Source organism: Dreissena polymorpha, chromosome 6 (assembly GCF_020536995.1).
Source record: "Dreissena polymorpha isolate Duluth1 chromosome 6, UMN_Dpol_1.0, whole genome shotgun sequence".
Lineage (NCBI taxonomy): Eukaryota > Metazoa > Mollusca > Bivalvia > Myida > Dreissenidae > Dreissena > Dreissena polymorpha.
The window spans coordinates 84,909,617-84,981,705 of record NC_068360.1 but is presented as its reverse complement, the minus strand read 5'-3'; the positions used below and the strand labels follow the sequence as shown (position 1 = coordinate 84,981,705).

The 72,089-nt window shown below is 33.3% G+C and overlaps 3 protein-coding genes and 1 long non-coding RNA gene across 6 annotated transcripts; 1 reads left to right on the top strand and 3 right to left on the bottom strand.

Moving 5' to 3' along the window:
• Positions 1-18,562: 18,562 nt before the first annotated feature.
• On the bottom strand, positions 18,563-20,932 carry LOC127835865 (uncharacterized). Its single transcript, XM_052362290.1, has 4 exons — positions 19,828-20,932; positions 19,402-19,549; positions 19,104-19,250; positions 18,563-18,812 (listed from the first exon to the last, which is right to left on the bottom strand). Exons 1-4 carry the CDS (start codon positions 20,930-20,932, stop codon positions 18,563-18,565), a joined length of 1,650 nt encoding a protein of 549 aa, XP_052218250.1.
• A 6,655-nt stretch (positions 20,933-27,587) lies between these two features.
• LOC127834010 (uncharacterized) lies at positions 27,588-29,642 on the bottom strand. The gene is made up of 3 exons (XR_008027726.1): positions 29,604-29,642; positions 29,085-29,267; positions 27,588-27,608 (listed from the first exon to the last, which is right to left on the bottom strand). It is a non-coding gene; the product is annotated as an uncharacterized LOC127834010 (long non-coding RNA).
• A 4,693-nt stretch (positions 29,643-34,335) lies between these two features.
• Positions 34,336-69,727, top strand: LOC127834004 (uncharacterized). Of its 3 annotated transcripts, none has more exons than XM_052359543.1 (11): positions 34,336-34,452; positions 42,645-42,809; positions 55,369-55,460; positions 56,387-56,648; positions 57,259-57,454; positions 58,685-58,774; positions 60,191-60,315; positions 61,099-61,234; positions 63,791-63,946; positions 65,856-65,975; positions 66,902-69,727. In XM_052359543.1, exons 3-11 carry the CDS (start codon positions 55,409-55,411, stop codon positions 67,514-67,516), a joined length of 1,752 nt encoding a protein of 583 aa, XP_052215503.1. In that variant the 5' UTR covers positions 34,336-34,452; positions 42,645-42,809; positions 55,369-55,408; the 3' UTR covers positions 67,517-69,727. The 3 variants fall into 3 exon arrangements, with proteins under 3 accessions (XP_052215503.1, XP_052215502.1, XP_052215504.1); XM_052359542.1 differs by having other exon boundaries at positions 34,390-34,482; XM_052359544.1 differs by lacking the exons at positions 34,336-34,452; positions 42,645-42,809 and adding an exon at positions 52,471-52,859.
• Positions 37,561-49,337, bottom strand: LOC127835864 (uncharacterized). Its single transcript, XM_052362289.1, has 13 exons — positions 48,986-49,337; positions 43,483-43,564; positions 42,642-42,798; positions 42,366-42,430; positions 41,993-42,100; positions 41,587-41,696; positions 41,092-41,236; positions 40,512-40,583; positions 40,187-40,264; positions 39,698-39,766; positions 38,844-39,113; positions 38,311-38,422; positions 37,561-37,714 (listed from the first exon to the last, which is right to left on the bottom strand). Exons 1-13 carry the CDS (start codon positions 49,063-49,065, stop codon positions 37,641-37,643), a joined length of 1,422 nt encoding a protein of 473 aa, XP_052218249.1. The 5' UTR covers positions 49,066-49,337; the 3' UTR covers positions 37,561-37,640.
• Positions 69,728-72,089: the final 2,362 nt, after the last annotated feature.

The window sequence follows — 72,089 nt, the reverse complement described above, 5'->3', positions numbered from 1 at the left end:
TTAATATATTCAATATATCTTGAACTTCCGATACTGATAATGTAAATGGTGCTAATGTTGTATTAATGTTTTTATTGAGGTTTGGGGGTCAATGTTTTTGTCATTAACAGTTGATATGGAACTAAATAATTGTTTGAACTATTGGCTTTGTTCATGTTTTCCATAATACCATTTCCACTATTATCTAATACAGAAGGGATATCGTTGCACGACCCAGATTTATTTGTTAGTCTTTTAATCAATATCCAGTACGATTTCGGATCCGATGCGTGTAAACTTTCAATTATGTCATCAACGTTCTCGTAAACATGCAAAATGGTATGTTTGCACATATTATTAACTGTGTTACGTTGGTGCTTAAATTTAATTAAATCACTAAAAAGCTGCGATCGTTTGTATGTTTTGTGCAACCTTTCGCGTAATCGTATTGCATGTCTTAATTCTGAAGTCATCCATTGTTAATCAGACGGTCTTATAGAAACTGATATTGTTGGAATTGTAAGTTTTGCAAATTCTAAGTACATCGATGTAAACGATTCACAAGCTTGGTCTAGAGACCCGCATGTAGAGAAAAACACTGCCAAATTTATTTTTCGTATGAGGTCATTAAAACGATCAAAATCAGCATACAAATAAATCCATACTTCGCGTTTAAAACATCTCGAACAATTGAAGTTTTCTTTCTAGGTAATTGTACAAAGTCAACTGTCTTACACGCCAACAGACGACAAGGTAAGTATTTGTCATTCTTGCCTTTTTGCGGATTGGTGCCCTTTGCGCAAAGTCTATGTCAAAAATCAGCCAGTACATTTTAGAACCAATATTTTATAAGTTACGCCAATGCTGTACTTATAATTGTAAGCTTTGCAAAATGTTGAAAACTTACTGATATTTCAGAATTTTACGAAGTCCAATCCGTTTCTTGCAATTGTTATTGATTAAATACAGCATCGGTTGTTATACCCACAATAATATTGCTGATGTTTATGTGTGTGTGTGTGTGTGTGTGTGATTTTCCTTCAATATATTTTATTTCCCTCGTCAAAAGTAATGTGAGGGTCTATGGCATCCCACTTTACACCATAAATAGTGTACGAGCAGAACTTTCATATTGTAACGCATTGCATATATTGTACAATTAAACAGCTTTTACTTAACAATATAAACAATAATAGTATCAGTAAAGAATTGATTTGTATCCCAAATAACAAGTACTGGAAAAGGGGAAACAACAGTTTCAACCCTTTCTTTTACGCAAATCGTGGAAACATTAATTTAATTTAGTACATTGAAATGCAATGACAGGTACGAATTTGTTGCAGTAAGAGTGTGTCTATTTTTGTTTATTTTACAATTTTAATGAAAATTTTAATAAAATTTTTATTATCCTCCTCATCATCATCATCGTGGTCATGGCCATGGTCATGGCCAACATCACCATCACAATTCCTTTACGTCATGCTAACGTCGGCATATATTAACAAGGCATGTGCTTATCGAGTCTTGATATTTATGGAAGGTAATATCCGCCAGTCCATGCATGATGTCATATGCTTTCTGATACATGGTATTTGCATTTTGCCTAGTTACATTTGCTATGCAAACATTTAATCTTAATGTCGCATGTTGATAAGTTTTTAATTACTCCATATATATCTTTACTTCGTGTGTGTTATTGACAACTGCAGTTGAACTTATGGAATTTGTATTAATGCTTATTCTAACGGCGTTCTGTGTTTAACTATGTGCATTTGGCTATGTTGCTATTAAATTTAACAAGCTGTTAATATCTTTGCGGATCCATTTTACTTCCTAAGTCGATTGCTAGTGCGTCTTTGATTAAGAATAAGTCTTCGGTTTTGCATACACCGCCATTATAAAAAGTTCACAATCCGAAAGGGGAAACAGTATTAAAAAACCTAATTCCAGCGCAAATTGCAGCGTTCATTACTTTTGCCGGAAGATTACTCTTAAAGGGGCCTTTTCACAGATTTTGGCATATTTTAAAGTTTTTATTAAATGCTTTATATTGATAAATGTAAACAGTGGATCTTAAAAACTCAAGTAAAAAAATCAAGAATAAAATTTAAAAAAGGAATAAAAGTAGCCGGTACCAGGGCTCGAACCAGTGACCCCCGGAGTCCTGGAGTTAGTCTGTAGTAAAAACGCATTAGTCCTCTCTGCTATTCCACCGGGTAAACACAGGGCAAGTATTTTATACCTTATATAAGCAATCTTCGTAGTTTCGTAAATTTAAACGACAACAACAGAACTCTCCAAATTATTCAATCGTTTCGCGTTGCAACGCTTTATTATGTTTAGGCTTTCAAATCGTCAAAAGATACATATAATGGTTATATTGGACTATGGTAAATGTTCAGTAATTTTGGTTCCTCACAAATATCATAACTAAAACGAAAATTTGCGAATCTGAAACATTTTTTTTTTAATTTCGTTAATTAACCAAACCGTGAAAATCTCCCTTTAATATCAAAATCAAAATTTCCGGTATCAACCGTGATACATCGACCATTTCTGGAATCCTTCGTAAAAGCGGTGATAGAGTAAAAAACTTGCCCGTCGTCATAATGCCTATTGTTTTGCTTGGATTCCCACTATCGACACCTTATTGTTGTTGTAAACGCTTTGAGAAAAATGATGGCCAGGTAAGTTCTACTTTTTGTGATTTATTTACGCCATAACAGGAACTTGAAAGCTTAACGTGTCTCTGTTGTAACTAGCTAAAGAAACTTCAGCGTACTACAGTTTATTTAGTATTGACAGACGTGACAGACAGACAGGCCAAAAACAATATAGCCCCGATCATTCGATCCTGGGGCATAAAAATAAGGTTCTATGCCACATGTTTAAAGTGAATTCTTCAATCAAGTTTTGTTTCTTTGTCCCTTTAACATGAATGAAAGGCATTGAAGAGATGAGTAAATTATATATATAGTCATGTTCCTGCGTAAGTGTGAATTCCATAAAAAAATCTATATGTCTGCTGTGTTATTGCTGGTCCGGCTGTGCTCAATCTTGCTTGCCAAGGTTCTAAACATGCGTTCAGGGCGATGATGATCTTCTTAAATGTTAAACCAAGGCCCTGGTGTCGTTTAGGGGGCTCCGTCCAGCAATCACTCCAATGGTGGAGTCAGGACACCCTTTATGACCAAGGTGAGTGCATATCTTGTATGTGTGTTTGTTTTTAAAGTTTATGAGGTTTTGTTATAACAATGCGGCATTGAGTGAGGATCAATCAAGTACGCATTCGATATACCACTGCAATATCAGAACATCTGCATCCAGCTATTCGTGTGAAAACAATAATGTTAAAATACATCTTTATACTAGCCTTTAATCATTTTACGAACGATTCCTCTACTATTAGTGCATCTTATTTTAAATTCTATCGTTGTTTTTTGGTTTATTTTCTCTTAAATAGTGTATTATACCACATTTCAAACAAGTTATAAACAATATATACCAGCCTTATGAGACCACAGAACCTTACGTGACTTTATGGTAGACAGGTAAGCAGATGCACAGGCTGGTCTGCAGTTTTTCAGGTCGCATCTGTTGAAGTTAGATTCTAATATACATTCGCACGACAAGGCTTTTAAACATTAATGTTGAAAAGTGTAGGACCTGGGTCTTGCTCAAAACGCATTGAGCAGTAAAGTTACCGACACCATATGGGTTTCTTTCTCGTCAGATTTACCACATCATTACTAATCACGGTTTTGGTGGAAAAGACTTCTCGCCTGCTTTTAAATTATTGCTCGATTAGAACAAGCAAAATAGATGATAAATAACATCATTATGTACTATTATTATTTCCTAAATGTATATACTAAAAATCATGTAAATACATGAATGAACGTTTATTAGAAAACTATTGTGAATGATTCAAGAAATTTGAAAAATGATTTTAAAATGATTTTTCAGTCAGTCAGTCAGTCAGTCAGTCAGTCAGTCAGTCAGTCAGTCAGTCAGTCAGTCAGTCAGTCAGTCAGTCAGTCAGTCAGTCAGTCAGTCAGTCAGTCAGTCAGTCAGTCAGTCAGTCAGTCAGTCAGTCAGTCAGTCAGTCAGTCAGTCAGTCAGTCAGTCAGTCAGTCAGTCAGTCAGTCAGTCAGTCAGTCAGTCAGTCAGTCAGTCAGTCAGTCAGTCAGTCTGTCTGTCTGTCTGTCTGTCTGTCTGTCTGTCTGTCTGTCTGTCTGTCTGTCTGTCTGTCTGTCTGTCTGTCTGTCTGTCTGTTTGTCTGTCTGTCTGTCTGTCTGTCTGTCTGTCTGTCTGTCTGTCTGTCTGTCTGTCTGTCTGTCTGTCTTCAATAATGAACATAACAACTTGATATTTGGCATGCATGTGCATCTCATTGAGCTGCACATGTTCAGTGGTGAAAGGTGAAGGTCATCCTTCAAGGTCAAATGTCAAATATATGGCGTCTTTCCAAAACTTTTAACATTGGCCATACCTTTTTCAATATTGAAGATAGCAACTTCATATTGGGCATGCATGTGTATCTCGTGGATCTGAACATTTTGAGTGGTGAAAGGTGACGGTCAAGGTCACCCTTCGAGGTTAACTTTCAAATATATGGCGTATGTCTGTCCGTCCGAAAACGTTAACATTGGTTATAACTTTTTTAATATTTAAGATAGCAACTTGATATTTGGCGCTGCACATTTTGAGTGGTGAAAGGTGAAGGTCAAGGTCATCCTTCAAGGTCAAAGATCAAATTTTGCAATATTTAAGATAGCAACTTGATAGTTGGCATGCATGTGTATCTCATGGAGCTGCACATTTTGAGTTGTGAAAGGTCAAGGTCATCCTTCAAGGTCGAAGCTCAAATTTTGAAATATTAAAGATAGCAACTGATATGTGGCATGCATGCGTATCTCATCGAGCTGCACATTTTGAGTAGTGAAATGTCAAAGTCAAGGTCATCCTTCAAGGTCAAGGTCAAAGGTCAAAAGTTTGCAATGTTGAAGATAGCAACTTTATATTTGGCATGCATGTGTATCTCATGGAGCTGCACATTTTGAGTGATGAAAAGTCAGATCATACTTCAAGGACAAGGTCAAATTTGCAATATTAAAGATAGCATCTCGATATTTTGCATGCATGCGTATCTCACGGTGCTGCACATTTTAAGTGGTGAAAGGTCAAGGTCATCCTTCAAGGTCAAGGTCAAATTTTGCAATATTAAAGATAGCAACTCCATATTTGGCATGCATGCGTATCTCATGGAGCTGCACATTTTGAGTGGTGAAAGGTCAAGGTCATCCTTGAAGGTCAAATATATGGCTTCAAAGCGGCGCAGTAGGGGGCATTGTGTTTCACGAACACAGATCTTGTTTGTTATAAAAAGCTTTTGTTCAGCCAGAAATGTCTTAGATAAAGTATTATTTTACGTAATTTTTACAATGTATAAAGGGTTTTTCAGCAGATTACCAGAAATCAGACTGCATGTCACCGGTTGTTACATCAGTATGAGTTTGTTTTTATTATGTATGTACCAATATATATTTTGAAGGAGTCAAAGAGGTTCTGTTATTCTCTATATTGATGACAAAAAAACGTGCGTTTTAAAAAAGAGCTTAATATGACAGTGCCTCTTCAAAAGTCAACATTTTGTTTCCATGATATGTTGTGTTTTGAAATAGAATTTAAAATACTTGTTCCTTTAAAACGATGCAAATGGGAATGTTGTTTTATGGTAGTTGTTGTTGAAATCAATATGAATTGCTATGAATAGAATAGTGAAAACTGTATGTGCTTCTTTAGTATGGTATTGTTTATAATAAATACCAGTTTAATTTATAATATAGTGTGAATAGCCTTTTAAAGTTTACAAGAAATGCCAATTGTCTTGTTGTTTTGGAAAGATGATTGCATCTTGTTGTAAATAATGCATAAATCTTTTTTATTTGAACAATTATGAGATTTTCAATAAATTGAAAACCACTATTGCTTCTCTTAATTGGATATATTTTTTATAGAGCATTGCTTTAACATTTGAGTCTGGCTCTGGGAAAATTGGACTCAATGCATGTGCTCAAAATGTTTTCTCAGATTAGCCTGTACCGTCAGCACAGGCATATCAGGGACAACACTTTCCGCCAGAGACTTTTTTATCGAACAATTCCATTTAGGTAAAATGTCATCGCTGATTTGCCCTGATTAACACTTGACACACATGCATCTCACACATACTGCTTATGATTAGACATATGCAACTTTAACATGATCATACAATTGTGTTCAAAACAATCTATACACTGGTGCAATATAAGTTAAAAACCTTCATATACATGTGAGATTGCACTTCTGTCTGGTTATATGTATATGCCTGGATGAACAACACATAACATAATTTATAAATTGTTAATTAAATATACTTCATCGTGGTTTTTATAATTTGTGTAAAAAATAAATGCATTATATCACAAAGTAATTAATACCCGTCATTTTGTTTGCCAAACTTTAATTTACACATGCTAACTTCTTTCATGTAAAATAAGTAATATATATGTTAAACATTTTTGGTAGCAAATTATAATGTTGCTAGTGTTCACCTTTTACTTATAAAAGACATAGAATAAGTGTGGAAAAGCACATAACCTCATTAAATGCTAGACTTCTAGCCCCTGTCTTAACAAAGATCTTATGACACTTTTTGGTTATAACTGAATATTCAGCTTACAATAAATAGGCATTTGGAATCTGTATGATCCTAAAATAAAGGGCTTGTGAATATTAAAAGGAAATTAATACAATTGACCCTTGCTCTGGGAAAATGGGGTTTAATGCATGTTCCTAAAGTGTTGTCGCAGATTGATTTGTACCGTCCGCACAGGCTAAACAGGGAATACTTTTTCTGGTTGTATAAGATTTTTTGTTCAAAGAAAATTCAGTCTAGGCCGAAAGTGTTGTCCCAGATAAGCATGTGTGGACCACATAAAAAAAGCTAATCTGTGACGACACTTCACACACATGCATCAACCCAATGTCCCCAGAACGCGGCTCAATTTGATTGAATACATGTACCAGGTCTACTTTACTTAGGCTGTTTACTGCAAACAAATTATAACTAATGTCTAAATGTTAGCACAACAAAATAGAAAGGCAAGACATTTTTACTAAAACACTACAACATTGAAAATTAGCAAGAACATATCTGCTTACCAATCTACAAGATGTGTGAAAATGCTTGTACAATCACTGCAAGATAAGTAAAATAATGTGATATAAATCAATTTCTCTTATATTTTGTTGAGCTTAAGCATGCCAAATGCTCAAATTGCAAACAACAAATTGCGGCAGGATTGAATAAACAGTTAAATATGTTCCAGCAGAATATTTCTTATTAAGATTGGTCTTATTTTTTTTAATCTTAATTAAATACCACTTTAGATATTGGATACAGAGTAGCGAAAATTATTGGCCATAAAACCCATAACACACTCTATTATCATTATGAACATGGTCACTGAAGGTTTTTCTTAAGCTGCTTGTAGCTCCAGTTAATCTGATTCGCCTCTGTGCTGGTGTCTCTCCCTGGTAACGTCTAGCTCCTTCAACAGGTGGTCATTAGTTGTAACAAGGAACCTGCATTTACAGTAAGGACGTGAATGCAACACATTTGTCTTGTTAAGGTTGAAATCATTTAATATTTAGCTTGATTATGCAAGAGCTTAGGCCTTATTAAGAAACGTTATGTATATGCAATTGTATAACTGATAACTTATTATAGTTATTTACCTTGGATTTTACGGGCAAAAAACATTTTAATTCTTTAACTGATACCAGCAGAGTTACCGGTATAACCTGTGCAGTTTGAATCTGACTCAACTTGATACGCAAGTTAATTTGTATACAGTACTTATAAGTGCCGTGTTGTGGAATCTGATTTTCTGTATTGCAGCGATCTCTTTGCCCAATTGGAAAAAGGACAGGTACAATTGGGATTCTTTTAATTCAAAAGTGTTTGAAATATCTTAAACTATGGAACTCATTCCATTAACATTTTTTAGAATAAGCTGCTAAAAGCACTTTTCCTAATCATTAATTATGTAGGGAGGTTCGAGAACAAATACAAATTGAAAGTACAGGAATGTCTTGTTAACAATAATTAGGAAGTATTCAATAATAAATGATTTATTCAAGTTTGCACAGTAAAATAAGATGTATATGCATGAATATTATGAAACAATAGAAATTTTTACATTTAAAAAAGTATTAGTGTGGTATAGACTGTTGTTCCAAAATATCTAGCACTGGCCTTTTTAGTGATGCCTACCTGATTACACCTGGGTGTAATAGTCCAGTGCTGACACTGCCACAGTTCCTGTATTTACATGTCCATGCCTCCTTCTTTTACTGTCGGTTACAAAAATTGCCTTTGCAGCACTAGTGCTACTGACAGAGGTTACTGGTGCAGGTGCTGGTATTGTGTACCCATGTCACATGTGTTGACATTCAACAAATATGCTGCCTGCCTTAAAAGAGCAGCTGCTTTTTGCTGTTGGTTAATTACTGCAAATGTATTCATGCACATTATTTTTTATTTATGAAGACAAGTCACCATTATGTAGAATAATCATAGATTCGAGAGATAATAATTGTTACCTAGTCAGATATTACACTTGCTGATGTAAGTTTCTATGCAATTTTCACAGAAAAATGATCTTGTCTGCTTTGATCATCTAAGTACCATCTTTATGGGAAATTGCCCCCCCCCCATTATCCTACATGTACTGACATCTTGATGGGTTTGTTTTTATGGTGTTTTTGCCCGCGTATTTAACTTACATTAAGGCAAAGATTCACTTAATAAGCTTCATGGGTTGCACCAGTACTAGGCTAGGGCTCTGCAGTCTGCCCAGAGGAAACTCCCATGAAAAAAATCAGCACCGTACGTGAGGATCGATCCCAGGACCCCTGAGTTACAAACCGTAAACATTAACTGGGTCACTGAGCTACACGTTATAGATGCAAAGAAAAATAAGATCGATCTACTATTGAAGTCTATACAGGAAAAATCTTCATTAAATGTGTCTGTTTGAAGACGCCTGTTAGGTAACTTTTCAACACATACTGTGATCAACTCAAACCCATTTTGGTCAACTTATACCTGTTTTTACTCAACTAGTACCTACCCAAAGTCATCTCATACCCAATATACAGAAACAGGTGTAAGATGGTCAACACATATTGATAATATTATAAAACAGTATCCGAAATATAAACATTTGAAATGAAAAAGAGAAACCATTCAATTCCAGAAATCATAATTATTTTTGTTCGTAAATAAGGTAACTGTGCATACTTATTTTCTCACATTGCTTTCCAATTTAATTAACTTTTTGTATGAATTCCCATGCCGTATTGGGCATAAGCTAGTAACAAACAATTAAAATCATTTGAATAAGATACAATTTTACCAACCTAGGTATCAACCGATTTGATTAGATAAATGACAGTGTTACGAAGATATGCGATGAACACAGAATGAAATTAATAATTTAATTCAAACAAGTTTTGATCAGCGTAACCCACTTTCGTGACAACACTTCAATGTTTACGTTCTAAATATAAATCTTTTACGAAAAATACCGTAAACGACCGACAACTCTGGTTCTCCGTCGTGTATGAATTCAGTTTTACTAATGCATTCGTCTTAATGCATTCGGCACTCGATTTTTTTCATGTGAGCTGCTGCCTTGTGCTTATTCATTTCGCTTAGTAGAACTTACAAAATATGTCATCTTCTAGCAATACTAAGTATTGAAATAATAATATTTCAGCAACAAGAAGATAGCCACATGAACAATTTAACAGAAATAATTCATTTTACATTTACTCGAGAGAATACATGATTAACATACATCGAGTAAACATTAAAAAGAAGTGTGCAAGCAATATTTCACTACCTGATAGAAACAAGCATACAGACGTAAGGAAGACGCAATTATTTTGTAACAAACAAAATAAAGCAAAATGCAATTGTAATTTAGCAGTATGCAATTGTCATTTAGCAGTATGAAATTGTCAATGAGCAATATGTAATTGTCATAAGGCAACATGAATGGGCTGGCGGATATTCTCTTCCATAGATATTAACGATTTCTAAAAGTATCTGCGTGGTAAATCGATTTAATCCCGTTTATTTCTGATAACACAGTAACAAGACGACGTAAGAGTAATTAAACACTTTACGACATGCAGGGTGAAAGGATCGACATATGATTTCGGATAATAACATATATATTGATTGCATAGAATAATTAAATACTTCGATAACATGTGTTCAACATTTCCGAAACTATGTTATTAAAGGCGGTAAATGGTGTAAAGAATATCTGTCATTTAGTAAGCTATGTATAATAATAGAATGTTTTGTCTTCCAAGCATAAATTTAGCGTCACATTTATTTTATTACTTTGGCAGGATATGTGCTCATTCCGGGCGCAAAGACATGTAATGACATATTAAAGTATAATTATCTCTAACGGCAAAGTACATACTGTTAAGCTTTTATTTATTTTTAAAACATTTCTGTTAAACCTAAGATTTATCGTTATTAACACATTTTAATAAAACAAACACACTGGAGAAAATACTTGACCTTTTAACATTTGATAGACAATCAAATCGTTTTCGTTTTCAATAAATTTTAGTTACGTACGTTTGCGTGCATGCGACTAGAAACGATTTAGTCCACCAACAAGCAATCCGACTATCCCCCATTAACGTGTTCTGTATTAGGGTAAACTGTGTTCAGTTTAATTGATTATGGTTCTGCCGTTGATGTTAATGTATTACTTTCGCTCTTGGAAATCGTGACTTAATGAATATACGTAAATTGTCGTCCAATATAAACATGTACTTCCACAAAGGCTTATCAGGGACAACTCAGACAGCTATTATTGTATGTTTCGTGTAAAGGAAGTCTCTTATTTAAGAATATCCGATTTCCTTGATAAGCATGTGCAAAGTTCACTGGCTAATTTAGAACGACGTTTCTGCACCGTTTTCCAAAGCGAGGCTCATACATGTATTGCTGTACCTACCTTTTACAATGCGTTTGTTGATGTTAAACAGGAATAAATGAGACGTTTGGAATCCTTACATAGAGTTCAATTAACACATGCGTGATAAAGGTACGACATAAAATAAACTGACATTAATTATAGAAATAAAATAGTGTGTTCATCTTCCAAATATGTTTCGCCAATTTTACAGTTATTTAGACTTGCGGTCTATCCGCATATTTGTTTCATTTTCTAATAGTTTATGTTTTGATGACAAACCCCAAAGCGAATATAGAATGATAGAATACGTTTGTGATATTTGATTTCCGTAAATAAGAGAATTCATTTAAATGACATGCATGAACTCAATGTAAGCGGAAGGTATCGTCCCGGTCTACACAGGCTAATCTTTAACGTTACTTTACACGCATACTTTGGGCCAAATTTCCATAGAGCGCGGCTCTTATATATGATAAACTGAAGTTGGGAATTTGATTCTATCATAATGGTACGTTGAACGTTATGTTACCTATTTACACAAATCGCTTAATGGCAATACAATGCAATTTCAAACCGTTCATGTTAATAGACGTTATCAGCACCGTTGTTATAATTTAACCGACAATTTTTTATGACAAAAATACTTAATTTAATTGATTATATTTTAAAAAGGGATTTTCCACAGAATCCCTTTTAAAATGGTCATTTTAAAGGAAATTTCTTTAAAAAAAAACCACATTTTTCTCACTTTTTTGAAGAAAGTACAAAAAATTTTACACTGGCAGTACAACCCATCTTACATTCAGACAGGAAAATTGAACTGAAACTTAAATGTTATGCTGGCGGTACAACCTCCCAAAGGTTCAAAATAAAAACTTAATATTCTTTGAAAATGTTACGCCGGCAGTACAAATTCCCTAAGGTTCATAATCACATAGACAAATAAATGTTTGAAAATGTTACGCCGGCAGTACCAACTTCCAGCAAGGTATAATCACACAGTAAAAATCACACTGAAAAAAAGGAAGATAAACCACTTTTAAATGTTTAAGTTCTTAGGTTCATAATCACAACAGATAATTCTTTGAAAACGTTACGCTAGCGGTACAAACTCTCAGAGGATCATAATCAAAATGTTACGCCGGCGGTACAAACTCCCTTAGGTTCCAATAGTAAACATCACACAAACCACTTTTAAATGTTTAAGTTCTTAATTTAATAGTAAATTATACAAGTAATGTAAATACAGAACACATAAAATGATAAAACCCTTAAAATTTAACTGAAAATGTTACGCCGGCGGTACAACCTCCCAAAGGTTCATAATCACAACAGATAATTCTTTGAAAATGTTACGCTGGTGGTACAAACTCTCAGAAAATACACAATGACAGATAATTGTTTAAAAATGTTACGCCGGCGGTACAAACTTCCAAAATGCATAATCACACAGAAAAAATCACACTGAAAAAAAGGAAGATAAACCACTTTTAAATGTTTAAGTTCTTAGGTTCATAATCACAACAGATAATTCTTGAAAATGTTACGCTGGCGGTACAAACTCTCAAGAGGTTCATAATAACAACAGATAATTCTTGAAAATGTTACGCCGGCGGTACAAACTCCCTAAGGTACCAATAGCAAAAATCACACAAACCACTTTTAAATGTTAAAGTTCTTAATTTAATAGTAAATTATACAAGTAATGTAAATAAAGAACACACAAAATGATATAACCCTTAAAATTTAACTGAAAATGTTACGCTGGCGGTACAACCTCCCAAAGGTTCATAATCACAACAGATAATTCTTTGAAAATGTTACGCTGGTGGTACAAACTCTCAGAAAATACACAATGACAGATAATTGTTTTAAAATGTTACGTCGGCGGTACAAACTTCCAAAATGCATAATCACACAGAAAAAATCACACTGAAAAAAAGGAAGATAAACCACTTTTAAATGTTTAAGTTCTTAGGTTCATAATCACAACAGATAATTCTTTGAAAATGTTACGCTGGCGGTACAAACTCTCAAGAGGTTCATAATAACAACAGATAATTCTTGAAAATGTTACGCCGGCGGTACAACCTCCCTAAGGTACCAATAGCAAAAATCACACAAACCACTTTTAAATGTTTTAGTTCTTAATTTAATAGTAAATTATACAAGTAATGTAAATACAGAACACACAAAATGATATAACCCTTAAAATTTAACTGAAAATGTTACGCTGGCGGTACAACCTCCCAAAGGTTCATAATCACAACAGATAATCTTTGAAAATGTTACGCTGGCGGTACAAACTCTCAGAGGATCATAAACACAATGACAGATAATTGTTTAAAAATGGTACGCCGGCGGTACAAACTTCCAGAAATGCATAATCACGCAGAAAAAATCTCACTGAAAAAAAGGAAGGTAAACCACTTTTAAATGTATAAGTTCTTAAATTATTAGCAAATTATAAAAGTCATAACAAGGGCTGTTTGTAAAACATGCATGCCCCCCATATGGGCTCTCCGTTGTAGTGACAGCCATTGTGTGAATATATTTTTTGTAACTGTGACCTTGACCTTTGACCTAGTGACCTGAAAATCAATCAATGTACTTATGTAGATTCATGATCCTAGCCATAAGCGTTCTTGATTTATCATCCGGACACCATTTTACTATTTCGGGTCACCGTGAAATTGACCTTTGACCTAGTGACCTGAGAATCAGTAGGGGTCATTTGCGAGTCATGATCAATCTACCTATCAAGTTTCATGATCCTAGGAATAAGCGTTCTTCAGTTATCATCCGGAAAACATTTTACTATTTCGCGTCACGGTGAACTTGACCTTTGACCTAGTGACCTCAAAATCGAACGGGGTCATCTGCGAGTCATGATCAATGCACCTATGAAGTTTCATGATCCTAGGCATAAGCGTTCTTGAGTTATCATCCGGAAACTATTTTACTATTTCGGGTCACCATGACCTTTGACCTAGTGACCTCAAAATCAATAGGGGTCATCTGCAAGTCATGATCAATGTACCTATGAAGTTTCATGATCGTAGCCATAAGCGTTCTTGAGTTATCCTCGGACACCATTTTACTATTTCAGGTCACCGTGACCTTGACCTTTGATATAGTGACCTGAACATCAATAAGGGTCAACTGCGAGTCATGATCAATCTACCTATCAAGTTTTATGATCCTAGGCATAAGCGTTCTTGAGTTATCATACGGAAACCATTTTCCTATTTCGGGTCACCGTGACCTTGACCTTTGACCTAGTGACCTGAAAATCAATAGGGGTCATCTGCCAGCCATTATCAATCTACCTACGAAGTTTCATGATCCTAGGCCTAAGTGTTCTTGAGTTATCATCCGGAAACCATTTTACTATTTCGGGTCACTGTGACCTTGACCTATGACCTAGTGACCTGCAAATTAATAGGCTTCATCTGCGAGTTATGATCAATCTACATATCATGTTTCATGATCCTAGGCCTAAGCGTTCTTGAGTTATCATACAGAAACCATTTTACTATTTCAGGTCACCGTGATCTTGACCTTTGACCTAGTGACCTCAAAATCAATAGGGGTCATCTGCGAGTCATGATCAATGTACCTATGAAGTTTCATGATCCTAGGCCCAAGCGTTCTTGAGTTATCATCCGGAAACCACCTGGTGGACGGACCGACCGACAGACCGACATGTGCAAAGCAATATACCCCCTCTTCTTTGAAGGGGGGCATAGTAAATACAGAACGCACAAAATGATGTGTAAATTTTCAATCAGTGAAATTTCAAAAATAGAAAACAATACCAGTATACTAATATGTACTCAATCCACCAGTCAGCAGGTCAGAAAATATATATTAAATAGTGTGAATGATTCAATATTATTTATGTCACACTTAAATTAGTTCTCTAAATAAACAAGTATTAAAAAATGCTAAACATTTTTTTTTTAACATGTGAAGTCATTATGAAAAATTTAAATATTTAAATAAAACAATCTTTACCGCTACATGTATTACATGTATAACCATTCAAAGTTCTTTAACAAGTGCAATTGCTGCAATTTATATTTTCATTACTAAACAATTCTGCCACAATTTTAGTATGTATTGTAAGGGCAAAACTTTATTGTTTCTCTGAAATACTCAAACATCATATAGGACATACACAATACAACATTGGTAATCACAAATTAACAAAATCAATTTTAATTAAGCATTTTAAAATGAAGACAAGTTCATACAAAGCATTTCTAAACCGAAATCAAAAAAATGTTAGAATAATGCACATGAACACATTCACAGTTACAATGGCTTACAAAGGCTGACTGAATATGAATTGTTCACCATTAGAACTTATTTTTTGTCTAGTTTCTTAAAAGATCTCAGGTTATTTTAAGATATTACATTGATTGCAACAGTAAGAAACGTGAAATCTCTTTAATTAACTTTTGATTATATAGCGAAAGAAATTCAAAAATAGTTTTATTTAAAATAATCTCATAAACTTTTCAAACATTTAAACTGTTATATACAAGTCCCATATTCTACTGACCGAAATGACATAAGAAGAATATGACCACCACCACTGAACAAAACCAATAATGAAAAAAGCATATACCTAAGTGAAACCACAAGTTCTCATCAAGCATTTCAAAATGGAATTCAAACATTCTTTGGATAATGCACATAAACAAAAGTGCAGTAAAGAGAATCAAATTGTTGATTAGGGAATATTCAATTCCAACATTAAACTGAACAAAATCATGTAGAATAATGCATACACTTAATATGATCATCAGTGTGATGTAAAATTCATTTTTTTTTCTTTTACTTCAAAAAAAGGGCAATCATTTGCATGATTTTATAAAAAAAATGAAGCTATCAGTCTCACAATTTGATAAAAATTATCTATGCATTTTTTTATAAAACAGAAATTTCACACCATAAAATTTAAGTTAATTCCATAACTTGACAGGGAAATGTCTTAGTATGAGAAACCTGACTTCAATCATTCAGAAAAATAACATCAAGTGCCTTAATATGTACTCTGGTTGCAAATATTGATATCAACATTTATTTTAAGTTCACGACATTTTTAGTCTTGAGAAAATAGGTATAACTTCTAGATGTGGCAATAGGATGACCTTACATCTGTCCCACCTCTCTCACCCATGAGGACCTCACTCTACTAACTCCATCAGAGTACTGGACTGAACACTCTCCTGAATAAAAAACATCTTGAAATGTAAGAATTTGAATGCTGTAATACAGCCAGGCGATATGATAATCATATGGTTATTAATTATTTCTTTTAAATTATAGCATTAGTACTCATAGCAATTGATACTGCAGAGTCAAATGTACAATGTTTTGCTTGAAAACTATAGTTTGGCACTCACAATGGGATATATAAAGATACTGCATAAATATACCATTCATGTTTTCAGCGCCAGAAAAAACCAATATGATTGTCAATTTGAACATGGGCTGTATGTAAAACATGCATGCCCCCCATATGGGTTGTCCGTTGTAGTGGGAGCCATTGTGTGAATACGATTTTTGTCACTGTGACCTTGACCTTTGACATAGTGACCTGAAAATCAATAGGGGTCATCTGCGGGTCACGATCAAAGTACCTATGAAGAGTCATGATCCTAGGCAAAAGCGTTCTTGAGTTATCATCCGAAAATCATTTAGTATTTCGGGTCACCGTGACCTTTGACCTTGTGACCTCAAAATCAATAGGGGTCATCTGCAAGTCATGATCAATCTACCCATGAAGTTTCATGATCCTAGGTGTATGCGTTCTTGAGTTATCATTCAAAAACCATTTTACTATTTCTGGTCACCTTGACCTTTGACCTAGTGACCTCAAAATCAATAGGGGTCATCTGCGAGTCATGATCAATGTACCTATGAAGTTTCATGATCCTAGGCCCAAGCGTTCTTGAGTTATCGTCTGACAATCACCTGGTGGACGGACCGACTGACAGACCGACCGACAGACCGACCGACATGAGCAAAGCAATATACCCCCTCTTCTTGGAAGGGGGGCATAAATATCAAACACAGTTGTTGTGTGATGTGAAATGTCTTTGCATGTTTAAATTGTCACTTACATAATTGAAGGGTGTCTGACAGACAAATCCCTGCTATAGGTTCAATGAGTGAACGGGAAAAAATTGCCAAAACAAGATGGACTACAGCAATTTATGAATATCTGTTTAAGTTGAAATGGTACCATTCACTGCTTATGAATAAATTGTACAGCAATATGGATAAGTAACATAAAATCTACACAAAATAATAACTCTCTTTAATTAATTTCAATCGCCAACCCTCACGATATGAGTGGCAGTTCTTGATGATAATCATTCTGTATTTTTATGTTTAATGAATGAGAAATGAATAAGGAGTTGCACAACAAAAAAGTGTGACAGACATTACTGCAATACCAAACGCCTGTGGTGGGGTATAATAAAGCAGTTAGTTATTAATAAAGTTATGTAATATATATATATATATATATTACATAACTTTATTAATAACTAACTGCTTTATGAAATATATATGGGCCGTGTCGCGGCAAAACCTGTATTCGTGACAAAATTTGACAATTTTTGTTTTCTATGGATTGATAAAGTCTGTTCTGTGCTTGTTATTATGATACCAAATTTATAGATATAGCCCCAATACTTACAGAGAAATTTTTAATTTAATAACAGCACTGCAGAGGTGTTTTGACGTTAACAACGTTAACAGCGTTTTCAAGTAAACCGCATTCAGATGTATGTTACATCAAAATCCACACTTATAAACAAGACATGAAATAACATTTAAGAACGCATTTATTTTGTTAAAAATATATTATCAGGTATCTATGTGTTCTAAAAATAGTTGTGATTAACATTAAACTGTAAACTAACATACGTTGCTTAGCAACAAAGTCCACTTATATTTACATCGACCAGCAAACCATACAGTTTAAATCATTTTTTTCTAAACCAATCTCACATATTTTCACAACATATCATTTAGTTTTTCATAGGAATGCACGCATCAAAACAAACATTATCAATTACACCATTAATACATAAACCAACAATATCCAATAATAAAAAAAATAAAATAATTTCATTTTGTTGAAATGTTAGATTTTTATTTCCCAAAAGTGCTGTTTTTAAAAATTAAGAGTCGAGTAATCTTTAATAATTTTTATAATTATTCTTAGCATGTTCACAATTTATTTATCGTACAGCTTATATTGTATGCAGAATCCTTCGTTTGCCATGAATTCTATAGAAACGAGCAGAAGTGAATACAAATATTTCATTTGATATGAAAAAGTGTTATTTAAATGATTTATAAATAAACCAATGTATTCAAACAGACATTGAAGGATATTCAAAAAGTACTGAAGAATAAGTTTCAAGTTATTTGTCATTCGCCTGTAAATATTGACATTATAATGTGTGTAATCTTTCGCCGTAGATGCGATAGATGCGACGACATAACTATAGTGATGTTTCTGGGCAAGGGCAAGTAGCATCCTTGTTAGCATCGCTGAGATATGGCCTGACAACTTTGTACAAGTACTCCTGTCTGTTTCGGCTGAGTGCTTTGGCCTCTACAATCTGCGGTTGTTGGTATGGAATATGGACGCCATCAATAGTCACTGTAACCTTGACCTCTGGACATCCGACTCTCGTGCGCATTGTGACCACACCTGGCTCTTCCGTCGTCATGCGGAAGTACTGATATTGTCTGAAAATAAAAATAAATACTATTTTGGCAAACATTTTAATACGTTTGGATAGGACACAAAATTATGATGCATTTGCGAATAATATTCATTTGCATTGGTAACTATAATTGAAGACAATGTGCATGGTTATGTCCGAGTTTTGTTTTCTTTCGCTTTGTATTGCACTTTAGGAATTTTAGACTTTTCGTTAAACATCAGTATAAAACCGTTATACAGAAAAAATATTAACAATTCTACTCAGTGGTGTGAACATTTTCAACCAATTATCATAGGCCTACGTTAGTAAATACCTTATCGCTGGTACAGGACAAAACAGTCGGGACAAAAACCCTTTCCAATCCCGCCAGTTCCATGCCGGATACCTCACTGCTTCATTGGATGCTGAGGACATATTCACCATCTGGGTCAATGAGTCCATTGTCTCAATGTTCGACCTCCTGAATTTTAATGATCAGATTGCTAGTATTGTCAGGAGAAGAAATGTAAACTCGATCTTATTCTACATGCTATATAAATAAAACACTTCATACAAGGAAAATTTACCTTTTTTAAATTCTTACACATACAACAAAGGCGGCTTTTAGGTACCTGTAAAGTTTCTTTAAATGCCCAAATCCACTGTCAACCAGACACCTGGCATGTCCTGGTATTTGCATGTGGTATTCTATCACGTCATGTCTGCCGGTCATCACACGCCATGTGAAATAGCCAATGAGGTAGCGGTTCTTGTTCTGAGCTGTAAAATATTGCAGACCATATGTTAACATTCTAAAAATACATACTAAAACGTTTCTATATTTTTTTCTTTGTTATTAAGGTAACGTTACACATTTTGTTAAGCCTACTTTAAAAGAAAAATCAAACAATTATTACTTTATGCTATATAGTCATAGATATAAATAATGTTTAATTGTTAAGAACACAATATTTACTCATATGTTTGAAATATTTATTCAAATATAACTAAATGAATCATATGATTGATTACCACTGGATAATTTTACAAAATAATACCTGGACAATTATCCGCATGGATGGAGCATGTCGATTCACCACGCCCGTGGGTGTCTAGCACCATATCCAGCATCGAGATGACAGCATTGGGTCCGTGTGTTTGGGTACCATCTATGCCCATAGTTTCACTTTCATCAATCAAAAAATTGAGCTGTTTAGGCAGTCCATCTATCCGTACACCAAAAATCTGTACTTTGCGAAGGGACATGAAATAAATTGGCCCCATTCGCCGCGAGAAGTGAGGAATGGATACATTTTGACTAAAATCAAAAGTATAGTGGTTTGTTCTTTTATCAGAACTTAATATGCATGTTTCCTTGGCACGCTTTACACAGTCATTATAAAGTTCTCTTTCTTTTTGGGCATTTATCACATGTTGTTTGAAGTTTTCGGCAGCCTCTAACTTTTCACTCTCTTCTATTGCCTTCATAATGTTCTTTCTGTGGCCTTCACATGTTGCGCAAACATCATCCCTAGGCGAAGCTATTCTAATGTGACACAGACAGCTTTTCCAAATTTCACAGAAAGCAGTTCGCTGTAAAGATCTAACCCCAGCCTCGCGACAACTTTCTATATACTCTTTATGAATGGTTAGTTTTGTTTTACCACTGTCAAGATAAATTGGAGGAGTATTGTCGCTTCCTCTGGGAGCTGCTGGTTGGGGGATACCATACGTGTCCGCATAATTTTGCAAAAATTCAACCACGCGTTTTACATCATCATAAATGACGGCTTGTGATGGTTTCTTTCCTACGTTTCCATGCTTTCTTGGCAATGGACCATTCTGCTTATAATGGTCTACAAGATTTTCTAAAGCTGATCTACCAATGTCATTAACCAGCATAAACGTTTTCTTGCAAACTGGCTTTTGGAATGCATTGTATGAAACCATCGAACGTTTCCTTGGCTTCCCTCGTTTTGTAGTCAGGTCATTTCCACACTTAAGATTACTCATGACAATAATATCCTTCTCTGCCTTTGTCAATTCTCTCATGTTCAATATATGATGGTATACCTGGCCAATTTCAAAATTAACAGTACACTTATTCTTGCAACCACATCCGATCTCGAGAAACTGCCTGACAGTTGCATAGTCAGCGTCCATGTTACCACTGGCGCATGCACCACTGACAATGTATGTATCGTCCACATCACTTTCATACTCATCACTGTTGTTACATACAATGTCATGTTGGTGAATGAAATTTCTGGCTCTACAATCAACACTTTTTGCTGCTGAACTGTTTTCGTCCTCACTAAATGAATGATCATTTGGGGAATTTATATAAGTCCCATCATCGGAATTTGAGCTCACCTGAGATGCCGATGGAGTTCGCCCAAAGTGGTCGGACAATAAATTGTCCAGTTCCTGGAAACGTATATAGTCTATGCAAATTATTCAAACATTAAATAATCGATACGTGTTTCTTTACGCGAAATTACAGAAATTTGTTTTTGCACTCAGTCATTGAATAAAAGTAGACAATGTAGATCTATATGTGCGATATGCAAGCTATTTCCTACCGAAACAAGGATAATAAGTGACAAAAATCTTCCAGACTTCTATGCAATATTCTTTCCTGCATATTAATCTATTTAAATCTATTAAGAATTTGGATAAATAATAATTTAGAGACTATGGTCGAGTTTATAATAAAAATCGAAAACAAAAACTAACAAATAACAAATACTATTTTGCTTTGAATTTTAAAAACTGTTTAGCCTTTAGGATCGGCACAACAAATTAGAATCGATCGGGTTCAATATTGGAAAAAAAAACTTTTGTAGTAACCCCATGGTTCCAATAAAAGGTTGGGACAAACTCTTACAACAATTCATGTACAAATAAAAATAACAAACTTTTAGTCTGATAAGTTATACCGTAAATAAATTTTCGTTCACTGAATATCTTAACAACGTTTAACATGGTGGTTAATTTGTAAACACGTCTAGTTCGCTATATTCTATTAAATATTTAGATCAAACCAATTTTGCAAAATTGCCAATAATAATAAAATATACTACTAACTTCTATTTCATTATCCATATCACATCATTTCATACTTAACACAAATATATAACTGTCCAAAACAGCTACACAGATCCACATGTTGCAGTGATGACGAAATCGCGCAAATTAAATAAAATGTTGACGTCACTTTACAGAGAATTTACCAACGTCATAACTGATGTCACGAATACAGGTTTTGCCGCGACACGGCCCATATATATTTCACTATGATTCTAGAAGTGTACCTTTTAAGCAAGGTGTTTTTAAAACTATCAGTCACTTTACTAGTTGAAAATATGCATGCTGTCAGCTTTTGACAAACAGACAAGAACAGAAAAAAGGGTTTATATGTTGAGTTTCACAATATAAACAAGATTATCATTGCATGCAATGCAAAATTCCCCTACTGGTCAAAATACCATTACAAAATTGTCAGCAACATTGTCAGTGTTGTTTTGATATATCACAAGTTCCCTCTGGGCATACCAGTTGGGAACTTACAACTGATTATTTATTCACAGTAATTAAAGCTAATTTTAGTACATGGTCAGTTTTATATGGGATTTTGTTCATCTCACTTGAAAATTGTACATTATTCGTAAAATATTTTATTATGTTTAAAATTACCGTTAGCATATTTTCGGATCAATTTGGCCGGCAACCATTCCTCTCGTCCGTCTTCAAATCTCCAGAATGCTTCAATTTCTTTGTCCTTTGATGAATTTTCCTTGGACTTCGGGCAATCTGTTTTCAGATATAATAAAAGACCCTGAACTGATTTGATGAACTACCGAGCATGAGCCATCTGCAGACATTGTCATCCACTTGTCCGAGTGTTAGGTAGAGAAGAGGAAGTCATTAGTATTAGTATTAAGGTTAACTGTCCATGTAAAGTAAATGTTACCAGTGACACTCCAACACTCAATGTTCAAAATGGGGCACACATTTAGAAAAATAATATCAAGGTTTATCTGCCATTGATAAATATGTTCACTTTGTGACAATAAACAAGAATAATTGACTATGACCAAATATCTATTTCCATTTTTTAAATAAATTGTCCTCAACAATAGGGTCAATAAACAATGAAAATTACAACATGAAAATGGGCCATAATTATGAGAAAAGGTTATAAAACTAAAACTTTAACACATTCTCCCAAGTGTGTTCTTATCTTTATGAGCCCAGCTCAAGTTTTAGGGCCCATGGCTACTGGACTCTTGCTAATTCATAGCCCTAATGATTCAATTTAGGCTTATTTGCCCTTGAGAACTGAGATGCATTTTAAATTGGTAATCATGAAGACCTAAGTTGAACCAAATGTCTTTGACAGTCTCTGAGAAATGGACCATTAAAAATGTTCATATTGATAGTACAACTATTCATGGTTTATTTGGGACAGGTGACAAGTTGAGCAGACCACCGTGTCGTCATCATTTTAGCACATTTTTCAAATTATACCCAAATTATGTATTTCAATGGGTGAACAAACAATAAACGGTAGATAAATTGCGAAAACTGTTGTTTATGTCTAAATCTTAGGATAATTGTGGAAAAGAATACTTCTATTAGCATTAACTTGACAATTCAATAAACAGAAAAAATTAATAGAAATATATTACAGAAGATGTAAAAACAAGTGCTGTTTGTAAGCCACGCATGCTCTCCAAATGGGCAGTTCATTGTAGTGGCAGCCAGGCCATTGTGACCTTTAACTTTGACCTAGTGACCTGAAAATCAATGCGGGTCATCTGCCAGTCATGATCAATGTACCAATGAAGTTTCATGATCAAGGCCTAAGCATTCCTGAGTTATCATCCCGAACCACTGTGACCTTGACCTAGTGACCTGAAAATCAATAGGGGTCCTCTGCCAGATGGACCGACAAACCGACCAACTAACGGACCGACCGACATGTGCAAAACAATATTCTCCCTCTTCTCGGAAGGGGTGCATAAAAATATTTATTACATATAAATCAAGATAACTCACTTATGATCAAGTGTCAATGTATGTCAACTTATATCTGATCAACTGTCACTGGTGTCTCAAACAGGGTCTTTATGAGGTTATTTGGTACTCGAAGCCTGGACATTTGTGTCTATGCCTAATAACTCAAACTGCATATTCAGGTTTAAAAACATTGAAATATTAGGCAAATTAATGGGGTTGGCATAAGAAGATGTGTGTTCACTCGAAGTGGTCTTAAACCAATGTTTGTGAATTATTCTAAACTCTGTAAGTCAAGAAATAGTTATCATTTATAAAAAAGATCCATTCATTAAGTGTTCAAGAATATTATAAGAAATATATGCACTAACGCTCTGTCAGTTGACGCCTCAATTCTGAGTTTTCCGTTTCCAGTTTGGAACATTTGTCCTTCATCATTTGAAGCTCATCAACTACCTTGCTGTACTTCTCCTAGAAGTACAAGTTAATATATTGATCTATGAGCAGACCCTTTCTCTGCCAATTTTAATAGTAGTTTCATGTTCCCAAAAAAAAATATTCTGAAGTTGTTTTTTTTGCCATGCAAACAAACTTTTTTATTCTCACAAGGAAAATTGAAGCACAACTTCCCAATTTCACAGGTAATGTTCTCAAAATGCTTTTTCAGGCTATTTAAAAGATCAAATACTTTTTCATTTTAACATCATTTACCTGATTTCCAATCAAACACAAGGCCTTTCTTAATACTTGCAGTTCACCAGTGTAAATACATAAACCAAATACTATTTATTTAATTGCTCATGTTTCTGATATACAAAAAAGGAAATTAATTAACTTACAAGGAGTCCCTCAGAAGTGTTTGAACATTCCTCATTGGCATCATCTTCCAGGTCAGTTTGCTTTCTTTTTTTTGTAAGTGGTCTGGATCCCAAAAATTCCTTTCTAAAAAATAATCAAAAATTAACTTCAAATATATACAACACCAACATGTTTTACATTGTCTGTGGCTTCAGGGCTTTTTTTCTTTCTTTGGGACCCGCCGTAAAATGGCCCTTTCCCCTCGGATTTTTTTCCCCTCAGCAGGCAAATTTTCCCCCAGACTTGATTTTTTCCCTTAATTTTTTTTTTAACTTTAAATTCATAAGTTAACCTGATCCAGTGTAGAAATTATAACATATTGCATAATTAAATTATCTGTTGCCTTGAATTTGTTATAAAACAGCAAAATATTTTAAATTGATTATTTAAAACTTTCCTTATTTCCGCAAAAATCCGGTGTTTCACGTGATTTTTTCCCCAAATTTCAGCATTTCGCACGATTATTTTTCCCCTCAAAAAAGGCCAGGCCCTTTCCCCAAAGTAAGATAAAAAACCCTGGGCTTTAAAAACGTCCCGCGACACAGGTGCCTCAACATGCTTGTGAAATTATAACAAGAGCACCGCCTTGCGGGTGCAGACCGCTCATCTATTTTCTTTTTTTAAGGGAACGGACTCTCATTTTCAATCACAAAGGAGGGAGGGGTGGAGTGAAGAGGGGTGTATAGTGTGGGGGTGTGGACATTTATTACATTATCTTCCAAAAATGCGAAAAAAAATGAAAAAAAAAATCGGGGGGAGGGGAAGGGGGGGATTCTTGGGTGCGATGGTTGGACGGTATTTCAAACATAAAATAATAAAAATAAATATTTGTGTTTTTTAACCGTTTCAAAAAAAAACTACTGCAATAACTAGTGCCTACCAGTCTATTATTTCTTAAAAAAAATATATTCACATTTACAATCTTTCCTTTAATAATTCAAATAAGATGATACCCTTTAGCTAAAGACATACAGTTTAAATAAAATGCAGTAAATTTGGTTGATTTTTGACAAAGCCACTGTCAAATTATTTGATATTGTGCCTACTAATGACAGAGTAGCTCTCTAGACAAGCAATGTCCGGATTAACAGCACAAAAAACATCAAACAATCATTGTGACAAATATGTCAAGATCACACAAGGCAGGTCTGACAAAATTATGCCTGAAAATCATCAATTGATAAATAAATAAGCTTGTTCCCATGACACCACTCCCACTTGCGTTATAAGAAATACAATGAAAATTTTAAAGTCTGTTACAGTTTTGTAAATTCACAATTAATTCTTACATTTTGTTGTTATATTCAGCTAATCCTTTGCTTCACAGAATGTTCAGACACGACTCAATATCCTCGGTTGATTGAATTTTCAAGAGTGGTCTGAAGAATTTTTCAGAGATTTTCACTGCACCACCCGAGACTTCCTCCACAATGGCCCAAACTCTCTGTTCAAGCTGAGCCATCTTCATATGCAGTCCATACGAATTCTGGAATCTTCTGATGTCCTGTAAATCATGAATAATGATAACCATTCAGTATACAAAACTATAAATAATAACGCTTTGAATAATCAACTTAGAGGACTGTCCAATGTAAAATATTGGATATATTTTTTTTATAAACAACTGGTAGCAAGATGAGTTGCAGATAATTGGTCAGTAACCACATTTTAACTTAACTCTTTTGACCTGTTAATTCTTTCAACAGTGAACAATGCCCATTATATTACTCCAAATATTGTACATAATTGGATAGCAGAAAAGTCAAATTTGAACAAGAGTGCCAAACTGTCACAAGATACGCCCGTTTGTAGGTTTTGGACACCATGCTTAATGCTTGAAATGCAGTAAGTGACCTCTAGACCTAGTTATTGACCCGGCATGACCCTTTTTTTAACTTGACCTAGATATCATTTAGATGTAACATCTGACTAAATTTGGTGAAGATCAGATGAAAACTACTTCAATTAGAGAGCGGACACCATACACATGAAATTCACTATGTGACCTTGTGACCTCATTTTTGACCCAGCATAACCCATATTCGAACTTTACTTGCATATCATCTAGACACAACTTCTGACCAAATTTGGTGAAGATCAGATGAAAACAACTTAAATTAGAGAGCGGACATCATGCTTAATCCTTGAAATGCACTAAGTGACCCAGTGACCTTTTTTTTGACCCGACATAACCCATATTCGAACTTGACCTAGATATTGTCTAGACACAACTTCTGACCAAGTTTGGTGAAGATCGGATGAAAACTATTTCAATTAGAGAGCGGACACTGCTGTGGATGCCGCCCGCCAAGGGTTAAACTATAATAAAGTCTCTCAACGTGCTTGCTTTAAACATAGGATTGGTATTGCTTTTTGCAGACAATTATAATGTGCACCAACTATGTTAAGATTATAATATTGTCAATGCCTACATAAGTACTTTTCATCAAAATGGTGTTTATTTATATTTATTAAATGTCAAATCATTCAACAGCCATTCATGAGTTAGCAGGTAGTCAAATGCCAATCCAACTGATCCCTCTGTTCATTGATTTAAATCTAAATAATTCAAAGAAAAACTGTTTAAAAGTGTCTTGGTCAAACCATACTATATAAGCAAGAGAATGCACGTTTCAGACCCTTCCATTATATAAGTGTAACTATACCTTCACATGAAAGATGGAAGAAAGAGCTTCTTTCCAAGCCTTCATATCCGTTGGTGACATGTGCATTGATGGGCGAACCTGTCTCATAAGCCTCACCTTGTCAATGAAGCTTAGAGGCTGTTGCTTCTCCTGCAAGCAAACATTGTGCTGCCAACCCACCGTTAAGGCTGTGCATGTTGACAGGGCTGAATAAATATTCATTTTGACTGTGGTTATAGTTGCGAGACCACGCCTTAGAAGACCCTGAAGGGCTTCCCTTGTGTGGTTCTCTCCAAGGGTCTCAACCTGTCCGGCACCTGCAGTTCCATGATATCATTATAAGTTGACAAAATGCAATGTACTAGTTTAACAGAATAAGATCACCAAGCAGCATTTAGAATATAAAAAAAATCATTATTTCACCGGTCTCTAATAGTAAATTACTGTCTTAAATCTGCTCATCATAAGTATTTCTCTTTTTATATTAAACCCTCTATAACGCTCAAAATCAACAAAAATTAGTAAAGAATTTTTTTAAATAAAGTCAAAACCAAAACAATCAGTGTTCCTTTAAGCAAAAGCCAAAATTCAACTCTAGATGTGGTATAATTACATAGATCTTTGAAGAAACAAAATGCTCGTTTTTATTTATTTGTGACACAATTAATTCCATTTTTATTTTTACTGCAAATAGATCTATTCATAGGAAACAGAAACACTAAAATGGTACCCTGTTAGTGTTTATGTGTCGTATGAATAATATATATTGTTGTGGGAAATGAAGATGGCATTATATATGCAAATTAATAATAAAAACGAGCATCTATTTTACCAGACCACATCTGGCGTTGAAAATTCGGCAATTGTCTAATGTAAAAATGAACACTATGTTTCGTTGTTTATTATACGTTATTTTACGAAATATTATACAAAATGTTCGTTTTATTTCAGTAGAAATGGGACTGTAAGTCCATGGAAGTTACTAATCTACTCTTCAATATTGATCAATTAAGGAGGCAAAACTCTGGAAGTACCAAGGCTATCCCAACATAATTGTATGTGCACTATTGCAGTATATCACATATCATTACTATAAATAGTAACAAAATGACTTTGCGACAGGGCCGTTATTCATCTCTAGCGGGCCAATATAAATTATATCAGCCCGCTGAGCCGGGCCGATTTTTCATATCAGAAAAGAATGGAAACACGCGACTTTTACTGAACAAAATGGCGTCCACATTCAGCCTTAGCCAACAGTGATCAATAAAATTGAGATTCAACAAAGCTGTTATGTCGGCAGCGGGCAGATTATAGACGTCCAGCCCAGCTCTGTCGTGTGCTATTGTCTAAATAATACACATTTATTTTAAGTTTCGTAAAATTACATCCAATATTTAAACAGAAACAGCTCTGGACACCAAAAAAAGGTTTTCAAAATTTATTGATTATATTGATTAAAGTCACAGAAGAGGGCATAACGCTGAAGTTATCAGGACAATCTTAACAAACTTTACACATGCAAAACTGCAGTACAACGTATGATGATAGACATTGATTTAAAAGCTTAAGGAAATTGGATGCAATATTTTAGTTATTGAAAAATCAGCTCTGGACGGCAAAAAGTTGACAAAAACAGATTAGTTTCAGTAAAAATATGGGGCATAACTCTGGAATTACAAGGTAAATCCCAAAACACATCTGATGAAAGACAAAGACTTGTCACAATAACTCACACTGTACACTTTGTACTGTGGTGAGCTAAATATATAAAATAGTGCTCGAATATATACCTTTCATCTTTAATATCGACGGGTCACAATCGTCAGGGACCATTCCTACCAGGATTGTAAGTTGTTGAAAAACTCCACTTTGAAAAGAGTCCATTAAAAACTTCACGTGTTCAAGGTCCAGCAGTCTTGATGCTCTTTTTGGCGAAGGTGGGATGAGATTTTCAATGTGGACATCAAATATTCCTAAAAAATGTTGATGAACAGTAAATTCAAACAAGACATTCATGATTGCATTGTCACTTGCCTGTAGTGGTGCAACATTAAATTGATTTATCGATATATCATGATCTTAATTCCTGAGATAACAATGCATCTATAGCAAACTCATTTATTTATCACTGGCAGTATGCTAGACATTTATTTTTAAGTTTCATGAAATTCCATACAAAAGTTACTGAGAACAGCTAAGAAAAGTGTGACAGACCCCAGTTCAGACAGTCAGAATAATGGACGGAATGAAAATACCAAACAATATCATTATCACAAGCTCACTCTAACATTATATATAATTGTTCTTACCCAAAAACATCTTTTGTGCTTCATTCTCATTAGTGTCTGAAACAAAGTAGTACTTGTTAGTGTTACTTATTGTTTTTCAGCAAATTGTCATTGTTCATTGCCTACCAAGTTCAAATATAAATTACAAGTAAACACAGCATTGTCGAGATTTCAGAAACTTGATCTCACAAACTTTTCAATAGCCAGATTATGTATGGTAGAGACAGAAGCTAGTGTTATTTTTCCTTCTATGGACAGATACGGTAAACGGACCTGTTCCAAATGACCTATGGACCCGTTCCCAAAATGAACCAGACCCATCCCAATTTCAAAAAAAACTACAACAAAATCGAGTAAACAATTCCCCAAAATCGCCAACTTGACGTATTTCGAGACTGTTTCAACTTGCTGCCCATTTTACTTCTCAATCATTGACTGGTTTAAACATTTAACGTTAAATTTGCACATTAAATACGTGTATGTTATGGCAAAGTATAAACCCGTCTGAATTTTCTGACGCTTTCGACAATATTCGCCATGAGTCGAGAACAAAATTAAAGCCTAGATAGGTCAAAAGCAACTTGTTAAGCGATCTTTGCTTTGTAAAAAGTTAAGCGTCTGTTTAGTCCACCTTTTCCCCTCAGTACACTGCAAAAAATTGTCGAAGATGACAGTAGTCTAGTGATAAGTATGAAGCCTGGGGGTGTCTGGACTCTCATCAGCCCAGAAAGATGCCAGCTTGATATATTTAACGCAAATAAAAGCAGAGAACTATGTCTGTAACAATCTGTGTTTTGGTCAAATGTTGTTTGTGCAAGACTGTGAATAAAAGTTTATGTAGCTTGCCTGTGTTAACAAAAGCTGCCAAAAGTTAAACAAGTAACAGTATCCAGATTAAGTTTGCAAATCCAGATTATTTGCAAACTTATTTTTTTTATTTATTGAACAATTGTTATGAAATTTTGCATATTTGTAGGGGGCATTGAGTACATACATATAATTGAAAAAAAAGAGTTAAAATGTTTTTGGAAAGTAGAGTTATTTGATGATAAAGTTGCCATCCCCCGTTGGATCCCAACGGGGTTTTGGCTCCCCCGTTAAGAATTGCAATTCTCCAACGGGTGTTTTTTCCAGACGGGAGAATTTTACCTATATTTTACAAAAAATGTAATTTAAATATTATGCTTTGTTTTCTGTTTCAATGTTTACAAATACACATGTTTAAGTTATAATTGTAAGAAATATGTACTTTAATAAGAAAATAAAGTGTTTGTAGATTTTCTTCCCCCGTTGGAGTTTTACGGGAGCTCCCGTGAAACCCCCATTTCCATTAAACTCCCGTTGGAGGTTTGACGGGGGGGACCCCGTCAATCCCCCATTTAAATTAAACTCCAATGGGAGTTTGACGGGGGATCCCCGTCTAACTCCAATTTATAAAGAACTCCAATGGGAGTTTGACCAGAGAAGGGAGGGGGGGGGATCAGACTTCAATAAACAGTTTATACCCATTGCAATATATTCCATTGTATAAAGAGTAAAAGACACCAAACTTTATTAAATAATTGATGTTTTCTTTTAAGGTGTCAAAATCAATTTATAATTATTGAATTTTCTTAATTCGGTACGTTACGTTGAATAAAATGTCTTTTTGAAAGAGATTAGACCCACATATTGCTATTTCTGGAAAGATGAATTTAAAACGTTCCATAATTTTGAAAGACTGTATAAATAATACAGTGACTTATCTCGAAAATATATTACATTTACCTTTTGATAATCCAAACGTTGCTTTTATCCATTTCTGTGATGATAAATACAATCCAGAAAGACAATAACATTGGAAACATACTTATTGTCATTCGGAATTGTATTATTGTGTTGTTTATTCCCGTTTAACAGTTTTTGAAGTTTTTTGCTCAAAATTTTGGGTCCGTCTATCATGCGTATATGACTCATATTCGCGAATATGAACGAAACGAGCGAATATGATCGAATATTTGCAATATTGATGCTTTTTCTGCAATGTGTTTATCAACAAATTACAGTTTAATGTAAAATATAATTAAGACTGTAAACATAAATAGAGAAATTCTCTAGCCATTATCATGTTTCGAACTCTAAAGTCATGTTCGCGAATATGAACATTGTTTTTAGGCTACACACAACCAACAATAACCACGACGACTCCACAATACAAGGTTTACAGTCAACTCGTACCTAAGTCAACTCGCACGTTGTTTTGTCAACTCGCACGGAAGTCAACTCGTACCTAAGTAAACTCGCACGGTAGTGAAACTATTGATGTGTTAATGGGTTCTAAATGAGTTATTTATGCATAAACACAAGTGAGAAATACTTTCAGAGTTTAGTTCAATACTTTTTATTGCAATATTTTCAAAAAATAGCACTCTTTTAACAAATAGTGTTTACACCAGATTACATTATCGGCACATTATAACAGACAGTAAAAGTACTGTTGAAAATATATTTTTTTTAACTATTATTTTAATTTTAATTAAAATATTAACACTTATCAAGTAGACAAGTAGACATTCATCTATATACTTTTATTTTAATATTTATTTCAATATTTACATACAGTATCAAAGCTTTACAATATGTACACAAGTAGACATACATCTATATACTTTTATTTTAATATTTATTTCAATATTTACACACATTATCAAAGCTTTACAATATGTACACTAATATTGTAATTTAATGAATAGGACATTAAGACTGATAGAACTATGAATTATTAAGAATTTAATAATTTGTCATAAAACTATTAATGAAGATCCCGTTACCTATGGAAAACTTATTGCGCACACAATTATAAGTAAAAAACGTTTAACAATAATGTTAACGTGAGTACAAATACGTATAGCTTAGTATCATATAAACCGTGTATTTATGATTATCATACCTACATGTATTTAAACATTTTTGTACGAAAAGATTATTAATTTTACAATAATAATCAGTCATAATACAATTTTACAGAATCAAATGTGTATTTAATTAATAATTTAATAAAATTGCCCAACATTATTAAAATTTGAACATGAGTTACGGTTCTACATTAATTAATTAAATATTAAATTGTAAAGCATGACAAATTAAAATATTTATTTAAGTATTCCATACTACAGCCTTATTTCTAGACAACCCCTATCAGTAATAGCCTTATCTACCCCTCGATAATCAGTACCCTCATCAGCTCTGAATGACTGACAGATTAGCTGTTTATTGTAATTTTAGGGGTGGGAAATAGGATATGGTGTTTTCAGGTATTGTTACTTTGTTGACTGATTAGGTGGCATATGGTTTATTATTACAATTCCAAATTAACAATTAAAGTGATATTATGGGCATGTTTCACTGTTGAATTGAGCTGAACATAACTAACAGGTCAAAAGAGTTAGTTTAAATATGGTTACTGACCAATTATCTGCAACTCATTTTGCTACCAGTTGTTTATAAAAAGTATATATTATAATCGATATTTAACATGACTCACCCAGTCCTCTAAGCCGAAATGATCCGTAAAACAAAATAGTGTATTTGTGTCGTATGAACTAATCTGCACTAAAACTAGATTTAGATTCACATCGTAAATCGAATCTTGTGTGTCGTCAGTTGTCAAAACGAAACTACGGTTGATATTTAAATGCATTATTTTTCTCTTTCCGGGATATTGTTTTAGTGTGTTGATGCTGCATTAACAAATATAAGTGTATATGAAGTGAAAACACCAAAAATAAACAACGGTTGTGATAGACACCTATAAACTGTAATATTCCTATAATATCACTTTAACATACTAACGTATGAACATTTCAAAATCTTTCATAGCTTATTAAAAAAGTAAAAAATATAAGATTATATAAAATGTATAACAATTAAATAGAAATTAGAAATAAGAATACAACTAATTAACAAACACGAAACATGAACGCTGAAAAAAAGCTCTACAAAGACTACATAGACATTTCACAAATGTCACGAAAAACAACTTAAATGTTCACTCGATCTTAACAGAATAATAACATCAGGAAGAATTATATTCATAAAAGAATTTCCATATCAAAAATGTTAGAAAACCATTTAAAAACAGCCGATATCTGTTGATATTCGCCCCTTTCGCGAATATGAGTAATATACGCACTTTAGTCGTACCAGGCACATACCAGTGAAAGGGGGAAAAATTACATATCTTTAGGGTATGGGTAACCTTTGGTCATTAAAAATCGATTAGATATTTATAAAAGGTATTTCTTGTGTTAGGTTTAAGAAAGAATGTATCAAAATATTGTAAAAAACAATGAAACTAGCGACAGCTCCCTTGCAAGGTTACAATACACTAAATGATCGCTTCATGTACTCTCTAAAAAAATATCATAGTTGACAGGAAGGCATGTTTTACACTTTTTACCATTATTCGGGTGTTATCTTGCGGAGATAATGGTAGGGCATGAATAGGTGTTCACTACTGAATCCCTGATATATGATACACTTGAAGACTATAGTAAACCATTGCACTAGAAAAGGTTACATTCCACTAAGAAACGGCCGAAAAAAAAAGTTGCAAAAACAGTCGATTTTGATTTGTGTCAAGTTCTTCCTTGCTTTGTACATGACATATCTTTCCGCTTAGAATGGCCTTTAAGAAAAGGTATGGTTATGGGGGTCTATGTGCAAAATGTTGCATTTATTTTCGCTCAAAGTTGTCGCTTTTACATTGAATGATATAGGGAAACTATTTAGTGTATTATGACCAAGGATATTTTGGATCTTCAAAAAGGAGGTTTTCACTTTTGGCGAAGGTCAATATTTCACGCTTCAGAAACAGAACAGAACTTTGAAGGTAAATTGTGAAAAATCTAAAGACTTCTAGGTAAATAAACACAGCACATGATTGAAATTAATGAGTAATGTAGCAAAAACTAGAATTGCATTCTGTTTGATTGTACTTTGCATGCCATGAAATGGGTAAAATTTCTCAATTTTTCATTAAAAATTAGGTGGGTGGGGGAAAGGGTGTCAGACAATTCACCCCCAAGACAATTCATCCCCAGGGCCTGGACAATTTAGTCCAGAATTTGATTTCCTTGGACAATTCACACCCAAGACAATTCACGCCCATATTTTGATATGAGATTGTATTGTCATTTGCTTTTGTCATATTTTAACATGAGTTGTGAACAGATGTTTGGGGTTATAATTTTGACTTTGGAGCACAATTTTGATGTGAAGATAATAAATGTAGTATGTAAATGAAAGATGACATAGTGTTTTTTGTCAAATGCAATCCAACCAATGTTTTTTTTCTATAAACTGTGTAACAACATATAAAATTGAAACAAATTAAGTATTTTGTATTTATAATAGTTGTGCATTTGATTTAAATAATATTATTAGGTTAACTACTATTTTATTATTTAAGTACTTTGTCAAATATTGAAGTTGATTAATTAGTTTCATTTAGTTCTTAGAATTTCACATTATGACATTTACTTATTTATTTATGTTAGATGGGATAATTAATTTAATAAAATATTATGGTTTAATTGATAAGAAAACCTTAATTAAAGAAAGGAAATTTAATCTGGTTGGAAGCATGCTATTAATGGGTATTACAATCAAGCATTCACACCCCTGACAAGGCTTTATCAAAGTGTCAAAACAGATACACAATGACTTCAGTTACTCACGTTGACAAATATTTATGTTGGGCTGGGCAGTTTAAGACCTGGTATTGTATTAAAAAATTCCATTTTTGTTCACCTGATATTTTGATTATTATTTTTATTTAACTGCCTATAAACATAAGTGTTTCATTAAAAAATAATTATTTTTATTCTTATTATCCATTAAGTTGTTGGATTTTCTCTCATTGAAGGATTAGTAATAGAAGTTGTGCTTTGTAATGTTGTGTATTGAAACATATTTTAGTCTGCAATTATCAGTATTCATTTCAAATCCAGTAATTCACACCATTTTATGTTATAATTTTTTAATGCTACTTATACACGAATACCTCATGATTTATTAAATCTACTATAATACCGCTAGTATGCTCCTCTTAAAAATGTTTTGAAATGTAATGTACTTTTAACAAAAATTGTACTCAATTCAAGTCCACTTCAATCATACAGTATGTTAACTCATCCCATACTACAGCCTTATCTCTAAGCAACCCCAATCAGTAATAGCCTTATCTACCACTAGATAATCAGTACCCTCATCAGCTCTAAATGCCTGCCAGATTATCTGTTTATTGATACCTTTATGGGTGTGAAAAAGGTTGTTTTTAGGTGTTGTTACTTTGTTGACTGATTATGTGACAAATATTTTATTATTATATTTCCCATTTAAAAATAAATATAGTAATTTTATGAAAATTTCGAAATCTTGCATAACTTTAACTTATCAAATAAAAAACATTAGATTATTTCCAAATAATGTTTCCAATACCATTATTATTTATTTATACACTTTTTACAAATATAAACTGTTTTAATGAATAAAAACAATCTTAAATAAAACACATAATTAATTATTTAATGACATAAAAACAATAATAAGATATTGTTAATTATAAGATATTGTTAATAATAAAAACAAACATCAATAGATAAAAAGCACAGTTATTTTTCAATTGCAAGTTATTTTATGAAAAAAATAAAAAAAAGAAATTCTGAGAACATCTTAATATGCTTTTATTAGAACTTCATAAAAATAAAAAAAAGAATACAAATAACTATCCTTAAGTTAGAAAACAGATATTTGTAATTACTAAATCCTAAACAAACAGCAAAAGAACAAAAAACATTAACAGCCACTAGAGCCCGTTTCTTCATTGCAAATCATCACGGAGACTTCTCTGTAATTGCATAATGTTCGTACTTTGTGACAGTCTACTTATTATGCATATACATTACTTGTTTTACTTTTTCAATACAGATAGGTACCTTTTACGGGTAGTACATAAAGAACCGAAACATTACTGCTGGCAGGGCTTCCCCTTTCTTTAGCCAAATTCGCCTTGTTTTGGCAAAATTCGTCTATTTTGGGCTATTTTTTAAGTTTTAATGAAGAAAAAGTTGGCTAATTTGGCGAATGGCAAAGTAAGCCCTGGCTGGTATTCTTTATTTTTCTTATGAGTTATAGTCCTATAATTCAACTAAAAGTAAAGCTTCTGTAAAATGAATTATTAATTTTAAACTGCTTCACAAAAATTCTCCTGGAATTTGTCCATTCGGTAATGTCAAGGATTTAATAGTGTGTTGATTTTCCCCATGTTCATTTATGCAACTAAGATTATAAAAAAAATAAGGTCTGATTAGATAATTTTTATTTTCAAACAGCAAAAACAAGGCACAAAGCTCTGGTGAGCTTTTGACTACAAATATCATGATGGCTATATATTTTACACTGTGTACAAAGCAATGGAAACAAATCAAATTTTATCAAATGTGCTGAAAATGCCTACCATGATGTAAGAAATACAAATAAAAGTTTAAACTGTTATAAATACTTAAAAAAAGTACTCAGATGTGTTTATATCAAAGTTAGTATTTAAAAAAATTCACAAAATGTTTATAGAAAGGGAATATGTTGTCTTAATTTTTATTTGATTTGTTTTGATCTTTTAAATAGTTTACTGAAGTTGTTCCATTATAACATGACCTACGCTCCAGGAGTGTAATAACGTAATTCTCAATTTTGTTAATTACGCGGGTGTTATTACATTAGTTATATAACTGTGAAATGACGTCGTTATTCCAGCGAATTTCTTCAGTTTTAAACTCTTTTACAGTGTGAATAAACGGTGAAAAGAGCATAACATAAAAAGAAAATTTGTTGGTCATGTTATAAATAGAATCTTAGAATTGTGGTCATTTTGTATTAAATTTATTAAACTCATCATCTAAATAAAGATAAAATGACTTGTTTAATAAATTCAATACAAAACGACCACTCATGCAAGAACCTATATTTGTATGACAATTTAAAACAAACTATAAAAACATCATTGCCACATTTAAACATTTATAATAATTTAATATCTTGTGGCCCCAACACTCTCTCACAGCCATCTTCAAACTTGACCTTCACCTTCTCTCCTGAAACAAAAAGAGAACATTAATTTTATTGGCTTCGATTTAGATTAGTATTTCGTACTTGCCAAAATACGTCATTTTCTATGATCACTTGTAATTATTTTGAACATAATACTTGGTGTTATTTATAAATTTTTGGTACTTCCTTTGTTATGTATGTACCATATTGTACCATATTGTACCATATTGAATTCTTTATATTTTAAATGAAAAATGATTATTGACTATTCTCAGCAAAATTTGATAAAATAATTTATTATTATGTAATGATGAATCTGGATTAAGTTTAGAATGTGTTGTTTTCCTTCATATTTTCAAAATATGCCAAATTCCTATTACAAAGTTTTTTTAACAAGAAGGCTTTAATAAAAAACTTTCTTAGAAAACCCACCATAAATTGTTTTGATTTATTTGAAAATTAAATTGTAGTGTTATTACCAAGAAGCTTTTAATAAATCATCATAAATCATGCTTGAATTCTTACTATGAAAGAACTCTGTTACATGAAAAAAATTAAATTCCAATGTCGTCCCATTCCCAATGATGGACAAAAAGGATAGAAACAATGTAAGGAAATTATGTTAAAACAACTTTTTTACCTGATAGCATGACTGATACAATGGTTCCCTCAAACCATTCCTCGAACAACTCTCCATTCCTGACTGCCCTATATTTGGCAGATACAGCCTGCCCAACAATCAATTTCTTGACCTGAAATTATTTTGCTGATCATAAATTTCATATATAAAAAACATGACAAAAAGCATTTAAAGTTATATTAACACAAGATGTCATCAGTCTATCAAATTATAAAAAAATAAGAAACTATGGAAACCCCAGAAGGTAAATCAAAGTCATTAATTTTAGGCAAGTGACCAATTGCCAAAACAGCACAATGCAAATTGTGATCACTCTAGGATCAATGAAATGAAGTCCCTTCATCACGGATTCAGTATATGGGTTCATTTAGTGTGAACACCAGGTCATTGTGCATTCCAGACAAAATGTGAGATGAAAAGCCTCATTACATAGCTTTTGTGTATGTAATATACTTAATATGACGTAATGGAAATTTGCATTATGATAATAGAAAAATTAAATCTATTACAACAACAAATTTTTAAATACATACCTGATGTCTGTTTCTTCTTGATCTTTGTGTTTCTGTTTTGTTGTTGCTGGACAGCTCCTTTGGTTGATTGTTGCTCTTCTTTGTTGGTGGTTGCTCGTCCGTGTTGGTCGTCTCCTCATCCTCGCTGTCTGACAGCTTTAAAATGTAATCAGTTGGTGGTTGCTCGCCTGCAGAGGTTGTCGACTCTTCATCCTCGCTCTCCGAGGGTAAGAAGTTTTTTGTTGGTGGTCTGTCAGTAGTGGTCGTCTCTTCATCCTCACTCTCCGATGGCTGAAATTATATGAAACAACTTATTATAGGCTGTATGATGTCATTGGTATTGTTATTAATTGTGTATTTCTGCAGACCAGGAAACTGTTGTTCAATTTTCCCATACACAAGCTTTTTGCAGGTTTTATTTAGGGCCAGGGAAAAGGACCCTATTCTGGAGAAAAATTAAATGTGAAAACAAAATTTTGGGATGTCACACCCATTTTCTCATAAGGGAATGAGATTTTTAGGGATAAGTGGAAACTGCATAATTGTATAAATTTTTTAGGTTGGAATAAGCCTGTATTAGCTATACAACAAACACTGGTTATACATGAAAGACCTTCGTGTGATTTCAAGACAAAATTACTTAATGAAACAAAATATTTATTTTCAGTTATTAATAAATAAGTTTTACTTGATTGTACAATATACATGTATTTTTCAATCATTAATGCAATTAATCATCACATAGTTGCAGTCATTAAACATTAGATAAAATAGATTTGGGTGAAAAAATGCTAATTTTACATGTATCATTATATTTAACAGAATGGAGAACAAAACAATTGGTTAATACTGTCTCTCTTCTATGTTTTACTTACTGCATACACTGGCCTACTGTAAGTGCATCTTCTTTGCAGGGGTGTTGCAATGAATGAGTAAACGTCCGGCTGAAACATGTGTTTAGTTAAATTAGCATTTATGTTGAAAAACAGTTACTTTAAAAGTCTGTAAAAATGACATACATAATTTATGTGGCAGTAACAACATTTGTCATTCCTTATATGAAATTTACTAGATGCATTTATTGTAATTTATGCACTTATTGTCCCCTACCCGTTTCATGAAACCTGAAAAATGGATAGATGGCAATATGGAGATTATGCACGTCATTTCATTTTGTTCCTTCGTCAACATGTTAGTTGCTATGGCAACAAATATATAAAAAAATAATTTAAAAAATACTGACAATAGTGGCGTTTCACCGACCATAGGGGACCATATTGCTTGGCAATCTATTGTTAATTTTGTGTCTTAGCAGTGTCATATTATTCATGATTCATGATTGGGCCATTCTTTTTTTAATTAACCTGCTGCTGGTCCTGACGCAACTCTTGCAGCCTCCAAAGTTGCTCCCTGGCCTCTTTGAGTGCCTCATCCTTCTCTCTCTGAAAAACATTATAACAATCCTGATGTTGCCTATCAAAATAATTATTTTCTTATATAACAAAAATTAAATCATTTTTTTACTTTATGTTAGATTAACATAATTACTTCATAATTAGTTCTATTGAATGCCAACTTCATAATAACAGGGTGTCTGCCATAGCCTAAACTATTTATTTGAAGGGTTAAGTTAATGTTAATATCAAATAACAATAATGTTTTTAATTTGGCACTGGTTATCTTTCTTACCAGCTGCCGTTTCAGTGAGCTGATTTCAGTCCTCAGACAGCCTATGTCTTCTGACGCACCTCTCGTGGACTGCTGTTAAAAATGATTTAATCAATTGATTTACATGTATTGCTTTTTTATGCCCCCGGATCGAAAGATCAGGGGCATACTGTTTTTGGCCTGTCTGTCATTCTGTCCCAATACTTTAACCTTGGTTAAAGTTTTGCGATAGCTTTTGCAATATTGAAGATAGCATCTTGATATTTGGCATGCACGTGTATCTCATGAAGCTGCACATTTTGAGTGGTTAAGGGTCAAGGTCATTCTTCAAGGTCAAAAGTAAATAAATAAAATCCAAGGGAAGTACTAAGCTTTAAACAGGAGATAATTTCTAAACCAAATAATATATTGAAATATTATTTCAGAGCGGAGCAATAGGGGGCATTGTGTTTCTGACAAACACATCTCTTGTTAATAACTGATGCTTATATTCTGATTCAGTCAATGTTTGGATGGGATTATTTAGTACTTAATGAATGAAAAATATTTCCTAAAATAAACAGCATGGTATTATTCATTTATTGATATAAATATTGTATACCTTGTCTTTCTTCAATGCTGAATTCATGTCAGCAAGGCTCATTTCACAGTCATCAACTCTCCGAAGGCAGTTAAAAATGAATTGCTCATCTCTAGCACCAGCAACACCGCGAAACATGTTTGCTGTGACACTGACATGCAGGTCCCTATAAAAATGTTCAGATCAAAGTAAACAAAGGTCGTCAACTGTGCCTGGTCCTTTATTTACGAAGGTGACCAATGGCTGAACAGCACAGCATAACACACATAACAAATGACGTTGACTAAAGCTGGGGTCACTGCTAAGTATTGGAGGTAAATGATATCAATATTTATGTACAAACATATGGACATTTTTTTTTGTTTAATATACTAAGTGTAAGAATAAAAATAAAACACATAATTGAAATTTGAAAAAAAATGTTGCATTTCTTTAATACAAAAACCAAAACTTTTTTTAAAGTTGAACTAAAAATAACAGCAACATTTCACTGGTTTATAAAAAGCAGGTTCTTACTGATGTTTCACAATAATCGATGAGAATAATCTGTAACATCTGCGGGACAAAGATGCACATGCCAGTGCCTCTTTGAAGACTCCTCCAAATTGCGAATGCGAACCATAACCCTGAAAAAAGCTCACCGGTTAGCTTAGCCACATAGTCTTTATGATCACACTTGGTTAATATTCATCTGAGTGGTTAACTTACCATGATATTAAAACCACTACTTTAAAACTTTATATGTTTAAATCTTGCTGTAATATTGCTAGATTTAAAATTCAAATTTACATAATTTATATTTCTAATGTAATGTTTACATCATATTTGTACAATTCCAGCAAACTGCAACATCTAAAGGAAGTAATGTGCTATTAAGATTAGAAAAATATACATATCATGCCAGTGTTCAGAATAAACTTACTGTAAACCCCATGACCTCTTCACACTTGCGCCTCCATGGACGGTTAGATGTGTCCAACATTTCAACATCACTGGCCGATGAAACATGGGGGTGAAGGTTCCTCATAACCTAACAAAATTTATCATTCTATTTGCAGATTTTTAAAATTTATGTAAATTTGAACATATTTTAAAACAAGTTTATTTCTAACTATTTATTTAAGTACTAATAAACCCTGTTTGCAGTATTCTAAACAGTTAAAGTAAGGCATGTTTTTTTTAATAAACTATACCATTTCTTCTTCTTCATGTAGAAGACAGATGAAAACAGCTTTAATTCTTTTTTTGAAGATTTTGTGCTGATTAAGTTTTGTTAATACAAGACAATAACTTACTCGCACTCTGTCTGGAAACTTGAAGGAACACTTGTATTTCAGCTGATGCCTGGCTGGTGTAGATGCTGTTATTTAAAAAAAAATGTGTCTATTATATTCTGAATGGAGGATAAATCAGTTCTAACACACAAGAGAAAAAAGACAAGCAAGGACATCTTTCATCGCATTATTACAGGGAAAAAATATTAAAACAACTCTGGACAGTTTTATTAATCATATTACCAATTCCATCAAATAATTAACATTTATTTTTTATTTGTTTCATATTTTTTTTACCAGGGTCAAAAAATGAGAGGCTGGCCTCTGTCATGATCTTAGTCAGTGTGCCTGAAAATGTGACTGAATCATCAACCGTCTGATGGAGAGCAGCAAAAATGTAGGACGTCGGCAGGAAACCATCCAGTGGCAAACTGCATTTCTCCATCTCGTCTCCCTTTAAAAACAGTAAGTTGGCATTTTCATTGAAGTACTTATTGGACAGAAATTTATACAATAAATGTAATTATTACATGTGTTGGGGAGGTGAAACAATTGGTTATTGGGTAGAAATATGTAGTTATTATTAAAAATAGTAGTATATAATTAAAATAAATCTTGCTCTGAAATAGCTACAAAAATATAGGTTCAGAGCCCTACAGTCAGGTTTTTTAGGAAGGATAACAACCAAAATCTACTTCATGTCTAGGATAAATTATTTATAATTTTACTAGCTTTATCTGTTCCAATTAGAATGAAATCATAATGTAAAAGAATAGCAATCATATTTATGTATTCTGCAGTACAAAATGGGGCCATGTTAACCAAACTCCACCAAACCATGTTATCTCCATGACAGCTTTTCATTAAAACTGTTATGTATGGTTATTTAATGTGGGTAATAAAGGCCTGTAAAACAATAGCAGCACCTGTTATTGTTCGTTCCTTTTTCCTATTTCATGTTTTCCCCACGTCTGATAAAATGTCCTTTTTGGAAACAATTATTCCACCAGTTTTGGATACAGGTCTTTTTCTCCAAACTAGATGGAGAGCCCAGTAATTCAAATTTATACAAACATAATTGTAAATATTGTTTAGTGGTTTAAACATTCATCTTTTTAATTACATTACAATAACTTACAATATGTACACTAAACATGATGTCTGTCTGTGTCTGGGGTGTGCACGCTGCTACCTTGCGCTCCAGAGTGCTTGAACCAATCCTGTTAAAAAGGGAGAGATGGCAATACAGAATAATTACATTAAGTACAATGACTGCAGTGTGATAGCCTTTAGAATGAATTGAAACAAAATGTGAAAGTCACAAAACAATGTTACTCTAGTAGTGGCAACTGGGCAGACATGTGGTCAATTACTCGAAAAAGTAATCAATTAAATTAATGATTTTAACTTCTTTTTCAAAAATGATTAATGGTTTTGTTCATCGATCAATTATTAATTGGTAATCTCAACCAAAGTGATCAAATTAAATATTAATGTATTAATTCATGCATGTAATAATATTTGGGCTTCTAGACCCATTATCAACCAGTGTTTATTTTAAAAAAAGGATCATATTCTTATTCTATTTAATTTTATTTGCACAAAAAAGATGTAGTCTTCTGATTATTGCATTTATTGAAAGTGCGGTCATAATGATGATAACAGATTAAATTTTATGATTACCCCATGTCTGCAACTGGCAACTTATTGAAAATATAACCCCATTTCTCAGGTGTTATCAACTAATCAAATAATTATGAAATGCTTTTTTTGTACTAAATACTTCAGGTTAAAATGAAAGTTTGACATTTCAACTACAGTAGATTGCAACTAGTGCTTCAGTGATATGAGACACAAAGAAACAATTATCAAGCATGTGCAATACCCTTAATGTTTTGAAACATATTTTCCATGAAATGAAACAGTCTTATTTTGAAATAATTACTGAGAAAATCAAAACTTCCCTTGACATATCTTTTTGTATCTAAGGGTGAATTAAAAAGAGACAAAACTAAAACACAATTTTTGATAGAATATTGGAAATAGTGTCACACAGCATTTTGAGAGAATGTTCAAAAGGAAATGTAAATACACTTTAAATGCTTATTTATGGATGATGTCATGCTGATCGATATATAGTGCTTATGAATACTGGGAACAAACAAAAATGAATGTTGCCAGATTTAAATCTTCAAGTGGTTTCTCCAGTGACCGTTTATCATCTATTATGTGAGGTGTGAGCATTTAGAAGCCCTTATATCAATTGTAAGTATGTCACATTGGAATCTTAAATTACAGTCTGAATATTGTTTTGTGTACAAAATCCCTTTTTTGTGCTGACTGCCAACTTATGACATTGAACAACAAGTTTTACTGTACTACAGTATCACAATTGGCCCAGTGACACCCTATTTGCACAAATATTTTTTGGGTACTTGTTCAATCACTTTTTGAACCTAGCATTATAACTCCTTAGTAAACTCCTTACAAAAATATAATACTTGTATAAACAAAAAGTAAGGATTTGATGAAAACAAAAAAAACCAAGGAAGATTACCAGTAGTATTACAAAACAAATAAAACATTGTATCTTAATCTTATAATGTCTTTGTAAAATCAATTTACAGATTTATTAGCCCATTATTCTCAATAATTAATTAAAAATTAATTATTTTCTTCATTTTAAATTAATTTAAAAGAAACACACTAAAATCTATGATCAGGAGATAATAAGATATGTGTGTGGAGTGTGTCCTTCAGCTTATCAGTTGCTGTGTTACTGATAGTAATCTAATAAATCGCGGATGACAGTGCTATCTATGCGTCTAAGGAGACAATGTAAGATAAGACTGGATGCATGTATTTAAGAGGGCACAGTGGGATTTTTGTTAGTAATAAATGACATTATATAATGGAAAAAGGAGAAGAATGTTTTTAACAAACTAACAGCTCAGAGATAATGGGCATTCAATAATGATGATATTATATTGTTTGTAAAAAAAACAACTGCATTGACTTATAAAAAAACCACATAAAATTATCTTTATTTGGTATCCGAAAAATCTTTTCTTGCTGAAATGGTGATGTACACTGTGACCAACAATGCATTTTGTAATATACCATATCTCTTCGAATGCCCTGATGGTATTGACACAACTTACATGAAACAGCCAATTAAAAAATACCAAAAGCATTGCATGGCTCATTGAAACTATGGCAACAAAAATGACTTCTTTTATGTGAAAATATATCATATTTATAATAGTAAATGTGATCTTAATGTAACATTATTCAATAAATGACATAAAATATATATGAATAAATGAGAAATGAGCCAAAAAGGAACAATTTAATTGTAACTAAGAGCTAACTAATGACTGGAAAGTCATAATGGATATAATGTGATTTCAAGTGACATATATACTTTTGACATATAACATTATCTGACTCATAATTTTGAAGTCAGTTGTAACAATAAGAACAAAATTAAATAAAGTAAGGACTTGGCAAACGAAACTCAATTTAGAAATGAAATGAATTTCTCAATATACCTTCCATAGAAAATATACTCCATCTTAACAGTAAAAATGTAACTGTGATTTAAGATTTTTAAGACTGTACTTTTAAATCATAGTCCCTCTAGTTTCTTAACTGTTTTATAAAATAAATAAAATATTGTAGAACACATCACCTGAAGTTTATTGTAGCAAAAAGGTTCCTCCCCAGACGTCCCCCCCCCACATTTTAGTTTTAGTGAAGACGTTTAGTTGAAGTATAATCTTGATTTTAATTATCAAATGATTATTTTGTTTATGAAGTCTTTTATACACTTAATCTATGAAGCAGCTAGTTAGTTGTAGTTTTTTTCGTTTTAGAATTCTTTTTTTTTTTGGTTGAACTGTGTAAGGAATGCATGTAAATCATTTCTAAGTGCATGTTGGTGTACTAGTGGAATAAATGAAATATTCTTAAATCTTACTGAGTATCTTATACATGTTGCTTATTTGGGAGCCCAAATGCAACCAAGAACAATGTGTAATCCAGACCCATTTTGAATACACAATTAACACATTATTTCAGTTTGAGTAAACCTGGGCAGGGTTGTGGAACTATAGTTATTTGTTGTTTTTAATGCAATTAAATTGGATCAATTGGTGAATTGAACAATGGTAAAAGCCCATCTATAATAATTTCAAAACTGTTGTCCTTGTAACAGTTAAATATGATAAATAAATACACTATGTTACTCAGTCAACAATTGTATTTGTTTCATCCATTCATATGTATATTATCAAATTATTGGACGTCACTGATATTTAAATTTTTAAAAGTAACTTATTTAGACTAAGTAAAACAGAAATGCACTTTTCTTGCACATTATTTAATTATTAATAATATAATACTGAAATGTAATCAAAACTTTTTTATTATTTAAAAGCAAAAAAATGTATTTAATGAATGTTTGGAATTTAAGGAAAAATTACTCACTTTCAAATTAAAAAAATGTTTTTTGTATGATAATGTGCTAATCGCATCTTATGAATGCCTATCCCCCTTTACAGATGTCACCTAATCTCAACAATGCTGGGCCTTTTTATTACACCATAAGTTCCCATTATACAATATCTGTTATCTTGCATAATACACTTGCTAATCTGATACTTGCACCATAAGGGCCTGATATCTTGTGTAATGGAAGGTGTGTGTTGTTACTTAATATTAGGGAAAACATTTAAATGCTGTCACATTTTTGGCTACATATTAAATTAATGTTTAAATTGGGGTGGTAAATAGTAATAGTAAATATTCTGCATGACTAGACATTTTTGTCAAACTTTTTATTATATGATGATGTTGATGACAGACTGAATCAATATGTTAAAAAATCTAACAAAAACAATAATGTATGAAGTGATATATAGACATGAATATGAAATTCAGAAAATGGGACGTGGTAAACTGTTTACCTAATTTAATTAATAGAATATTGAAAAATATTTCCAACTCTCACAACTTTCTTATTATTTGCCTGGTTTTGAAAATATTTCATCCTTGTGTTTCCTTAAATTTTAAAAGAGTATTTTTAGAGGTATAAATACCTGAATTTGTTTGTAGCAAAATGAATTCATTAATTCAATAATTACAGTTGTTTACTTTGTAACATACTATTCCACTTAACATTATCAAAGAACATCAAATGTGTGCTTTTACTCAATTAATTAATACAATAGTTACAGTTGTTTAATTAGTAACATACTATTCCACTTAAAATGATCATAAAAAAACATCAAAGCTGTGCTTTTACTCAATTTATAAATGATCTCAATTTATGAAAGAAAAAGTGCAGGCACTTATAAAAACAATTATAATTAGATCTATTAAATTGGTAAAATTTGTTAGAGGCTTCCCTAAAAACAACCATCAAAAATCATTAATTCCTTTATGTATGACACATAAAATGCACTCAATTTAAATACTAACCGATAAAGTTATTTTTCACATATCCCGGCATAATTACAAATAACTACTCCCGATATACATTTTCATATTATGAAGACGTTTATTTTGGGAGTGAAACTTCTAGGGAGGAAACGTCTGGGGAGGAAATGTCTTGGGGAGGAAACATCTGCCACCCTAGCAAAAAAAGGGAGATATTCTGCCCCATTCCCCACCATTTAGAGTATACAGAGTATTTAGAGTATATATGCTTCCCTTAAGCAAGGCAAACTATTCCCACTGTGGTGTTAAAAAAGGTATTTGTTGCCATTAATTTTCACTCTGATTATTTGGCTTGTTATTATATGATATTTAACTCTAACACAAAGCTAAATCTTTCATTTAATACAAATTATTAAATACAAAATTTAATTGTTCCTATCTTACAGTGTTTTATACTAAAAAAAACCAATGCTTTTATCGCTTATTTACAAAACAAAAAACCCTCTTTATGAGTATACACAATTTTCCCCCAACCTCTAAGGGGGCAGACTCCCTTCCCCAAAACTGAAGAAATCACTGCCTGATGAGAAATTGCTTTCCACTTTTATAACAAAATATGATAATGTTAACCTTGTCACAAATCCCAAATAAATATGATATAAGCTTTTTCTGTAACAACTGTCAAAATCTATTGGAAATGTAATAATTCTTCTATTGCAATCTACATGATTTTGTTACAATCATATTGGGCAATTGACAGGTATTTGGCTAAATACTCAAAAACAAATGATTTTTCTCACCCAGAATAATAATTTTCTTCAATACACAGTGAAGATAAAACATTCATAGTTAAAGTTTATAAAATTATTGAACTGTGCTTTAAAAGTGGTTGGTTATTATGTATAAAATTGATGTTCACTAAATTAAGATATTAGAAAAAATAAATGATGCAAGTATAAGTAGTTAAGTACACAATTTATTGTATGACTTATCAGTTCAATTGTTGTTTGTTTTTTGTTATTTTTTGTAAAGCAAGTAAACCAAATACTGGCAAAATCTGTAGCTCTTGGGGTTTTATTGATTATTTCACTTAATTCCAAAGCTGTGTGTCACAAATGCTTTACAATTCAACATTAATGAAAGATTACACATGTTATTCATTTTGATCATTAACAACAACTATAATATAGCTGTATTCTCACCTGAGAAGTAGGACCGCCTTGTGATGGCCTGCCACTTTGGTTGAATCCAAAAACCAGCTATTTTCCACTTGTAAATCCATTGCAATGGTACACTTAAGTTTCTTCTAGAATATGTGTTTTGTTGTTAATTGCATCACAATTTGTGGAGAAAGTTTGTTTGTTTCAATTTGATAATTGGATTCACACTTTTCTCATTGGACAATGTGATTCACAGTTTTTCATTGGACACTTGGATTCACACTTTTTTCATTGGACACTTGGATTCACACTTGTTTCATTGGATAATTGGATTTCACACATTTTTCTCATAGCTGTAGTTGAATTTAGTGTTTCAATAGGATAACAGGTTTCACAGTTTTCATTTTTAAATAGATCTATCTTTACTATACCTAAAGATATTTTTAAATAATTAGATATTTATTAAAGTACCGCACCAACACTGCAAAGTCCCTACATGTATATGTGTGTCAGCTCTGTAAAAAGAGGCTGACCACTGGCTTAAAAACACGTTTTAGACAATAACCACAAAGATACTATGTCAAGCAGTGTGCTCGGGCAATGGTTTTTAACCAGAGTCCAGAGCGTAAACAACCCCAAAGTAAGTCAGGTTTCACATTTTTCACAAAAAGGGCCTTTTATTATTACCCATTATATTACTTATTGCTTGACATAAATTTTGTGTTCAACAAGAAAATTGTTACTGTCTCTCTTTTTTTTCTTTCTCACATAAACACATTGCAAAAAAACATACAATAATAAAAACAAAGTCATTATTACACATTTCGGGCAATGGAATTCAACAAAATTCCAAAGGGTAAATAACCCATTCATTGAAGCTAAATCCTGAAATCTTGTCTTTAAAAAGGGATTAGGTAGACACTTATCTTAACTTTATTTTATCGTTCTTCTAAAAAGTCATAGTATTGTTCCCTTGGTTGACATGAATCTAATGAGTAATTAAATAGTGAATAGTAATAGTTAATGCATGTGCGTAAAGTGTCGTCCCAGATTAGCCTGTGCAGTCCACACGGGCTAATCAGGGACAACACTTTCCGTTTAAATTGGATTTTTGCTAAGAAGAGACTTCATTTAAACGAAAAATGTCATAAAAGCGGAGAGTGTCGTCCCTGTGCAGTTTGCACAGGCTAATCTAGGACAACACTTTACGCACAAGCATTATGCCCAGTTTTCTCAGAAAACGACACATATTGATTAACCAAAATTATATAGTCAGCCACCTTGGAATCGGCAGTTTGGGATTTGGCAGTTTGGAACTCACCATGCACCACTGCATCACTTCAAAATTTTATTTTTAAGATCATTATTTAAATATACAAAACAACAATGTAAATTAATTAATTTCAGTGGGGAAGAATCAGAGCAAATGTATATCCCACGTGTTGTGTTAAAAACAGATCATATTGTTGTTGGTTTTAAGGAATGATATCTAGCCAATGATACAGTATAATCACATGTCAGATTTGCTATTTGCCAACACTTTTTTAGTCAGGATTTTTCAAATAAAACACTATCAAAAAACCTATCTGTGAATAGGTAAAGGACTTGATACCATCAATGGCATTTTTGGTCAATTTTTGGATCCCAAATTCAACCTAAATCCCCCTGCACAAAACAATGTATCTTCCCTTAGTGATACAAATAAATCAGCTTGAAAAAAAAACACACAAAGAAAACAACATGCCAGTAGTTCCCGCTTTAGAAGCATTGAAACAACTGTTTTATAATACATTTCAGTAAAGCAAAAATTCAAATATATATTTAAAATGTTTATTTTCTGTAAAGATATGTATTACAGATTTTTTTTAAATTGCAAATTTTATTAAACTTTCTCTCTTGAAAGGTTTTGTGAAAATAATTCCTCCTTGATGGGCCCCTGGCCCCATTCCATCAGGAGTGAGAATGTGCCCTGCCATCTTTTGTTTATTGGATGCCAGTCATAAATAACATGCTAACTAAGATAAGCTTTTGGGGGACAACACCTACCCCAGTAGACAGATTATCTCCAGAGCCAATTAAATATGCAGGGTTTGTTGTGTGTTATAATTAGCACATGCTAATTAGCACATGCTTAACAGTTTGATGTTTCAATTGTACTTTTTTAAGGTCATAAGAAGAAAAGCTTGAATTTCACTTTCACATTACAGGTTTTTGATATTAAATGAAGTATGAAGTTTTGAAAATAGCAAAATTTCTGTTCTATACAACTTTTTTCCCCTGTTTATATTCTCATGCAAAATGCTTTGAAAATGTTATGTACACCTAAATACCTTTTAAGATATCTTGTTAATTTAAAACGATAATTGAATATTTGCAAGAAGAAACAAATGTTTTATGCTTTTAATTTCAGAATAATAATTATATTTCATTAATATTGTAATATGAAGGCGATATTACTGATAAGCATAGAAACAATAGCATTTAAACTTAGTATATGACGAAAGATGCTTTCAAGACATTACATGGTGCAGGAACACAATTTGACAGGTTGCGAAATTATGCAAAATTTACCTGAATAACATTCCAGCCACACTGGATCCACTACCATTGTTTTTAATACAACTCAGAAAGACAATAAGGATTGGAAACTTACTTATTGCCATTAGGAATTGCATTTGTAATGTGTAACTCATCCATGATCATGAATTACTTTTGCTTTCAGCGCTCATTTTAGCATGAAAATATTCAGAGTTGTGTAAATATGCTCAAGTATTGAACCTTACTGTCGTGGTAACACTGCACTATTGTTATTGTTGAAAAAGGGAGCTGATTAATCGGTATATAAGGGGCTGAGTGCTTTAAGTAAACTGCAATATTATATTTTTAAAGATTTAAACTTTTGCACCAAAACTAAGCATACAACTTCAAAATGGTGTCCAAAATTGTCGAAATTTAAGATTCTCATATAAGGCCGATTTTTTCCTGGTTTCAGATTGGCTGAATCTCGTATTTGCCGATTTTTTTCCGTATTAGCCGTGTTTTTCCATATTGGCCGCCTTTATCTCATATAAGGCGAGTTTTGAGCTTTATTGGCAAGGCTCAATGTGTATGGGGCGAACAAATTGAACACATTCTCGTCTAATATTATAAAGTTAATTAATAATTCATATTATTTACTAGATTGTTATTTACCTATTACCAATACGGATGCACATTAAGTTTTAATACTCATTACTCATGCCATGGAAAAACCTAACACTTGTGTATGCTGTAAAAATTCAATGTTAACCAAATATACATTTATATTGATTTTATTTTAAACCGCAGACTGTTTAAAAAACAAACTCTTTTAAGTTTCTTAAAATTTTGCCAATTAGACATTGGGTCAAAACATGATTTATTTGGCCAACAAATTTTTTTTAACACCTTTAAAGAAATGTATTTTGCATAATCATGTTCAGCTTTTACTTTTAAATTAAATAATCTTGATATGTTAAATGAAATTCATGTGAAATACAAGAAAAAACAACTTGAGAAATAATTGCTTTTTAAGAACATTGTAATATTTTTTTAATTGAAATTACATTACACTAGTTCTTTTTTTGTTCATAGTTCACTTTATTGGTACCACTGGTGGCATAATTGCCACCTGCAGTGCTTGATTTTGATGATAGGGTCAGAATTAAAGATTGCCTTTGATTGGATGATAGGGTCAGTATGAAGGCAGCCTTGGATATCAATTTTGAATTTGCTGATAAGCAATTCAGATGGCAGACACAACTTAAAGGCTTAGAGTGACTGTAATGGTGTACTAATTTCTTTACATGAGTGACTTTTATGAAGTATGAAGTATTAGAAGTATTCAGGGAAGTAAAGAGTTTTCAGCACAAGATACAGTATGTGTGATCTCAATCAGGTAATGCTTACATGTTTGTCATCGTACTCTTCATAGTTGCTGACTTGATGAATTGTTATACTATGAAGTTAATCTTTATTTATGTGCTGTGATCAATTGGGAACTAACTGTTTCAGGTTCAGAATCCCTTTAAACGGGTTAAAACCCAAATGCTCTATCATGAACTTTTCAAGGCGGTGATCCATATGTTTGTTCACATTTATTGCTCTAAATTGTGATGTTTTTTGTTTTGTTTTATTTCGTAGTTTTACACATTAAGTCACCTATATCGATTAAGGTAAACAAAGGTTAAACTTCAGCTTCCCAAGGACTTATAACGGTTGATATAAGTAAATTCTCTCATCAAAATGTGTCTGGAATTTTATAATTATATACATTTAATTGTAAACTGTTTTATTTGTCTAATGAGAAGTTAAATCTGTAACATTGAGTTGCCAACCACTTACTCAACCAGATATTTAATGCCCAAATTCTCAAGAATCATAAGTGCGGGGCATAAAATCATCAAATATACCAGCAAAAATGAGCATTCATTCATTTGCAAAATGTTTGTGATACTAAGGGAATAAATGTTTGTTAAAACTATACTTCAAAACAATTTAATGTTTTTTTTGTTTTAATTGAAAAAATAATAGTTTATGCATAATTTTCTTCATGTCAATTAAGTAATGTGGAATAAAATGATGTGCTTAACCATTTGTCAAACAAATCAATTTGGAATTTGTTTGAATAGTCCATTTTTTTATCTACTGTTTGACACACGCTGTTCTATTATTTTTTATTTGAATTCTAACGGTAGCTTTATAATGAAGTTCAGTAACATGACATTACACACAACTTAATTGTGAGTGTCAAGACTTTCTTTATAATAAAAAACAATTGGGAAATAAATAAAATTTCTGGGCAATGAAAACATACAGCTATACATAAATTAGGAAATTATGAGTAGATACGTTAATACGGTGTGCGGTAAAAATGCCAGATGTAAAAATGCCATAGGTAAAAATGCCAGATGTTATATAGTAAAATAGAGTTTTTACCTCTGGCATTTTTACCTATGGCATTTTTACCTATGGCATTTTTACCTCTGGCATTTTTACCTACATTCGTTAATACAAATAACAGGGAATTCATATTTGAACTGGCAGTAATTAATTGAAACTAAAATTTCAATTTTAAACACTTTCTTTAAAGTTATGGAAGTACATAATTATTTTCAAAAGTATGGAGCGGCCCTACTGTAAGGCATACATCTTTGTCACCCAACACCAACCTGCATTGGGGGGGGGGTCTCTAATTGACAGATTAAGTCCCTTTGAAGTTCCTCCAAGTTACCAGTGTAGTGGGGTATTTCTAGTTAGCCAAAACCAGTGCACACCAGTCGGCTGTCCGGCTAGCGCATTGGTTGGCACGCTCGCTTCTCACTTAGGTAACCCGGGTTCGAATCCCGTTCCCGGCGCATGTGAGTTTTTTAGCCCAATCATGAATCTTAAATATCTATTTAAACCAGTTTGAAAATGGATCGTGATCAGTGGCAAAACATGGCAGCAAGGGGTTGGGGCAGTTTTCTCTAGAAGTGTAAAACACACTTTTTCCTAGTGTTAATGAAATATTGTTAAAACATATGTTGATTGACGTTGAAAATTGATCTGGTCCATCGAAAACAAGGCCACCGAGGGCACTGTTTGTCATTTTCCCTATTTATATGAAGTAAAAGGCCTCTGAACACTCTAGAAAAATGGTTCTGATGGGCATTAAAAACATGGTTGCCAGGGTGGTTGGGGTAATTTTCTATATAGGCGAATAGTAAATACTTCGGAACACCTTATTTGTAAAGTCAGTTTTGTCATACCAATGTTTAGATATATTTACTGAAGAGCTTTAATCTTTGTTTCTTTCCATCTCAGTCAGGTGAGTGACACAGGACCTCTTGGCCGTCTTGTTTTTTATGCTATCAGTTAATATCATATGCATTTTTGTTAGCTTGGAACAGCTTCATGATTTTTAGTTTGCAAATGCAATTACCCCGGTATACTAAGGCATCCATAAATAATCATTTCTTCTAAACCGACCAACACTGTTTTTTGTGCGGACCTTTAAAAGCAAAACATTATTTTGTATTTGTTGTTAGATTCAATACTATTCTCAAAAATATGATTATGTTTAACTTGTAAGTATATGAAAGCGATGTTGCATAGCCATTCAGTAGATTTTATATCACTGACTGTTCTTTTGCAGTAGTAAATAGATATTATATTATACAGAACCTATTTACTACTCTTATTGTTTCCTGCATGGGAAGAAGTGGTACTTGACATGTTTGTTAATAATAGCTGTACTTGCAATAAAACAAAGAATACAGCAAGAGAATTGTAAACAATGTGACAATGTCACACATACACCCCTAATACTCTGAGTCTTCATTTCTTGTTTGATCTGTGCAGTGTTCCATCTTTATTGTTTTCATAAAAATTAGCCAATCCTATAAAAAGAATTATTCTTTCTTCAGATGGCATAATCTGCGCTGTTCTTTTCACTGTATATCGACAATGGAATCAAGTGTGCCACTACAAGATCAGAATGCCAGAACACAGGTTCAAGGTGAGTTATAAATATACTTTATAAAGTACTGACTAAATCAAATGCCGAAAAAATGACATAGGTATTAAGCCAGCAACTGAATCTATACAACCGACCCAAAAATGGCAGAAAAAATCATTTCACTAGGTGTGTGTGATTTGTTTGAATGGATAAATGAATCCATAACAAATCGATTAAGCTTTTGTCTAACAGTTGATACAAACAGGTTATTCTTACTGAAAAGAATTTCTTTGATTAAATAACAAATACAAAGTTTATTCATCAAAGAAAATAACCTTACATTTACTTATATCGAAAAACAAACAAATCAAATACTGAACCCATATTTATTTAACTTAAACATCCATCAGCATATTCTACACCCAGAACTTCACATCCAAAGAGGCACGCACATTCTGAAAATCAATAAGCGAGATCTGCATGTAAATCTACATCTTTTGTCCCACCATTTCCATCCGAGGTAATGTTCTTCATTATAAAATCCAGGATACATCAACGCAATACATCTCTTTTTTTTCTAGACAGTCGCTAAAAATTGTGTACACCAAAAAATGACGTCTCAGATTATTGCAAATTGACATAATGACTATGCCTTTTTGTGACACAATCAATTAGCTGAGTCAGCTGACTCACAATACGGAATTTGATAAATTATGTCCCTTTATTAGATCTAAAGGTTGCGGTCTTATCAATCTAAAACTAATGCAACTCTAGAGTTTTGTTTTGAAACAAATAATTTAGTGGTAGGATAAAAAGAAGTCCGTGCACATGACAGGGGTATTCACCAAGGTGGAATACAGGTTTGTATATTCCATGGGGTGTTGTACCGTCAATGCTGCGATGAAAATGGGATACTAGTAAAAGGCTTTATTTAATGTGTTTTCAATAAAAAATATGTACTTGAAGCATGTACCATATTTTGTCAGGTGGAAAAAGAGCAAGGGAGGCCCACAGTGGTACAGACATACCGGGTGTCATAGCTCACAAGTGTTGTGCTCTGATGTGCACAACCTTCTTCACTGTCAAAGAAGTGGAGGAGATGCGTGAAGAGTACTGGACTCTTAATCAAGGAGACCAGAGGAAGTACTTGAAACGCGCCATCAGGGATGCCAGAGGCTCATATAGTCTGTATGGTCGTGGTGCCTGTGAAGAGGCATTTTTAATGCTTCTAAAGGTTGGGCGCAGGAGGTAATTTTGATAGCATAGCTTATTATTATTTTTTATGATTAGATCATAGTTATGTATAAAATTGGTCCATTCTTAAAGTCAGGCAGCAACTATTTCATGTTGGAACGATACATTTTGAAATATGGCAAAAGTATAAGCAAAGTGTCATAGACTCATAACAACCATGGATGTAGCTCTTAATTTCAGAGTGGTGTTAAAGTAAAGTTCAAAGGCCAATAATGATGAAAATGAGTTTGTGAAATCTGTAATATAACAATGGATTCAAGGATTGTTCAACAACAGTTACTGAACAAGTTTGTTTATCTTAGATAGTGGTTATAATTTCACTATTGATCAATGGAGTTGTTACTAAATTATCACACGGGTTAATGAGGTGGAGATCAAGGATGCCATATTTGGACCTGCATTAATCCTGTGGTATTAATGAAGGCTGAGATGTTAGACACATTTTGTGGGAAGCTCTAACCCATTTACAGGGCCAACAGGCTGTCTATTGATCATGTTGTCTTAAGGTCGACCCCAAGCACTGTCAGTTACTTTATGTAAGAGAATCATGATACAATATACTTAAGTGGATGTCAAATGATGACAAAAACTTTTTTTATTTCAGATTCTGGGACATCAAGAAGGGAAGTATTCGCTGTCCAATCCAGAGGTGTCGGAAACTAAAGGATTCGACAGTATTTGCTCAAGATTGGTTGGAAAGTTATTTCAAACTCTATGGAGATAGACTCCCAGACAGGCAAGAATTCAGCCTGCCCTCCTGCCTTACCAAGACAACAATCTTCGAGCAGTATGAGGCTGAGGTACAGGAATTTCGTTTATTTTTAAAATCTGGAAGTTTGACCTTCCTGGTTTCAGATTTTGGAAATGTTGTCATAAAATGTGGAAGGTTAGAGAGTGTAGGCAACACTAGCCTTGAGCATTGCAGACTTGAAATAAAGCATTTGTTCCATTGAATTCTGTTCTTGTTCATTCTTGTTTTATATTGCACTTGATTACATTGAAAGAAGTAAACATTTAGAAAAGTAGATAAAATTTGTAATATGACATTTTTATGCCCCCGGTAGGGTGGCATATAGCAGTTGAACTGTCTGTCAGTCAGTCAGTATGTCAGTCTGTCCGTCCGTCCGAATAAAACTTTAACATTGGCCATACATTTTGAAATATTGAAGATAGCAACTTGATATTTGGCATACATGTGTAACTCATGGAACTGCACATTTTGAGTGGTGAAAGGTGAAGGGCATACAAGTATCTTAGGTACTTTAAGGTTAGCTGTGAATCTACAGTCACGGAAGTGGCTTATAATTATTTGCTACTAAAATAGAGATTTGTTAGAGACAATTATTTTTAAGGGAAGTAATTTATATAATTAAAAATCTCAGATTATATATTTTCTTACCAAGAATTTAAGTTCTTTCCACAATTACTGTACAGATTTTTTATTTTGATTATTTATTACATAAATGATTGATTTGTCAAAGGTTTTAATTATCATTTCTTTCCTGTACTAACTTGTGAATGGTAGGGTTCATTACATACCTGTGGACTTATGTCCATAGATACATGATGAACTCTGGCTATGATCTCTTTGATAAACCACAGGCCTTGGTTGTCAGTGATGTTGGACAAAATCCAAAAAAGTACTTAAGCTTTTAAGGGAGATGATTTCTATACCTGCCAAATGATAAATAGAAATTTTATTTCAAAGCGGCGCAGTATCATATCTCTTGTTATGTATGAAGTTTCGATACTTCTTTGGTTAAATTTTTGGATGTCCAGTTATAAAAACTAGCGAGTAATTTAGTGCCAAACTTCTGCTTATGAAAGCCCTGTGAGGTATGGATAATATTGGCTTTACAATTTGACCCTATGACATGATTCACTGCTCCCACATATGCTTACATTGTGCAAGTAATTATTTGATAAGTAATTCTCTTCACAATAAAGTAAATAAGAAATCAAAAGTTCATACAGAACAAGGTATTTTGCGGCTTTTATTAAATGTAAAAATATTCTTTCTTTCTCCCTAGGTTGGTCACAGTGCTGGACTCCCACTAGTGAGCAGATCCATGTTCCATGACATCTGGACAAAACATTTTCCAACTGTGAAAATTGGAAAGGTATTGAACCCTATTTTTTTCTAGTTTGTTAACATTCTGAATTTGAACATACAAGTGTTTGATGATTATTAAACCTTATATTTAAAATGTTAAAATATAAATAACATCCTTTGAAATTCACTTAAATTATTAAAAATTAACATTTTGCTTTGCATTGCTGTGAGCTCTGATCTTTAATTTTGAAATGATAAGGATATTTTATGTTCACAGAGTAAAAATTGTTATTCTTTAAGATAAATTAGTATTTTTCACTACTACTCCTTGTAGATATATCTCATGAAGGAAAACCTATTATTACCATGTTGTTCTCTATTTCATTTAATTGGAATACCTACACCAAATAAACCGCGTAATTAGCTCAATACTACATAAATGTATCTACTATGATTTAACATAAATGGCATGACTGTTTTGAAGCAATTATTATGGTTACATTGTCTTTGATATATTTATACCCAAAATATAAATATATTTAATATATTTTGAATAGATATTTTCAAAAGTGTTTATCATACTTTTCATCTTATCACATTATTACCATCATTATGCTACTTATGTCATTTCTTATTTGTTTGACTTGGCTATGTACAGTCGTTTGTGCCGAATAAAATTACATGACTTTACTTGATAAAAAATGTTTTATGAATCATAATCAGCCAACATCAAATTAGAGGTCAAGTACTACAAAAGAAATAAAATTATATATGGGAATTAATTTTTTTCACCTCTTAAAGCAAACGGTTATAAACACATATTAAGAGAGCACATTATGTCCATATTTTTGTAAATATGTTAATATCAATATTTCAAATAAAACACTTAAGCTCTTTCTAAATTAAAAAATACAAACTGAACAGAGATGAATTTGCTTTTGGTCATTGGAGTTCTGGCGTAAAATGGGATAACAAATTGTGTAAATGTGTGCATAATTAAGCTCCAAGTGATGCTTCTGTGTATTTTTGTATGAAATACTATGAATATGTAGAAATTTGCATATCAACGATTCTATTAATTTACATTCCATGAACACATTTTAATTGTATGGGAGGACTTAGCGTTCTGTGAATAGTAAAGTGGCATTTAAAGTTATAACTTGACAACTATAAGTAGTATTGACTTAATATGAGTGGAGATGGGGTAGTATTGAGTGTGTGAAATAGTTGCGCCATTCAAGAATTAGATTTTATGTTGTTGTATTATTGGGTTAGGGTTAGTGCCAATCAGTAGGACATTTATGTCCAGTGGACACATTTGTATATTAATATTTTTACAGAAAATCATTTCAAAAGAAGGAGGAAGTTAAAATCAATCCAAATACAGCATAATAAGTATTTAATGATTGTGAGTAATCCAAGCCGTTCGTTTTGCAACAACATAAGAGGAATTCATTATTATGTGACATTATTTTAATTTCAGGATTCAGGAAGTCATCCAAAGTGCCAGCTTTGTACAACGATACAGACAGGACTGATTAAGCAGCCGGATAAGCGAAGCAGAGCTGAATTCATTGCACTTCGCCAGGAACACCTCAATCTACAAGCGTAAGTGCAAATAAATTATTTTGCAGGACTTCTTTTAACCACTATGGGAACGTGACCTATGTCATTGAAATACCGAATTCAAACATCAATTAACCCAAAATGAGTAAATACTATTACTAAGAATTAATGATTTTAATGATAAATATTATGAAAAAAACAATGTGAATGAAAACCATTGTAATCAATATAATTGAGATTTTAAACTAACAGTCCCTTTTCTTTGTAATTATTTGATGGATTGCGCATGAAAAGGTGTGTCCAGTACCTATGCTTGTCATTCATTAGTGGAATAAGATATACTTTGGACAAATGTAAAGCACAGAAAGACAAAGGGTTGTACATATGACACAGGTCCCAATAGCAAATGTCATAATCTGTAGCATGTCATTCTCGGGAGACAGTTCTTGCTTTAACATAATTACCCAAATAATCTTGAATGCTTTTCATTTTCAATTGGTCAAAATTAAGACACTTCTAACACTTGCCCTGCCTTATTTTACTTATAAAACACTAAGCATAGATGATGGATAATTGCCAAGAAACATCATCGATTGATCCTCATCAGAGTATTATCGAATTATGTCCCTGGGTTCAAAATTAATACCGCAGGGAGGGTAATCCTGATTTCCTTATACAGAAAAAACTTGAACCCTTTTCTCTACTACTACTAACTCTCAGATTAGCAATTTGGCCTCTTGTTGAAGTAATGAGAGAACAGAAACTATAAGAAATGGATATATACATATTTGGTCCAAGTCTAATACAAGTATGTTGTTTTTACAGGGAATGCAGAAAGAAGTATTATAAGCATATAAGAAAAGCGTCAACAGACAAGATGGAAGGGAGACACTTGTCCATTATTATAGATAACATGGATCAGGCAAAGTCGCGTCTGCCTTCATTCTGCACCAACTCTAAGGTAAGGTATTGAAGTGCTGTCATCTGTTGCTTTTGGTGAAAGTCATAAATGGTTTTTAGCTCACCTGAGCACATAGTGCTCATTGGGAGCTTTTAGGATACCATGATGTCCGTGGTCTGTGTGTGCCTGCATTCAGTTTTTACATCAAAACAACTTCTCCTGAACCCCTGGGCAAAATTTAACGAAACTTCACAGGAATGATCCTGGGATGCCTCTCTTTCAAGTTTGTTCACATCGTTCTGGTCTGTTGCATAAGTAGGTAGAGCTGCAACGATTCTTCCCATTAATCGAGCAATCGCTTGCAAGTCTTCCGATTCGATTATTGATTCTGGATTTACCAATTGCGCTTCAATTCATGTGGAACAAAGATTGCACAAATTTAATACAGAAGTCCGCATGATCTGTATCATTTAAAAGTTTTAAACTTGTCTAAATTATGGTGACAATCAAACATACAAATGCAATTGTGGCTATGTTTATGTGATAAACTACAATGTAATGATATGTTTTCCTTGGTTCAAAATTAGCCCGCCCTGGGAGCAGCCAAATTATTTTAATATGTTAGTAAAAATTTAACACACATTAGATGCCTTCCAAGTAACACTATAACTTAAGATTGAAGATTGCAGGGTTATTCAGGTATGCAACCCAAGGCCCTCTAGGGCCTCTTGTTTTATCATAGGAGTAATTTATATCAGCTTATTTGTCAATATAGAACATAATGTGTGAATCTTGTATTTTATTCCCAGCTGAGTGTGGAGGTATATAGATGTGTCATTGACTGTCTGTTCTTCTGTGCATCACATGTTTATCCTAGTAGCTGTTGTATGGAAGTTCATGAAACTTTCCATTAATGTGTAATTGTTTATCATCCTATTATGTGTCTGTGTGTATTCTGTCAGGCTCAATTTGGTAACTGCCACTTTAATAAATTGAATTTGATGAATGCCTTTCTGGAGTGGTTTCTCATCAGCTATTATACATAATGTGAAATCTGAGGAAAAGTGTAAAATCTTACTTTCGAAGTGCATGTTGAACTTTAATTGAGATGAATTTGTAATGCCCCCTGAATTGATTGAATTTTTATGCCCACAAAAGATACGTTCTTGGGGCATATTAAAATCGCTCCATTCAGCCGTAAGTTGGTTAGTTAGTCCGCCCGAATTATTTTCTGCTCAATAACTCAAGCAATTGTCTTCTGATCTTCACAAACTATCATTAAAATGTGTAAGGCAATAAAATCTAGGTTAAGTTCAATAATCAGTCAAATTTACCCAAGCATTCTGAGTTACAGCCTTTGAATCATAAAAAATAATGCACATCAGCTCAATTACTTAAGTAGTTGTCATCGGATCGTCACCAATCTTCATGAAAATGTGTTAGGCAATAAGATCTTCATTGAGTTACATAATCAGCCAAATTGCCTCAGGGTCTGCGTCTTGGTTTCGAAATCTATGTTTAGGTTTTGAAAAAGTATTTTTTCTGGGGCATATGTCTTCCGATGGAGACAGCTCTTGTTTTTAGCTCTACTGGCCAAAGGCCAGAAGAGCTTATGGGATGGCGTGGTTTTCGTCCGTCCGTGCGTAAGACTTTTTCTTGTTTACACGTTTAAGTCCACAGTTTTCATCCGATTCTTTTCAAACTTGTTCAGTGTCTTTATATTAATGAGGACTCGAACACTGTTGAAAATGGGTTACATCAGAGTAAAAAGTCCAGAATTAACTCTCCTTGAATTTGAGAAAATTGTGAAATAAGCTTGTTTACGCAATAAAGTCCACAGTTTTCATCCAATTAATTCCCAACTTGCACAGTGTCTTTATCTGAATGATGAGTCAAACCCTATTGAAAATGAGCAGTATCGGAGTTATAATCCCAGAATTATCTCCCCTTTAATTTGAGAAAAAAATTAAAATTCAGTTTTTTTATGTGATGAAGTCCATAATTTTCATCCAATTCTTGGCAAACTTGCACAGTCCCTAGTTGTTTTTTTTCCCTTTTTTCATTTTTGAAAGATCGTCTTATAAATTATTCAATATAAACAATTTTCCCATGATGGCTTACGTTATGCTGTCAAGCTCTGTAATAGTCGAGCGTGCTGTCCTCTGACAGCTCTTGTTTAAAAAAAGCAATATCGAAGCAATAAGTCCAGAATGACTTCCCCTTGAATATTTTGAAATTCCGCTTGTTTACGCAATTAATTCTACAGTTTTCATCCAATTATTTCCAAAATTTGCTCAGTATCTTTATATCAATGATGACTTGAACCCTATTGAATATGAGCAGTATCGGAGAAATAAGTACACAATAATCTCCCCTTGAATTTGAGAAAATTCTCCTTGTTTGCGTGATTAAGTACACAGTTTCCATCTTATTCTTTCCAAACTTGCACTGTGTTTATAGCAGTAGAGCCATTCAGGCCCTCATGGGCGTCTTGTTGAAGAATTTTGTCCTACTTATGTCATTTCCCATTATTTTTTGCAATCAATTTTGAAATGATTTAAAATAAATATTGTCATACTGTGGTAGTGAATGCTGAAGTTCATTTATTTCCTTCAGAGTGATGCCCATTTGTATCGGCTGCAGCACCACATCACTGGGGTAAAGGTGCACAACACCAACCAGACATACCTATTCACATGGACAGATGCTTTCCGGCCTGATGCAAACATTACTCTGAATGCCCTGGTCCATGTTCTCAGTGACCTGTGCAAGGTACTGGTTAATGAATAATGTTAATTTTTTTAATTTTAATTCAAAGCTATTCTAGTATCACACCGGGACATTTTATGAGTTTTAGTTGGAAAATCAATAATTAGATTATCATTTTGTATAATCTTTCAAAATACAATTTTGTTTTAGTTGCTTTACTTTTTTGTAGTTTAATAAGAAGTTAAACTCAGCTGACTCTCATAAGTTAGTACTGAATATATAAAACCTGGCATGTTTAGCCCCGACGCCCCTAAGATGTTTTAATTACCTTGAATTTAGAATAAGAATTATTAATTATTTCAACATGGCCAGAGTTTGGTTAGTAGTTACCATACCAGACAGGTGTGGTTCCCTGTGAGTACTCCAGTTCCCCCTTTCCTGGTAAAAAGCAAGAGCTTTGTCACAAACGTGACAAATACCCCCACATTCTGCATTAACACAAAATATTTCGCATGCTGTCCTAACAAATTAGAGAAGCTAATTATCCCCCGCCAGAGGCGGAGGGATATTGTTTTGGCGTTGTCTGTCCGTCCGTCCGGCATTTTTGTGTCCGGAGCCATATCTTGGAAGTGCTTCGGCGGATTTCATTGAAACTTGGTATGAGTATATATATGCATGAGAGGATGATGCAGGCCAAATGGCATTGTACCCCATCTGTTTAAACCAGAGTTATGGCCCTTTGTGTATTGAAAAAAGCTTATTACTATAGGCACTTTTGTGTCCGGAGCCATATCTTGGAAGTGCTTTGGCGGATTTAATTGAAACTTGGTATGAGTATATATCCCCCGCCAGAGTCAGTATGTTCATCCGTCCAATTTGCAACCGTCCTCAAACAAAGCATATGTTGCGGGGGATATCAATTCTACGAATTTGCTTGTTATATTTATATTTATTTATATTTTGAAGAAGAGGGGGTATATTGTTTTGCTGGCTGTCGGTCGGTCTGAGGTCTGTAGACCAGTGGGTTTTCCGATCAATAACTCGTTAACAGATTGACATATTGGCTTGTTACTGCACATGTGAATTGGCCTTGGACTGTAGATTACCCCAATTTGAATTGGGGTACACTAGGTCAATGTCAGTATCACACTATGCTTTTATGTAGTGACAAAGTTGGAGTTGGGGTCATCCATGTCGTGTGGACAAATTTCTTGTTAAGAATTATTAGGCACATTTTACCTTGATCTTGGAGATATAGACGTAATTCTTTCGCATGACACACCGTCCAATAATGGTGAACAAATGTACTTAGTAATTTTACAATCTCACAATTAATCACACAATTATGGCCCAGACAAGCTCATTTATGACCATTTTTTACCTTTGAACTTAAAGTATATCCTTGACTACGGATGTATCGACCTGATTCTTCTGATGAAACACTGTCATATGATTGTAAACATACATGAGAAATGATTTTAAAACCTCACAATGAATGGTATAGTTCTTGCCAGGAAAAGCTCGGGTATGGACATTTTGACCATTGAACTCCAAGTGTGACGTTGACCTTGGAAATATCGGCAAATTTATTTCACATGACACACTGTCCAATGACGGTGAACAAATGAACAGTGTCAGTTTAAAATCTCACAATGAATGACATAGTTATAGTCCTGACAAAATGACTACTATATAGCCCCCCCCCCCCTTAGCAATTGTTGTGGGAGGTAAAAAAACACCTGGACATTAAAGCTATCATTTAAATTTCATTCAAACTTTCAGGACTCTAAGCTTAATAGATGACAGTGCTGGGACATGCTCTGGGTCCACGCATAATGAAGACGCAGAGCCCTAATAAACTTGGAAATACGCAAACAACATGTCCAGATCGTCTAGGCAATAGAAAGAACTGTTGAAACTACTACTACTGGACCAGCATAGTTTCATAATTTCTACTTTGATTTATTTTTAGAACTTCCAAAGACTGCCAGAAGTCCTGTACCTGCAATTGGACAATTCTGGGAAGGACAACAAGAATGCCTTTGTACTGATGTTTATGGCCTACCTTGTAAAGATGAAGGTTTTCCAAAAGGTTTGACTTTGAGTTTTAATTTCCTTTTTAGGTTATTTGGATATACATACATACCAACAATGTTTATGCTTCCCAGGGATATAGTTGCCAGTGGGTCAGTCTGTCAATTTGACACACTGCATAGTTGTACAGGCTTTTTCTCCATAAGTACTCAAATGATAGACTTCAAACTTTATAATTTAGTAGAAGATGATAAGAGAAAGTGCATTGCACAAAATGCTTAACTCTGTATTGATTGCATTATAATTATTGTTTCTCAAGACACTTGCATGGTCCTTGGGTGGGAATTTCAGTTACTTAAACTGCATACTATTGTTTCTCAAAAAAGTATTAAAAGAATTTCATATAATTATTTAATATCATTATAAATCATTCTGAATTTCCTCTTTTTATGCCCCCTGTAGGGTGGCATATAGCATTTGAACTGTCTGTCAGTCTGTCCGTCCATTCGTCTAAAAAATTTAACACTGCCCATAACTTGTGCAATATTGAAGATAGCAACTTGATATTTTGCATGCACGTGTTTCTAATGGAGCTGCACATTTTGAGTGGTGAAAGATCACGGTCATCCTTCAAAGTCAAAGGTCAAAAAAAATCAAAGCGGCGCAGTAGTAGGATTGTGTTTCTGACAAACACATCTCTTGCTCAATCTTCGGACATTTCAAAATCTACTCCAAATGTTAAAATTTCTCAAAATTTCAAATTGTTTGCTGCACATTACAATAACTTATGTTTTTAGGCAATATGTACTCCAGTCTAATGATGTGCAATTTCAAGTTAACAACTTAACAAATGTATACTGAAAAGGGAAGAAAGTATTATTTTTGCCAATTTTAATACGTGAATTGTAGCTACATATGTTTTATAATTTATTTATTGGTAGGTAAGTTTTAAGAAAGTTCCTGAATGGTTACGTTCTTTTACAGGTGAAAGTGGGCTTTCTGATGGTTGGCCACACCCACGAAGATATTGATCAGGTCTTCAGCAGAGTTGCATCATGGATACGACGGCGGGACATGGTCACCCTGCAGGACTTGGTGGACAACCTCAGGGATAGTCAGGAGCCATCCCCTATTGTGGAGCAACTAACATGCTACGATTATAAGCATAGCCTTGAAGGCTGCAGGGGCCTGATTCAGGGTATTGCAACCCCACACCATTTCATAATGACAGAAATGGATGGGAAGGTGGCCCTGCGCTACCGTGACTGGCCAGGATCACCAGACCACCATCTTGACATTGCTGGGTATATCCCACAGAACTTTGATGCGGTTGGTGTCACCACCAATCCCAAAGTTCTTGGCGAGATACAGCAAATGTCAGCTGACATGGTGAAATGGCAGGCAACAGGGAGGTTGTCAACAACTGCTGTTGAGTGGTGGACAAGGTACTTGGCAGGAGTGTCAGATGAAAGGGAACCTTGTGTTCCCTTTGTTGATACCCTTCCAAGGCAACAGCCATGGTCACCTCCACAGCAGGAGTTAGCCACCTTTCTGTTGAGTGCTGCCCGGGGTCAGCCGTCAAGTATGCTTGAAAATTAAGAAAAAAAAGGTGTAATTATTGTAATAATGAAATTCCTCCAGCTCTCTCATTTTGAAAGCTTTTAATGCCACCAAAGGAGGGAATATAGTGTGATAGTGATCATACTGTCCATCCGTCTGTCTGTCACATTTTGCCTTAAGGGTTCGAAAAATGATCATAACTTCTATGTCAATTCAGATATAACCTTCATATTTTGTATGCATGTGTATATAGACAAGGCCTTTCCATACGCATACAAATTTTGACCCCTGTTATCTTGACCTTGAAGTAAGGGTCCGCATTTAGGTTTCGAAATCTGCATTTGTTTTCGAAAAACGCTCAAAACTTCTATAAAAGCGTTTTTCATGGGCATATGTCATCCTATAGAAACAGCTCTTGTTTGCGTTACATTGTTAAATTCTGCATACAAAACAGGTATAATAATTGGGCATTAAATAGTAAAAATTAGTGGAAGTAGATTATCGCATTGAATCTGAAATTTTCACTTACCGTAATTATATAACTTATATACAAATACAACTTATGTTAAGATTACCCTAAGAAGCTTTATAAATGTTAGTCCAGATCGTCATTGGATGATAGATTTTGCAGTTGATGCATGCTGTCTTATTTTTTTATGCTCATAGTCGTAGCATATAGTCGCCGCTTCGTCTGTCCGTGTGTCCATCCATCCGTCCGTGCACAATTGTTGTCCGGGCTATTTCTCAGCAACTAATGACCGGAATTCAATGAAACTTTATGGGAAGCTTCACTACCAAGAGGAGATGGGCATATTATCAGCGGGTTCTGGTCGGATGATTTTTCACAGACTTATGGCCCTTTGAAATTTTCCATTGTACATATAGTGTAATTCTTGTCCGGGCTATTTCTCAGCAACTCATGACCGGAATTCAATGAAACTTTATGGGAAGCTTCACTACCAAGAGGAGATGTGCATATTATCAGCCGGTTATTACGGATGATTTTTCACAGAGTTATGGCCCTTTGAACTTTTCCATTGTACATATAGTGCAATTCTTGTCCGAGCTATTTCTCAGCAACTTATTACGGGAATTCAATGAAACTTTATGGGAAGCTTCACTATCAACAGGAGCTGTGCATATTATCAGCCGGTTATGGTCGGAAGATTTTTCACAGAGTTATGGCCCTTTGAAATTTGAAATTTTTAAGTTGCTAAACCATCCATCGTATTATTTTGTCCAAAGTTATGCCCCGTAAGACGTTTTCTTTATCTGAATATATAGTGCAATATTGTGACAAAAAAACCTTTGTGGAGCATCACCCGTCTCTCTGACGGTTTCTTGTTTGCAGCTGTTCAAAACTATCAACAATTTGATATTAAAACTTAAATATGATGAAGTAAAGTGTTGTTAAATGTATATACCTACACTGAACAATTATAATGCACAATTTTAAGGAAAAAAATCATTTGGTGTTTTATATGACAACTAAATATGTTAATTTACTGTCAACTAATATGCCAACTTATGTTTATAAGACATATTTTCACTATGATTTTACTTTTCTTCTAGGATCTTTTCACATTTCTTTTTTTTTGTGCAAAATTTTATTCATTCTGTATAATATTATATACATACATACATGCATACGTAGAATAGTGTGTACATTCATACAAAGTATTATGAATTTAATAAAAACAAAGTATTTCATATAGCTTTTTTGATGGGTACATAAATATAATAATTATACTTTTCACATTTCATTATGTAATTTACTTACTTTGTTTTGCTTAGTTTTTTTTATTATTTATTTACATTATTATAAAAAGTAAGTTATTTTAGTTAAGGTGCTTGATAATATATGCATGACAATTTGCTTATGAGCTCAACTGGCACATATTTTATTTTATTCTCTTATTATAAAAGCAGCATTGTACAAATTCGGCATTAGAAGATTATTTAGATTTTGAACACATTTTGTGTTATTATGTCACATTTATGTTTGCTTAAGATTTAAAATAGTATATATATTGTCAGCAAAAGTAGATCTAAACTGCGTTTATTTTACATTCAACAATTCTTTGTATTGCCACACTGTGGTAATTCATTAACTTGTGCTGCAAAGCGTGTTTTACTTTAGATTATTTAAATGGGTAATATGTCAAACAAGATACATTTCTATTTTTGTTATGAATATGCCAAACCATTGCATGCATTTATATTGATAATAAAAGTGCCTATCAGTAAAAACTGCCGTGTTGTTTTTCTCATCCTTTCCATTTGTCTTTTTTATACGTCTCTCGGATACAGAGCATATTAAGGGATTACCCATGTCATGCTAGGGGTCAGGCAGCTTTCAAACTTTAACACCTTTTCACGTGAAACGTCATTATGGATAGATCTCACTGATGAGAAGTTCAGTGCGCAAGGACTATAGCTATAGCCCCTGAATTACTATATCTTGCTTTTTTATTGTCCGGTCATAACGTAATTACAATGGGACCCTTTGAAATCAAACTTGGAACAAAGGTAGGTTGTGGTGTATAGAAGTGCAGCGCACAACAATCTGAAGGTATCCGGACAATCGCTCCTACGCTAAATTTGACAGTGCGGACAGTCGCTCCTACGATGTTTTAACAGGGCGGACAAATTATGATTTGAAATCATGAACGCTGAACTGACTCGTATAAATCGAGCTGTGTCCTTATAACTACATTATAATTACAGTTAAAGAATCGACAAACTGTAACATAGTTTTTTAATAAGTAAATTAATTATTCAAAATCACATTGATCGGCTCATGTTGAATCGGCTTACTGTTAACAAGTTGGCAAATTTTATTGTCGGCTCATTATAGATGTTAGCCTATGATCAGCGTATACTATGTATTGCCGTGGAGTCAAAATATTGTAGGAGCGACTGTCCGGGTTGACCAAATAATGTAAGAGCGATTGTCCGGGTTGTCAAAATAATGTATGAGCGACTGTCCGTCCTGTCAAAACTTCGTAGGAGCGACTGTCCGCACTGTCAAATTAAGCGTAGGAGCGATTGTCCGGGATTCCAATCTGAATCATAACTCTAGTTCAGGCTTGCATATTTCACAATTCTACGCCTTCGTTGTTTTTTTTTTCCTTTCTCTTGGTTTCCTGTTTTCTTGAAATTTAAAGTTCATGATTGAAATCAAGTTTTTATTACATTTAGAAAGGAAACCATGCTGCTGATATGGGTTATATCAAATATGTTTCAGTTTTGTGTGGTATTTTGTATTTTATACACAATAATGAAAAATGATCAAAGTCCTTGATGTAAAATGTCTGTATAGAGAAAAAAAGCACAGGAACTAACTTTTGGGATATCATATCTTTATCAGTAAAAAAACAGTTACTAACTGAAACTGCGAATATAACTCAAATGTGCTTCATCGTCGATTCAATTGAAAAGTTGTGTTGTGTCCCATAATTGAAACTGCTTGCATTGGTTATGTTGTTATGTACTGTAGCCAGTACAGTACAGTCAACTAGCCAATAGAGGGTCACGCCAATATGGGGTCACTATCGTGTATTTCATGAAAAAGTATAATCAAATCAAAAACAATTGTTGCATAGCGGGTCCTTTGGATAAATGTACAATTTTACAAATTTGTGAAATTATGCTCCAACTGTTGATCTGACAGTGGAGATAATGCTGTAAACAGTGATCCTTTATTGTCGATAGTGAGTGCTTTTGTGTACATCATTTTACTATAGGTAATGTTTATTTATTTTCAATGAGACCTTTTTTAATCTGAAATATGGTTAAATGACAGCGATATAAACTGTTTGTTTTATAGTTTTTGTGATCATATGATATTTTTTTATTGCCATACTTTCATTGGTCGTTTTTGCAAAAAAATCAGAAGTGTACTGCGGCAAAAAAATAATACAGAAAAATGATATAGCATTTATTTTAACATCTTGTCATATAAACACAAAAGCCAAAAGGACAATTCTAATGGAAATACGTTTTTGGCATGCGATTCTCTATTGGCAAGTTGATAGTATGTTTTAAGAAGACTCCCTCATGTCTCCGCTAATAACGCCACAAGTGCACGGTGTTGATAAAAATAAAAAACACAAATACAGTTACAAAACAACGAACCTAACACACCGCCTTAATCAGGCATTTTGTTTAAAATCTTGTGGAATGTAACCGGTATACTAAGGTACGATATTGCACTGAAATTTCCAAGAAAAAAGGTTGAGCTAAAAACTTCCGAAACTGTTACACAGGAATCAACAACAAAAGAAATGTAATTCCGAATGACAATATGTTTCCAATGTTATTGTCTTTCTTAATTGCATTTATCATCACCGTAATGGATAAAAGCAACGTTTGGATTATCAAAAGGTAAATGCAATACATTTTCGAGACAAGTCACTTTATATATACAGTGAGTGTTGCAAAATTATGGTCGGAACGTTTTATATTCATCTTTACAGAAATATCGATATGTGGGTCTAATCTTTTACCAAAAAGACATTATATTCTACGTAAATTTTGGTACTGATTTAAGAAAACTCAAAAATTATTAGTTGATTCAGACACCTTAAAAAGAAAACATCAATTATTTATT

Bases quoted from the DNA above. Each gene is read 5' to 3' on its own strand.
- LOC127835864 (XM_052362289.1), bottom strand. From the start codon at position 49,065: ATGGATTTACAAGTGGAAAATAGCTGGTTTTTGGATTCAACCAAAGTG. The intron at 42,431-42,641 runs GTAAAAAAAATA...TTTAAATAACAG, and splicing joins CCTCTCATTTTTTGACCCTG to CATCTACACCAGCCAGGCAT. The intron at 39,767-40,186 runs GTTAATTAAAAA...CACATGTTTCAG, and splicing joins TGCGTCAGGACCAGCAGCAG to CCGGACGTTTACTCATTCAT.
- LOC127835865 (XM_052362290.1), bottom strand. From the start codon at position 20,932: ATGGACGCTGACTATGCAACTGTCAGGCAGTTTCTCGAGATCGGATGT. The intron at 19,550-19,827 runs GTATTATTTTGT...AATATTTTACAG, and splicing joins CCATGCGGATAATTGTCCAG to CTCAGAACAAGAACCGCTAC. The intron at 18,813-19,103 runs GTATTTACTAAC...TTTTATTTTCAG, and splicing joins TGTCCTGTACCAGCGATAAG to ACAATATCAGTACTTCCGCA.
- LOC127834004 (XM_052359543.1), top strand. From the start codon at position 55,409: ATGGAATCAAGTGTGCCACTACAAGATCAGAATGCCAGAACACAGGTT. The intron at 58,775-60,190 runs GTATTGAACCCT...TTTTAATTTCAG, and splicing joins CAACTGTGAAAATTGGAAAG to GATTCAGGAAGTCATCCAAA. The intron at 65,976-66,901 runs GTTTGACTTTGA...GTTCTTTTACAG, and splicing joins AGATGAAGGTTTTCCAAAAG to GTGAAAGTGGGCTTTCTGAT.